The following is a 68417-nucleotide window of genomic DNA, read 5'->3' as shown; positions in this document are numbered from 1 at the left end:
TAGCCCAAATGATCAACCACACAGAGACTGACTGGACACACATAGACTTGACAGACAACACGTAAACTGTGCAACAAATGCCACAGCTAACTTGTTTTGTTTGTTTGTTTTAGATTAACCATATTATTTTTCTTGGGACCCAAACAGGAATTCGTCACCCCTATTCAGCAGGAAACAACTATCAGAAGACTGTCATCCCAATGACTTAAGATGGGATGGATTGTTCTGGTTGTTTGAGGTGTTATGATTGTTAGCATCTAGGGGTGGTGGAATTAAATTATTGTATATTGATAAAAATTTAAGGTTGTTTTGTTTGATTATTGTGTACTGATAAAGATTTAAGTCTGTTTTGTTTTTTTATAGTATATTAATAGAAATTTAAGGTTGTTTTGTTAGACTACATTGTACATAAGTTGTTTATTTAAAGTATGATGCAGGGGTTCCTTAGCGCCAATTCCATGGGAAGGGCCCTGGGGCCTCACACAGCTATTGGGAGTGGTCACAGCTTATCTGGAGCCAGCGCCTTTCCCAGCTGGCTCTAGAGAGCAAGCAAGGGCCAAGGGGTGGGGTGGGGGAATTCCGGAGCTGGACTTAACTTTTGAAATACTTCAACCATGACTAAGAGAGAAGCAGAAGAACTGATAGAAATTGAGATCGATGGAACTGAGAAACCAGAGTGCACAGAAGAAAGCACTGTGGAACAAACCTATACCACAGTTGAATGTGTAAATCAGGCCATAGACATAGGCAATTTAAAGAAACTACTAGAACCAAGACTGCAGTGTTCTTTGGATGTTCATGAAATTTGCCTGCAAGCTATTCAGCTGGATCCAGACCAAAGCTTGTTTGATCCACGAGTGAAAACAGATGGGACTGTACAGCTTAGTGTACAGGTAATTTCTTACCAAGGAATTGAGCCAAAGTTAAACATTCTTGAAATTAAGACTTCAGAAATAGTTGAAGTGGTCATTAATCCAGATGACTACCATTCAGAAGCAGAAGCACATCTCGTTGAAGAAGCCCAAGTAATAACTCTTGATGGCACCAAGGATATTACAACCATTTCAGATGAGACCTCAGAGCAAGTGACAAGATGGGCCGCTGCACTGGAAGGCTACAGAAAAGAGCAGGAGAGTCTTGGGATCCCCTATGATCCACAGACCAAGTCTTGAATTGGGTGGTTTGGGTAATGAAGGAGTTCAGCGTGACTGACAGAGACCTTGACACACTTGACATTTCGGGAAGAGAATTATGTAGTTTCAACCAAGAAGATTTTTTTTCAGTGGGTCCCTTGGGGAGAAATTCTCTGGAGTCATCTGGAGCTTCTTCAAAAATATATTTGATGAATGAGATAGTTCCAATTGACCAGCCTGTGCTAATTATTTCAGCATCGGTGCCTCTGCTACATCGACTACAATTAAAGTTATAAACAGTAGTGCAAAGGCAGCTAAAGTACAAAGATCCCCAAGGATTTCAGGAGAAGATAGAAGCTCACCAGGGAACAGAACAGGAAACAATGGTCAGATCCAACTATGGCAGTTTTTGCTAGAACTTCTTACTGACAAGGATGCTCAAGACTGTATTTCTTGGGTTGGTGATGAAGGTAAATTTAAGCTAAATAAGCTTGAATTGGTTGCACAAAATGGGGACAATGTAAAAACAAGCCTACAATGAACTATGATAAACTTAGCCCTGCATTACCTTATTATTATGATGGGGACCTGATTTGTAAAGTTCAAAGCAAGAGATTTGTGTACAAATTTGTGACTTGAAGACTTATGGGATACAGTGGAATAGAACTGAACAGCTTGGTCAGAGAATGTGAACAGAAGAACTTGCAAAGATGCAGCTCCATGGAATTGCTTAGCCAGTCACAGCCTCAAGACTGGTGGCTGCCTCTCTACAATCAGAAAAAGACACTTGAAAGCTAGGACCTCCTGGGAAGTCTTAAGGCTTTTCTTAAATATTTAGAGCAAGCTTTGCTCTAACCTTTATTACTGAATTTTAATCTTATTTCTAGAGTGTACAATCTGATGCATGATTTTTTAAAATAAATATTTTATACTCTTGTGAATTTGGATCTTTGTACTTTCAGCATATATTTTAGAATATGTTAAAGGATTACCACGATGCCTGCATTGTGCGAGCAGGTTCATGGGGAGGGGTAGTTTGCTAACAGTCAGGAAGCTAAACTGGTCAGTATTAATGTCTAGCCCTACCAAAAAAAAAAAACCAGTAGCATCTGAAGAAGAAAGTAAGGAAGCATTCCCAGGAAACAGCCTGGGGTATCCACTCCTGGGGTGTAGCTGTTTCCTCCCCACTGTTTTACAGAGAGCCTGAAAAAGAAATTCTCAGGTAGAGTACGTGTGCCTGTTTCATCTAATCAAACAGAGCTAAACAGTCATATCAAATAAAATTATATTGATAAACACTAAACTATCAGGTTATTAATTTATATATTTGCAAGTAAAAAAAATAAGTTAACTGGCAGAAGAAAGTGTTGAATGAAACCCAGGTTTAAGGCTGGCTTAACTCAAACCGTTATTAATTCTTTTCTATCTAGATTATTCATTATGTCAAGCCAAGGATTTAAATTATTTTGAGAGAGGCATTTAATTCTATTAAACCAGCTATCACAAAAAATTCCAAAATGATATCATTCTTTCTCTCAGATTCTAAAACTTATACCTCAGTTAAAAAGAAACAAAAGGTTTAGTTTTGACTTCCTCTTTTTAAAAAATTAATCTGTAGTACTAGATTATTATGCAATACCATTTTATATATTCCCTTCTGTGTTTCTGATAAAGTGAAGACTTTAGATCAGACGAAGTATTTAACGTTTGAAGTAAGTTTTTTGTGAGTAATTATGAAAAGGCATTTGACTGGGCTCTGTAGGCCATCTTCTTTAAATAAACTTTCCCACTAGTTTCATTTTCTTCTTTTGAATATTGCATACATGACTCTAAAAATACTATACACATGGCTAGTTAACCACTTTCTACATATATGAAGATAGAAAGATACTCAAGGGGAGATTGATCTTTCTAAACTTTTGAATAAATCTTATATGAAATGCCTTACAGCTTGCTAACACTAAGAAGAAATTGTTAAAAACAATTCTGATTATTTTAAGGTATTATCCATAAATTATATATGAGAGATTAGCATATAGTTTTCATAACAGAAAGAAATTCCTTGGAAGTGTGTAAAGGCTACTTTATATACACCTCTCTCATTTGTTTTTCTTACAATTCACTCCCAAAATTGGCTTTAGAAGAGTTGAGGAGGAGAGAAAGCACATGCACTTCAGCCTGATGGTGCAGCCAGGACTAAGTACTGGCTTGGCGTATTAGGGACAAGAAAGAAGGGTCACTCACCTCCTACAGCATAACTTCTAGTGCCAGGCTGTCAGACTTCAACAAGTGTTGCTAGTTTCTTTATATGAAGTCCTTTAAGATTATATAGTAAATAGTTAAAACAAATTAAATTGTATCTTTTATTTTTTGTTTCTATAAACAGTAGGGTGGCAAATTAGTACTACAGTTTGACCACCATGGTTTGAAAAATGTACAGTATAAGAACAATCTCTAGGCCTTGACTTGAGATAACAAATAGGCCTGGGAGCCATAAGTCACTGCTTCAGAACAGGATACTTCTGCAGTCCATCCAGAGTTTGGGAATCTTAGAGTTACAGTGTTTTGGAGACATTATGTTAAAGTTTTAGCCAAGAGGACAGGCTTTGTGTGTCATTCGGAGGACTATGTGTTTGAGGAAAGGAACATTTATATTTGTTCTAGGTCCCTAAAATCAAATTAAACATTTCCAAATGCTTAAAACAAAATGATCCAAAACAAAGCACAAAAACTGCTTTCTGTAAATTTCCTTTCCTCAGAAGCTTTTGTGTTGTGATTTGAGCACAGTTCTCAGACATGAGGTGCTTGTTCCCTTACCTCTTGTATCCTTCCATGTACATTCACCCAGGAAATGAGAAGGGGTTCTCCTTGATTCAAGTTTTATTACTCTGTCTTCATTTAGATTGAAAATATTTGTTGTTCTTATTGAGACCACAGCTTGCTATTTTCTATTAAAATAACTCAACTTGTGTTATAAAAGAATATTAAAAATTTTATAATATATATATATATATATATATATATATATATATATATATATATATATATATATATATAAAATGGTATTCCTTGCTCAGGTTTGTTGTGAATTTTTTCATAAAACCTACGTACGATACAATTAAACAAAATGAACAGAAAACTGTCTGACCATTGTTTGTACCTTTTAAGTTTAAGAATAATGAAATGTTCATTTTGTTAAAAATTTTTTTTCCATGTGATGTTTACATTGAGCTCCTTTGATACGTGTGCTAGCCTAAAGTCTGAACATTTGTGCTGGCATTGGAAAGTCCAGCTAGTTAGGCAGAAGTCCTGAGTGTGTCTGAGCTCCACATGATGAGTTAACCGATGGCATTGATTTTGGTGTTGATCCATGTAAATAAAGTAGGAAAAATTATTCAAATTTTCTCCCCAAATAAACAGTGATGCTCGAGTATGGTTATTTCTTTTAAAGAGTGTACCTTCAAATATTTTTGGCAAGTTCTGTCATTTTCTGCATTTGCCATTTATGCTACTGCCTTTTCTAAAGAACTAGTGTATCCTTGAAATAGCACAAAAATGTTTTAAAATTTATAATTGCAAAACAAACCTGTGACTGACTTAATGTCTTCAGATCTAAAGGCTATAAAAATGTTGATATTTTAGTATTTCACTTATTCCCAAGAAAAAAAATTCTCTCAGTCTTTTGTAGAAGGGAGGAGAATTTTTGCATAAATTTTTTTTACTCTTTAAATAAAGACAATTATACTATCATAATAACAATTATGTATTTCTTTGGTTTTTTTGGGTAATTTTACATAAAACATTTATTTTCTATTTTTACTCAGATAAATATTTGTGCATAAAATGTAAAAATAGTAAATGAGAAAAATAAAACTATTATGCAATAAAAAATAAAGTATGATGCAAAATTCTACTTTTGTTTCTTATAATTATTTTTATTGTATGTAGATTGTTAATGTTAGGGGGAACGACAATTTTTAAACAAAAAGGGGGGGGACATGAAGTGGAAAGTTTCTGTTTGTGCCATGCGATACAGACTCATAGTGTTTGGCTAAAGCAAGACCTGTGGGAGGACACGTTATGTTTGGAGAGAGCATAAATAGGACTTAACAGACAAGGTGTGCTTGCACAGCTAGTTTTACAATGCTTTATTGGTCTCTGGCCTGGCTGTTTCTGCTGTATTGTGCCATCACTGCTAATTAGTATTCGCTATGCTGAGACAACTGAACTAGACTCCTAGTATCCTGAGAAAAAGAGATTGGAATTGCTTCAAAGAACTATTTCTAAATGGGTCCACATCCTCTTGTCCTTTTTGCCATCTTTTCTCCTCTACCTTTGGACAGTAGGCTAGAAACGGGGGAGGGTGAAGCATTTGAAACTCCTTATACAAATTTTAATTAACTAAAGGTTTTTAAAAACTTAAGCCTACAAAAAGTTCTTCTCTGGTCAAGTGCATTTGTGGTACCAAATATTTCTTTTATTTGAATATCTATGTTTTTCTCTTAAATCCAAAACTTTTCTGATTTTTTGTTCTGTTTTTAATCTCAGCTCCTTTTCGCACTTCATTGATTCTTAAGTTTGTTCTCTTGAATATTTTCTAAAGTTCTTGGAAGGTTTTGTTCTCCATCCTTGGTATTCTTTTTTCTGCTTAGTATTATCTAGTGAGGACTGACTTGTTTTTCTTTTGTAGCATTTCTGCTTAGTTCTTCTTAAGGGTCTCAATTTTCTTGAAGAATTTGTTTCTCCATGATTTTAAATTTCTTCTTCAAATTATCAGCTTTGACAAAAACTTTCCTGTCTACCTCCTGAACAGCTTTCTTCACCTCTTCTGCTACTTTGAGTCCTTGATATACTCACTGAACCTTCTCAAAAGTGGGGCACTGAATTTTTTGTCTGGCATCTCAGCCATCTCAGTGTCTTTGGCTTCTCTTATTATGGATTGCTGAGCTTGTAGAAGTAATACTGTAGCTTATCTTATTTGTTTGTTTTTGTTTTTTGTTTTTTTTCTCTTATACATATGTTGTGATGAGCATGCTGCCAGCATGTATTACTTCCCTTTCCCTCTCTCTGTGTCTTTATAATGAGTCCCCTCTACTGCATTGTCTTCACTTAGTTTTATGTTCCTCTCTACCGCTTCTGGGTTAAGCTGACCAGAGTAATGGATACAGAGATCTAATGGCAGTTCCATTATTACTTTGTGGTAGAAGACATGTACAAGTCACTGTTGTCCTTAAAGAGTTTCAAAGACAGTGGTATCTGGGTAATGGTTAAAAAAAGATAATTTTTAGGTTTTTAAAGATAACTGTAATAAATATAAGGAGTCCTAAACCTTAGAGTTTCTTTTGTTATGATAAAACACCATAACCATAAGCAACTAGGGAAGGAAATGGTTTATTTCCATTTTACTTCTACATCATAGTTCATTATCTAGGCAAGTCTGTATAGGACCTCAAGGCAGCAAACCTGGAGGCATGAATTGAAGCAGAAGCCACAAAGGAATGCTGCTTACTGGTTTGTTCCTTATGGCTTGCTCAGTCTGTTTTCTCCTAGCACTCCAGCATAGGCTGAACACTGCCTACAGTGAGCTGGACATTCCCTCATCAATCATCAATCGAGGAAATGGCTCCACAGGCTTGCCCACAAACCAATCTACTTGGAAAATCTTCTCAGTTGAGGTTCCTTCTTTTCAAATGACTCAACTAGTATCAAGCTGACATCAATTAATTAATTAATTAATTATTAATTCCGGTGAGAAGACATTTTTTTTCTGGGCCAAGGCAGATTTATTTTTACCTCTACATATTACAACATATCTATTTCCCCATCATCCTTGCCAAAGGAATTTGATATTGAAATGCACTCAAGGAGACTGTTTAACTGATTGGAATTAAATCCTAAATGCAATTTCAGACACCACTGCCTGAAGTGTTTAAACAATGCAATTTTGTTAGAAAATGAATTTGTGCTATTTTGGAAATATTTTCTTAGAGTGAAGCCAAATAGGAAAAAAAACTGAGAAATCATTTGAATCTTGTCAATAAATATATTTGATCATTCTTTTCTTCTGACTCTTTCCACCCCATCTCTCTACTCAGGTGAGGAGGAATGGAGATTTACTGTTTAGTCTTATATTATACTCTCCAGTTAAAGAGATACTTTATCAGCCAAGTTACCTTATATATTCTTATGCCAAGAACATAGATATTCTTGAATATCTTATGACTTACTTCTTCAAGATGAACTTGTTGAAGATACCTACATTTTTTTATTATTGATAGCAAGGGATGATTATGATAAGAATTTGAAAAATGTATAGTCTTATTTTATGAAAACAAGTTAATGTGTTAAGAAACTAAGTGAAGTTCTGGGTGTACATACACCATGCTAGAAAAGCATCCATAAAACATAAAACAACAATAAACAAGGTCTTCTTAAAAGAAATTAAGTGAAGGTAAATGAGTACTATTGAATTGAGCAAACATCTTCTCAAACATTTTTTTTCCTTAAAAAAATGAAGCTGGCAAATTTTGCACTTGTAATTAACTAGTGGATCAAGCGGAATAGGAGCCTCAAGTCAGCTACTCCAGCATCCTTGTGTTCTATATGTCCTTTAAATTTTTTTATTTTGGGGTGTTATAATATAATCACATCATATCTCCCTTAACTTTCATCTTTCCAAACTCTGGCTCTCTTTCAAATTCATGACTTCTATTTTTCATTAAGTGTTCATCCATATACATATTCTTAAACACATAAATATACCATGCTTAGGCAATATTTGTATGAATACATAATACTTGTATGAATGTGTATTCTAGGTTGACCATTTTGTATTGGTTCACCAATTGGCATGCCCTTTCCTAGTGAAGACTATTTGCCCTTCCTTCTTTCAGAATCATTTAATTGCCTAGAGTTCTTCCTGTAGGGTTGAGGTTTCCTGAGCTTCCCCCATAGTTCACTTCACCATGTCTATTGATGTCACTATTCACCTTATGTTTAAGTGGTCATGTTGGTGAGCTAGTATTAAACTTGAATTGCAATGAAAAATGGGCTAATTCAGCTGGAAGAACACAAACAAAAATCTATGTTCCTTCTCTGCCCCATGGTCTGTTTTGTTTTTTTTTTTTTTTTTTTTTTTTTTTTTTTTTTTTTTTTTTTTTTACACCACATACCTTCTATGACTAAAAAAATTTAAATGACCTTTAGTGTCTATATTTATGAAATGTGAATTTAACTATCTCTCTGTTATGGGGCATCCAACAGAGAAAACTATTTAGACAAGGGTTCAACCAAAAAAAGTTTTTATTAGCCTTCCAGAGACTACACTGGTTATTCAGGACCACAGTGTAGCTAGCCCCAAGCCTTTCTCAAGGTGAGCTTTTAAGCACACAAAAATATATTCTGGGTTGACATACTTCAATTAACAAAAACAGTTTCCTAGAAGTGGAACTATAGAAACAGAAAAGCAAGGTTAGTAAATTTAGAGACTTTTCTGAATCTACATTAACTTTGATGGATTAGGCCTTTGTTTTTATTTGGCAGTTGGTGCTGTCTGTGTGCTGAGTGTTATGGTCTGAACAGTAGTTCCATCATGAAGTCAGATGTGCTAAGGTCAGGGGTCCTACTAAGGTCTGGAGCACCTTCTATTACCTTTTGTGGACACATTTACTCAAAAGAAAAAATAAACAAATAATCAAATACTACTCTAGAATTTTATAACTTTCTTGGTATTTCATGGTTAACATTAATGGAAAATATAGAGAAAGAAAATTTCTTGTTTTGATACAGGGTTTTTCTGTGTATCCCTCCCTGGCTGTCCTAGAACTCACTCTGTAGACCAGGCTGGCCTTGAACTCACAGAGATCCACTTGCCTATGCCTCCTAGGTGCTGGGATTAAAGACATGAGCAACCACTGCCTGGTGAGAAAGAAACATTTGACCAGTATGAAGTTAAACAAGAATATGTTTTTTCTTAAATAGTTATCTGCTAGATTTAAGTTTTTGTCTGGAGGAGTGGGACTAGAAGCTTTGAACAGTTTTTTGATTTCAAGTGAAGCCAAGACCTAGAGATTAATTCAAATTTCAAAAAAGTTAAAACCTGGAGATTAATTTTAATCTCAAAAGGATAGCAGCTTGAAGGCTTTACAAAGGAAATTCTAGCCTCTTAGCCTCTATTGTGTAGTAATGTGAACTTCTTTGCCTGTCGGCCATGTTTTCTGGGGTACCTTGGGTGTAAAATAACTCCCATCTTGTTCCCCAGAAAGTTCACCACCCTTTGTGACTCATTTTGGGCTCTCTTACATAGCATGATGTGTAGGGGGGTGTGTTTAGCGTGGGCCTCATAATTTCAATGGTTTGGCCGAAGCCTCCCCCGATAATATTCCCCTCTTCCTGGTTGCTATGGTATATTCCATGGACTCCGCAACCTGGGAACCACAGGGACTGTCATTTTTAAGAGCAGCCATCACGGGGAAAGGCAGTCAAACACCCAGGACCAGAGAGGGGTAAGGAACTAAGGTACCTAGGGCTTTGTGTGAACTTGATCCGCTGTTGTCCAAGTTTAGAATGCCAGAAATTTAGGTGGATCTGAAACAAGAATTCAAGAGGAAGAACCTCTCCCTAGTCTGGCTGGTAAAGTAACTGTGTTGCCTTCTGGTGAGTCCATTTTTGGATCATGGTTTCTCTTTTGCTTGTGTAATGCTAACATTAATCTTTTAGTAAAGGAAGTTCCACTAGTCCCAAGTTATTCTTAATGTATGTTTAAGGATCCTGGTCCTTTCTCTTGGAGGCCCTAGAAGGGCTTTTACCCTCAACAAGGAATAGCAAGTATAATCACAAAGGCCCACCACAGCCTTTGAAGAGCTCCTCCCAGCCTGTCCGTGAGGCAGGTCCATATGTTACACACATTTCTTTCTCTTTCCTTTTCCATTCCAGATACCACCAACATGCCTAAGAGTAAGAAAACTATATCCAAAAAGGACTCCAGCCCGTCTGAAGATGGAGTCCAAAAACCAGAAACGTCAAGCAAGAACCAGGAAGATAAGACCAGTTCAGAGGTTCACTCTCCAGGTGGGTCAGTAATGACAGTTATGACAGGTTAAACGATTGGGAAACCGTGGCTTAGGTGCCTTTAAGGGCCATAGAGAAAGCCTTTTGGAAGGAGTCACTTCTTATCGTTTTGCCCATTCTCTTTTCTATTCATTTTTTGTCTTTCTTTCACTTTTATCTTTGCATACAGGGATTAGGTCCTTGACTGGTAAGTGAAATTAAAGTTAAATGTTAGAGATAAGGTATAATCACCTATGTTTGAAGCCTTATTAGTGTTTAAATTAGTTAAAGACATGGGAAGGTAAGGCAGACATAACAGGGTAGTTTCCCATATGGACTCACAGTGATTGTGACATCATACACAAGATCTGCAGAAGCCCAAATCAGACAAACTCTCAGCATGAGCATAGAAGGTAACCACAAAGTTTCACCCTTAGTTTTGTGGGTGGCTACACACTCAATTATCAAGAGCTCCTTAGTTCGGTTATACTTATCTTATTGATCCATGAACAGAGAAAGACTTTCCAGCTTTCAGTGTCTCTGATTTTTATTTTTAGGATTTGGTAATACACATTTTAAAGATCTTACATATGCTTAGGCAACTTGATTCTAATGCATTTTTTTCTGACTGTTTTGATTATTTTAATAGAATTACTTCCATGAGTTCTTTCTCTCCAAATTCAGTACTGATACATAGAAAAGCTATAAACGTACCTTGATAAAATTCACTTCCTGTTATTTTCTCTTGTCCTTCTCCTTGTCCTGTTGAACTATTGCTTACATACAACTGGTCTTCCTTCTACCTTCATGCTTACTTTTGTGACTCAGTAAGTGTCAGTGGAGTTGCCTGGATAAGGATGGGTAGGGGTTATTTTCTGGCATTTGGGTGGATCTTAAGAACTGTGGGGAAAAAAAACTGCCTCACACTTGGCAGCAGTTAACTGCCCAAAGCTCCTCAGAATGGAATGGAATCTCATGAGCCCCTCCTCCATCTACCATGAAGAGTTGATGGACCTGATCTTGTGCAGATATTGTGCAGGTAAGTACTGTGGTTTCATGGTTGCAATGGCCATACCATATTCAGAAGACAGTAGCTTTTCATAGTACACCTGTTCTATCTCTGGCTCTTAAGTTTTTCCACTTCCTTTTCTGTGGATCTTGGAGGGGGTAATAAAGATGTTCCATTTAATGCTGACTACTCAACAGCCACTTACTCTGTCTTGTGTTTTTTTGAGTCTGAATTAACTGCCATTCAATGCAGAAATAAACTTCTCCTACAAAGGGTTAGAGTAGCACATATGATTTAGTATAAGCACAAATATTTAGAAGACACCATGACAGCATCCATTTAGCAAAATAAGCATAGTACATTTTCCACTGGGCCTGTTTCTTCCCTAGATGTGTGCTTTCGGCCAGGTATATATTTTGTCCTATGGAACAGGCCCAACTTCAATCACAAAGCAGTTGATTTGTCCCATAACGGTAATGCCATTGTTGTACAGCTGCAAGTATCTTGCCTGTCAGGTGAGTGTTTATTGCTATTTAAATGCATAATATCTGCATCTGCTACAGGCTCTCATATTTGAATACTTGGTCCCCAGCTGTTGGGACATTTGGGAAGTTGGTGTCACCTTTAGTATGAGGTTTAGGGAAGTGATTCACTGGGGAGAAGAACTTGAGGTATAATATGGCCTCATTTTCTCTTCACTCTGACTCCTGAGTATAGATGCAATATGATAAACCAACCTCTTATTCATACCACCCTGCCATTTCTGCCTGCCACCATGTTTTCCTCGCCATGATGGATCATATCCCCCTGAAACTAGTTATTTTTGTCTGGGTATTTTTATCACAGCAATGAAAAGGTAACTAAGACTGTTATTCTATTATAGAGGGTCCTAGGCAGAGATGATCACTGGTAACTTTCTTTCTCTGTATAACACATCCTGGCAATAATAAATTAGCCAGAAAAGGATGAGGCTTCCAGTTGGCTAGCCACTGGAACAGAAGTTAGTGGAACCTTCCTGACAGGTCACAGAGGCATGAGGTCTCCAAAGACATAGTGGGAAGTTAGATAGCCTGTGTAGAAGGAAAATTTGGAGGAAAATAAGTTAGCACTGGTGTGATATTTTGGGATGCTTGTGGAGAAAGAAAGGGGAATCAGCAGGATTGAGAGAGGTAAAAGGTAATGGAGGACAAATATGATCACAACGAATTACACACAATTCTGAAATTATTCATCAAAATAAAAAATAAATAAAATTCCCCTGATTTCTTCAGTGTCCTACTATTCAGTAGAAGTGAAAAATCTCCAAGTGTTTGTGTCATTTCAATTGTTTCCAATTTCTGTTTAATTTCAGTATATTCTGATAATATATAAAGAATTATTTTGATTTTGTTTCTCAGTTTTTCATATTAGAACTAATAATTACCAAATTATCTGTTATTATTAAACTTGTTCTTTGAAAATTTCACACATATAGATAATTTATAGTGACCACCATCATACCACTACTGTTCCCATCTCCTCAGTATCTGTCCACTCCCCCATTTTTCTAAAAGTATTTTTCTCGTATCTATTTGATTTCTTTTGTGACCAATTGAATTTAACCAGGGCCATCTGTATAACTATAGGTTTGAAACTATCTATTAGAGCCTGATAGGCTATCTAATAGACTCCTCCTTTCCTCTCTCCATTTCTTTCTTCCTTCTCCCTTCCCCTCTCCCCCCTCTCTGGCTCAAGCTTAAGCTCAAGCTGTGGCCTTCTGGCTCTGGCTCTCTAGCTCTGTGACTCTTGGTCTCTGTCTCTGACTCTGTCTTTGTCTTTACCTCTAGCTCTGGCTCTCTAGCTGTGGTTCTGCATATGGATCTGTCTGCCTGCCTGTCTGTCTGTCTCTCTATCTATCTTGGGCTCTCTGCCTCTCTGCCTCTGGCATGGGATCTCTGAATTTTTCCCTCTGTTCATGGCTCACTGGCTTAGGCTTTCTGGCTTAAACTTTCTGGCTCTATTACTTGCTCTGGCTCTGGTAATGGCTCTGGCCTCTTCTCTGGCTCTCTGCCTCTAGGTCTACCTCTGGTTCTGGCTTTCTGTCTGTGATTAGGGCTCTGGATCTCTTGCTCTGGCTCTGACTGTCTCCCTGGCTTTGGTTCTCTACCTCTGGCTCTGTCTTTTGCATTGCTCTAGTTCTGGCTCTGGGTCTCTGTCTCTAGATCTCTGTCTCTGTCTTTTGGATATGTCTTTTTCTCTGCTCTGCTCTCTTTGTCACCTTCTTTGTCTCTGTCTCTGGTTAAAGTTCTCTGCCTGTGACTGTGGCTCAGGCTTTTTGGCTCTGGCTCTGGCCCTAGCTATACCTCTTGGCTCTCTGGGTGTCACTATTACTCTGGCTATCCTGCCCTGGCTCTGGCTGTGCTCTAGCTGTTGAGCCCTGACTCTGGTTCTAGCTCTAGCACTAGCTACAGCTCTCTGGCTCTGCCTATGGCTCTGGGTCTCTGGATCCAACTCTCTCCATTTGGCTATAACTCTGGATCTCTGGTTCTTTGGCACTGGCTCAGATGCTAGCTTTCTGGCTCAGCTCCCTGACTCTTACTTTTTGGCACTGGCTTGCTGGCTTTGGCTCTGGCTCTACTTTGGCTCTGGCTTTGTCTTTCTCTCTGGCTCTGGCTCTGGCTCTAGCTCTGGCTCTGGCTCTGGCTCTGGCTCTGGCTCTGGCTCTGGCTCTGGCTCTGCCTCTGGCTCTGGCTCTGGCTCTGGCTCTGGCTCTGGCATTTTCTTGGCTCTGGCTCTGGCTCTGGTGTATTCTTGGCTCTGGCTCTGGCGTTTCCTTGGCTCTGGCTCTGACTCTGGCATTTTTCTTTGCTATAGCTATGGCTCTGGCGTTTTCTTGGCTCTGGCTCTGGCTCTGGCTCTGGCTCTGGCGCTGGTTCTGGCGTTTTCTTGGCTCTGGCTCTGGCGTTTAATTGGCTCTGGCTCTGGCTCTGGCTCTGGCTCTGGCTCTGGCTCTGGCTCTGGCTCTGGCTCTGGCTCTGGCTCTGGCTCTGGCTCTGGCTCTGGCTCTGGCTCTGGCTCTGGCTCTGGCTCTGGCTCTGGCTCTGGCTCTGGCTCTGGCATTTTCTTGGCTCCAGCTCTGGCGTTTTCTTGTCTTTGGCTCTGGCTCTGGCTCTGGCGTTTTCTTGGCTCTGGCTCTGGCTCTGGCTCTGGCTCTGGCTCTGGCTCTGGCTCTGGCTCTGGTGTATTCTTGGCTCTTGCTCTGGCGTTTTCTTGGCTCTGGCTCTGGCTCTGGCTCTGGCTCTGGCTCTGGCTCTGGCTCTGGCTCTGGCTCTGGCTCTGGCTCTGGCTCTGGCATTTTCTTGGCTCCAGCTCTGGCGTTTTCTTGTCTTTGGCTCTGGCTCTGGCTCTGGCGTTTTCTTGGCTCTGGCTCTGGCTCTGGCTCTGGCTCTGGCTCTGGCTCTGGCTCTGGCTCTGGTGTATTCTTGGCTCTTGCTCTGGCGTTTTCTTGGCTCTGGCTCTGGCTCTGGCTCTGGCTCTGGCTCTGGCTCTGGCTCTGGCTCTGGCTCTGGCTCTGGCATTTTTCTTGGCTATGGCTATGGCTATGGCTCTGGCGTTTTCTTGGCTCTGGCTCTGGCTCTGGCATTTTTCTTGGCTATGGCTATGGCTCTGGCATTTTCTTGGCTCTGGCTCTGGCTCTGGCTCTGGCTCTAGCTCTGGCTCTGGCGTTTTTCTTGGCTCTGGCTCTGGCGTTTCCTTGGCTCTAGCTCTGGCTCTGGCTCTGGCGTTTTTCTTGGCTCTGGCTCTGGCTCTGGCGTTTTCTTGGCTCTCGCTCTGGCATTTTCTTGGCTCTGGCTCTGGCTCTGGCGATTTCTTGGCTCTGGCTCTGGCTCTGGCTCTGGCTCTAGCTCTGGCTCTGGCGTTTTTCTTGGCTCTGGCTCTGGCTCTGGTGTTTTCTTGGCTCTGGCTCTGGCTCTAGCTCCGGCGTTTTCTTGGCTCTGGTTCTGGCTCTGGCGTTTTTCTTGGTTTGGGCTCTGGCTCTGGCTCTGGAGTTTTCTTGGCTCTGGCTCTGGCTCTGGCGTTTTCTTGGCTCTGGCTCTGGCTCTGGCTCTGGCTCTGGCTCTGGCTCTGGCTCTGGCGTTTTCTTGGCTCTGGAGTTTTCTTGGCTCTGGCGTTTTCATGGCTCTGGCTCTGGCTCTGGCTCTGGCTCTGGCTCTGGCTCTGGCTCTGGCTCTGGCTCTGGCTCTGGCGTTTTCTTGGCTCTGGAGTTTTCTTGGCTCTGGCGTTTTCATGGCTCTGCCTCTGGCTCTGGCTCTGGCTCTGGCTCTGGCTCTGGCTCTGGCTCTGGCTCTGGCTCTGGCTCTGGCATTTTCTTGGCTCTGGCTCTGGCTCTGGTGTTTTCTTGGCTCTGGCTCTGGCTCTGGCGTTTTCTTGGCTCTGGCTCTGGCTCTGGCTCTGGCTCTGGCTCTGGCTCTGGCTCTGGCTCTGGCTCTGGCTCTGGCTCTGGCATTTTCTTGGCTCCAGCTCTGGCGTTTTCTTGGCTCCAGCTCTGGCGTTTTCTTGGCTCCAGCTCTGGCGTTTTCTTGTCTTTGGCTCTGGCTCTGGCTCTGGCGTTTTCTTGGCTCTGGCTCTGGCTCTGGCTCTGGCTCTGGCTCTGGCTCTGGTGTATTCTTGGCTCTTGCTCTGGCGTTTTCTTGGCTCTGGCTCTGGCTCTGGCTCTGGCTCTGGCTCTGGCTCTGGCTCTGGCTCTGGCTCTGGCTCTGGCTCTGGCGTTTCCTTGGCTCTGGCTCTGGCTCTGGCTCTGGCTCTGGCATTTTTCTTGGCTATGGCTATGGCTATGGCTCTGGCGTTTTCTTGGCACTGGCTCTGGCTCTGGCTCTGGCGTTTTCTTGGCTCTGGCTCTGGCTCTGGCATTTTTCTTGGCTATGGCTATGGCTCTGGCATTTTCTTGGCTCTGGCTCTGGCTCTGGCTCTGGCTCTGGCTCTGGCTCTGGCTCTGGCTCTGGCTCTGGCTCTGGCTCTGGCTCTGGCTCTGGCGTTTTCTTGGCTCTGGCTCTGGCGTTTCCTTGGCTCTAGCTCTGGCTCTGGCTCTGGCGTTTTTCTTGGCTCTGGCTCTGGCTCTGGCGTTTTCTTGGCTCTCGCTCTGGCATTTTCTTGGCTCTGGCTCTGGCGATTTCTTGGCTCTGGCTCTGGCTCTGGCTCTGGCTCTGGCTCTGGCTCTGGCTCTAGCTCTGGCTCTGGCGTTTTTCTTGGCTCTGGCTCTGGCTCTGGTGTTTTCTTGGCTCTGGCTCTGGCTCTAGCTCCGGCGTTTTCTTGGCTCTGGTTCTGGCTCTGGCGTTTTTCTTGGTTTGGGCTCTGGCTCTGGCTCTGGAGTTTTCTTGGGTCTGGCTCTGGCTCTGGCTCTGGCTCTGGCTCTGGCTCTGGCTCTGGCTCTGGCTCTGGCTCTGGCGTTTTCTTGGCTCTGGCTCTGGCTCTGGTGTTTCCTTGGCTCTGGCTCTGGCTCTGGCATTTTTCTTGGCTATGGCTATGGCTCTGGCGTTTTCTTGGCTCTGGCTCTGGCTCTGGCTCTGGCTCTGGCTCTGGCTCTGGCTCTGGCGCTGGCTCTGGCGTTTTCTTGGCTCTGGAGTTTTCTTGGCTCTGGCGTTTTCATGGCTCTGCCTCTGGCTCTGGCTCTGGCTCTGGCTCTGGCTCTGGCTCTGGCTCTGGCTCTGGCTCTGGCTCTGGCTCTGGCATTTTCTTGGCTCTGGCTCTGGCTCTGGTGTTTTCTTGGCTCTTGCTCTGGCTCTGGCGTTTTCTTGGCTCTGGCTCTGGCTCTGGCTCTGGCTCTGGCTCTGGCTCTGGCTCTGGCTCTGGCGTTTTCTTGGCTCTGGCTCTGGCTCTGGTGTTTTCTTGGCTCTGGCTCTGGCTCTGGCGTTTTCTTGGCTCTGGCTCTGGCTCTAGCTCTGGCTCTGGCTCTGGATCTGGCTCTGGCGTTTTCTTGGCTCTGGCTGTGGCGTTTTCATGGCTCTGGCTCTGGTGTATTCTTGGCTCTGGCTCTGGCTCTGGCTCTGGCTCTGGCGTTTCCTTGGCTCTGGCTCTGGCTCTGGCGTTTTCTTGGCTCTGGCTCTGGCTCTGGCTCTGGTGTATTCTTGGCTCTTGCTCTGGCGTTTTCTTAGCTCTGGCTCTGCCTCTGGCTCTGGCTCTGGCTCTGGCTCTGGCTCTGGCGTTTTCTTGGCTCTGGCACTGGTTCTGGCGTTTTCTTCGCTCTGGCTCTGGCGTTTTCATGGCTCTGGCTCTGGCTCTGGCGTTTCCTTGGCTCTGGCTCTGGCTCTGGCGTTTTCTTGGCTCTGGCTCTGGCTCTGGCGTTTTCTTGGCTCTGGCTCTGGCTCAGGCGTTTTCTTGGCTCTGGCTCTGGCTCTGGCATTTTTCTTGGCTGTGGCTCTGGCTCTGGCATTTTTCTTGACTATGGCTCTGGCTCTGGCATTTTTCTTGGCTATGGCTCTGGCTCTGGCATTTTCTTGGCTCTGGCTCTGGCATTTTCTTGGCTCTGGCTCTGGCTCTGGCGTTTCCTTGGCTCTGGCTCTGGCTCTGGCGTTTTCTTGGCTCTGGCTCTGGCTCTGGCTCTGGTGTATTCTTGGCTCTTGCTCTGGCGTTTTCTTAGCTCTGGCTCTGGCTCTAGCTCTGGCGTTTTCTTGGTTCTGGCTGTGGCATTTTCTTGGCTCCGGCTCTGGCGTTTTCTTGTCTTTGGCTCTGGCTCTGGCTCTGGCTCTGGCGTTTTCTTGGCTCTGGCTCTGGCGTTTTCTTGGCTCTGGCTCTGGCTCTAGCTCTGGCATTTTCTTGGCTCTGATTCTGGCTCTGGCGTTTTTCTTGGCTCTGGCTCTGGCTCTGGAGTTTTCTTGGCTCTGGCTCTGACTCTGGCTCTGGCTCTGGCTCTGGCTCTGGCTCTGGCTCTGGCTCTGGCTCTGGCTCTGGCTCTGGCGTTTTCTTGGCTATGGCTCTGGCTCTGGCGTTTTTTTGGCTCTGTCTCTGGCTCTGGCTCTGGTGTTTTCTTGGCTCTGGCTCTGGCGTTTTCATGGCTCTGGCTCTGGCTCTGGCTCTGGCTCTGGCTCTGGCTCTGGCTCTGGCTCTGGCTCTGGCTCTGGCTCTGGCTCTGGCTCTGGCGTTTTCTTGGCTCTGGCTCTGGCTCTGGCTCTGGCGTTTTCTTGGCTCTGGCGCTGGCTCTAGCTCTGGCGTTTTCTTGGCTCTGGCTCTGCCATTTTCTTGGCTCCGGCTCTGGCGTTTTCTTGTCTTTGGCTCTGGCTCTGGCTCTGGCGTTTTCTTGGCTCTGACTCTGGCGTTTTCTTGGCTATGGCTCTGGCTCTAGCTCTGGCGTTTTCTTGGCTCTGGTTCTGGCTCTGGCGTTTTTCTTGGCTCTGGCTCTGGTTCTGGAGTTTTCTTGGCTCTGGCTCTGACTCTGGCTCTGGCTATGGCTATGGCTATGGCTATGGCTATGGCTATGGCTATGGCTATGGCTATGGCGTTTTCTTGGCTATGGCTCTGGCTCTGGCGTTTTTTTGGCTCTGGCTCTGGCTCTGGCTCTGGCTCTGGCTCTGGCTCTGGCTCTGGCTCTGGCTCTGGCTCTGGCGTTTTCTTGGCTCTGGCTCTGGCTCTGGCTCTGGTGTTTCCTTGGCTCTGCCTCTGGCTCTGGCATGTCCTTGGCTCTGGCTCTGGCTCTGGCTCTGGCATGTCCTTGGCTCTGGCTCTGGCTCTGGCTCTGGCTCTGGCTCTGGCATTTTTCTTGGCTCTGGCTATGGCTCTGGCGTTTTCTTGGCTATGGCTGTGGCTCTGGCTCTGGCTCTGGTGTTTTCTTGGCTCTGGCTCTGGCGTTTTCATGGCTCTGGCTCTGGCTCTGGCTCTGGCTCTGGCGTTTTCTTGGCTCTGGCTCTGGCTCTGGCTCTGGTGTTTCCTTGGCTCTGCCTCTGGCTCTGGCATGTCCTTGGCTCTGGCTCTGGCTCTGGCTCTGGCATGTCCTTGGCTCTGGCTCTGGCTCTGGCTCTGGCTCTGGCTCTGGCTCTGGCTCTGGCTCTGGCTCTGGCATTTTTCTTGGCTCTGGCTATGGCTCTGGCGTTTTCTTGGCTTTGGCTCTGGCTCTGGCGTTTTCTTGGCTCTGGCTCTGGCTCTGGTGTTTTCTTGGCTCTGGCTCTGGCTCTGGTGTTTTCTTGGCTCTGGCTCTGGCTCTAGCTCTGGCGTTTTCTTGGCTCTGGCTCTGGCGTTTTCTTGTCTTTGGCTCTGGCTCTTGCTCTGGTGTATTCTTGGCTCTTGCTCTGGCGTTTTCTTGGCTCTGGCTCTGGCTCTGGCTCTGGCTCTGGCTCTGGCGTTTTCTTGGCTCTGGCTCTGGCGTTTTCTTGGCTCTGGTGTTTTCTTGGCTCTGACTCTGGCACTAGCTCTGGCGTTTTCTTGGCTCTGGTTCTGGCTCTGGCGTTTTTCTTGGTTCCGGCTCTGGCTCTGGCTCTGGCTCTGGAGTTTTCTTGGCTCTGGCTCTGGCTCTGGCTCTGGCTCTGGCTCTGGCTCTGGCTCTGGCTCTGGCTCTGGCGATTTCTTGGCTCTGGCTCTGGCTCTGGTGTATTCTTGGCTCTGGCTCTGGTGTTTTCTTGGCTCTGGCTCTGCCTCCGGCTCTGGCTCTGGCGTTTCCTTGGCTCTGGCTCTGGCTCTGGCATTTTTCTCGGCTATGGCTATGGCTCTGGCGTTTTCTTGGCTCTGGCTCTGGCGTTTTCTTGGCTCTGTCTCTGGGGTTTCCTTGGCTCTGGCTCTGGCTCTGGCATTTTTCTTGGCTATGGCTCTGGCTCTGGCGTTTTCTTGGCTCTGACTCTGGCATTTTCTTGGCTCTGGCTCTGGCTCTGGCGTTTCTTTGGCTCTGGCTCTGGCTCTGGCATTTTTCTTGGCTATGGCTCTGGCTCTGGCGTTTTCTTGGCTCTGGCTCTGGCGTTTTCATGGCTCTGGCTCTCGCTCTGGCTCTGGCTCTGGCTCTGGCGTTTTCTTGGCTCTGGCTCTGGCTCTGGCTCTGGCTCTGGCGTTTTCTTGGCTATGGCTATGGCTCTGGTGTTTTCTTGGCTCTGGCTCTGGCGTTTTCATGGCTCTGGCTCTGGCTCTGGCTCTGGCTCTGGCGTTTTCTTGGCTCTCGCTCTGGCATTTTCTTGGCTTTGGCTCTGGCTCTGGCTCTGGCGTTTTCTTGGCTCTGGCTCTGGCTCTGGCTCTGGTGTTTCCTTGGCTCTGGCTCTGGCCCTGGCGTTTTTCTTGGCTCTGGCTCTGGCTCTGGCTCTGGCTCTGGCGTTTTCTTGGCTCTGGCTCTGGCATTTTCTTGGCTCTGGCTCTGGCGTTTTCTTGTCTTTGGCTCTGGCTCTGGCTCTGGCGTTTTCTTGGCTCTGGCTCTATCTCTGGGTCTGGGTCTGGGTCTGGCTCTGGCGTTTTCTTGGCTCTGGCTCTGGCTCTAGCTCTGACGTTTTCTTGGCTCTGGCTCTGGCATTGTCTTGGCTCTGGCTCTGGCGTTTTCTTGTCTTTGGCTCTGGCTCTGGCTCTGGCGTTTTCTTGGCTCTGGCTCTGGCTCTGGCTCTGGTGTATTCTTGGCTCTTGCTCTGGCTCTGGCTCTGGCTCTGGCGTTTCCTTGGCTCTGGCTCTGGCTCTGGCATTTTTCTTGGCTCTGGCTCTGGCTCTGGCGTTTTCTTGGCTCTGGCTCTGGCTCTGGCGTTTTCTTGGCTCTGGCTCTGGCTCTGGCTCTGGCTCTGGCTCTGGCGTTTTCTTGGCTCTGGCTCTGGCATTTTCTTGGCTCTGGCTATGGCGTTTTCTTGTCTTTGGCTCTGGCTCTGGCTCTGGCTCTGGCGTTTTCTTGGCTCTGGCTCTGGCTCTGGCTCTGGCTCTGGCTCTGGCTCTGGGTTTTCTTGGCTCTGGCTCTGGCTTCTGGCCACTGGCCTCTGGCTTCTCGCCTCTGGGCTCTGGGCTCTGGGCTCTGGGTTCTGGGCTCTGGGCTCTGGCTCTGGCTCTGGCTCTGGCTCTGGCTCTGGCTCTGGCTCTGGCTCTGGCTCTGGCGTTTCCTTGGCTCTGGCTCTGGCTCTGGCATTTTTCTTGGCTATGGCTATGGCTCTGGCGTTTTCTTGGCTCTGGCTCTGGCTCTGGCACTGGCTCTGGCTCTGGCTCTGGCTCTGGCTCTGGCGTTTTCTTGGCTCTCACTCTGGCATTTTCTTGGCTTTGGCTCTGGCTCTGGCTCTGGCTCTGGCGTTTTCTTGGCTCTGGTTCTGGCTCTGGCTCTGGCATTTCCTTGGCTCTGGCTCTGGCTCTGGCATTTTCTTGGCTATGGCTATGGCTCTGGCGTTTTCTTGGCTCTGGATCTGGCGTTTCCTTGGCTCTGGCTCTGGCTCTGGCTCTGGCCTTTTCTTGTCTTTGGCTCTGGCTCTGGCTCTGGCGTTTTCCTTGGCTCTGGCTCTGGCTCTGGTGTTTTCTTGGCTCTGGCTCTGGCTCTAGCTCTGGCGTTTTCTTGGCTCTGGCTCTGGCATTTTCTTGGCTCCGGCTCTGGCGTTTTCTTGTCTTTGGCTCTGGCTGTGGCTCTGACGTTTTCTTGGCTCTGGCTCTGGCGTTTTCTTGGCTCTGGCTCTGGCTCTAGCTCTGGCGTTTTCTTGGCTCTGGTTCTGGCTCTGGCGTTTTTCTTGGCTCTGGCTCTGGTTCTGGAGTTTTCTTGGCTCTGGCTCTGACTCTGTCTCTGGCTTTGGCTCTGGCTCTGGCTCTGGCGTTTTCTTGGCTATGGCTCTGGCTCTGGCGTTTTTTTGGCTCTGGCTCTGGCTCTGGTTCTGGTGTTTTCTTGGCTCTGGCTCTGGCGTTTTCTTGGCTCTGGCTCTGGCTCTGGCTCTGGTGTTTCCTTGGCTCTGCCTCTGGCTCTGGCATGTCCTTGGCTCTGGCTCTGGCTCTGGCTCTGGCATGTCCTTGGCTCTGGCTCTGGCTCTGGCTCTGGCTCTGGCTCTGGCTCTGGCTCTGGCTCTGGCTCTGGCTCTGGCTCTGGCATTTTTCTTGGCTCTGGCTATGGCTCTGGCGTTTTCTTGGCTCTGGCTCTGGCTCTGGCTTTTTCTTGGCTCTGGCTCTGGCTCTGGTGTTTTCTTGGCTCTGGCTCTGGCTCTGGTGTTTTCTTGGCTCTGGCTCTGGCTCTAGCTCTGGCGTTTTCTTGGCTCTGGCTCTGGCATTTTCTTGGCTCTGGCTCTGGCGTTTTCTTGTCTTTGGCTCTGACTCTGGCTCTGGTGTATTCTTGGCTCTTGCTCTGGCGTTTTCTTGGCTCTGGCTCTGGCTCTGGCTCCAGCTCTGGCTCTGGCTCTGGCCTTTCCTTGGCTCTGGCTCTGGCTCTGGCTCCAGCTCTGGCTCTGGCTCTGGCCTTTCCTTGGCTCTGGCTCTGGCTCTGGCATTTTTCTTGGCTATGGCTATGGCTATGGCGTTTTCTAGGCTCTGGCTCTGGCGTTTTCTTGGCTCTGGCTCTGGCTCTGGCGTTTCCTTGGCTCTGGCTCTGGCTCTGGCTCTGGCGTATTTCTTGGCTCTGGCTCTGGCTCTGGCTCTGGCGCTGGCTCTGGCTCTGGCTCTGGCTCTGGCTCTGGCTCTGGCGTTTTCTTGGCTCTGGCTCTGGCTCTGGTGTTTTCTTGGCTCTGGCTCTGGCTCTAGCTCTGGCGTTTTCTTGGCTCTGGTTCTGGCTCTGGCATTTTTCTTGGTTCCGGCTCTGGCTCTGGCTCTGGCTCTGGCTCTGGCTCTGGCGTTTCCTTGGCTCTGGCTCTGGCTCTGGCATTTTTCTTGGCTATGGCTATGGCTCTGGCGTTTTCTTGGCTCTGGCTCTGGCTCTGGCACTGGCTCTGGCTCTGGCTCTGGCTCTGGCTCTGGCTCTGGCGTTTTCTTGGCTCTCACTCTGGCATTTTCTTGGCTTTGGCTCTGGCTCTGGCTCTGGCTCTGGCGTTTTCTTGGCTCTGGTTCTGGCTCTGGCTCTGGCATTTCCTTGGCTCTGGCTCTGGCTCTGGCTCTGGCCTTTTCTTGTCTTTGGCTCTGGCTCTGGCTCTGGCGTTTTCCTTGGCTCTGGCTCTGGCTCTGGTGTTTTCTTGGCTCTGGCTCTGGCTCTAGCTCTGGCGTTTTCTTGGCTCTGGCTCTGGCATTTTCTTGGCTCCGGCTCTGGCGTTTTCTTGTCTTTGGCTCTGGCTGTGGCTCTGACGTTTTCTTGGCTCTGGCTCTGGCGTTTTCTTGGCTCTGGCTCTGGCTCTAGCTCTGGCGTTTTCTTGGCTCTGGTTCTGGCTCTGGCGTTTTTCTTGGCTCTGGCTCTGGTTCTGGAGTTTTCTTGGCTCTGGCTCTGACTCTGTCTCTGGCTTTGGCTCTGGCTCTGGCTCTGGCGTTTTCTTGGCTATGGCTCTGGCTCTGGCGTTTTTTTGGCTCTGGCTCTGGCTCTGGTTCTGGTGTTTTCTTGGCTCTGGCTCTGGCGTTTTCTTGGCTCTGGCTCTGGCTCTGGTGTTTCCTTGGCTCTGCCTCTGGCTCTGGCATGTCCTTGGCTCTGGCTCTGGCTCTGGCTCTGGCATGTCCTTGGCTCTGGCTCTGGCTCTGGCTCTGGCTCTGGCTCTGGCTCTGGCTCTGGCTCTGGCATTTTTCTTGGCTCTGGCTATGGCTCTGGCGTTTTCTTGGCTCTGGCTCTGGCTCTGGCTTTTTCTTGGCTCTGGCTCTGGCTCTGGTGTTTTCTTGGCTCTGGCTCTGGCTCTGGCTCTGGTGTTTTCTTGGCTCTGGCTCTGGCTCTAGCTCTGGCGTTTTCTTGGCTCTGGCTCTGGCATTTTCTTGGCTCTGGCTCTGGCGTTTTCTTGTCTTTGGCTCTGACTCTGGCTCTGGTGTATTCTTGGCTCTTGCTCTGGCGTTTTCTTGGCTCTGGCTCTGGCTCTGGCTCCGGCTCTGGCTCTGGCTCTGGCCTTTCCTTGGCTCTGGCTCTGGCTCTGGCATTTTTCTTGGCTATGGCTATGGCTCTGGCGTTTTCTAGGCTCTGGCTCTGGCGTTTTCTTGGCTCTGGCTCTGGCTCTGGCGTTTCCTTGGCTCTGGCTCTGGCTCTGGCTCTGGCTCTGGCGTATTTCTTGGCTCTGGCTCTGGCTCTGGCTCTGGCGTATTTCTTGGCTCTGGCTCTGGCTCTGGCTCTGGCTCTGGCTCTGGCTCTGGCTCTGGCTCTGGCGTTTTCTTGGCTCTGGCTCTGGCTCTGGTGTTTTCTTGGCTCTGGCTCTGGCTCTAGCTCTGGCGTTTTCTTGGCTCTGGTTCTGGCTCTGGCATTTTTCTTGGTTCCGGCTCTGGCTCTGGCTCTGGCTCTGGCTCTGGCTCTGGCTCTGGCTCTGGCTCTGGCTCTGGCTCTGGCTCTGGCGTTTTCTTGGCTCTGGCTCTGGCTCTGGCTCTGGCTCTGGCTCTGGCTCTGGCGTTTTCTTGGCTCTGGCTCTGGCGTTTTTTCTTGGCTCTGGCGTTTTTTCTTGGCTCTGGCTCTGGCGTTTTTTCGTCTTTGGCTCTGGCTCTGGAGTTTTTTCGTCTTTGGCTCTGGCTCTGGTGTTTTTTTCGTCTTTGGCTCTGGCTCTGGCGTTTTTTCATCTTTGGTTCTGGCTCTGGCGTTTTTTCGTCTTTGGCTCTGGCTCTGGCGTTTTTTCGTCTTTGGCTCTGGCTCTGGCATTTTTTCGTCTTTGACTCTGGCTCTGGCGTTTTTTCGTCTTTGGCTCTGGCTCTGGCGTTTTTTCGTCTTTGGCTCTGGCTCTGGCGTTTTTTCGTCTATGGCTCTGGCTCTGGCGTTTTTTCGTCTTTGGCTCTGGCTCTGGCGTTTTTTTGTCTTTGGCTCTGGCTCTGGCGTTTTTTCGTCTTTGGCTCTGGCTCTGGCGTTTTTTCGTCTTTGGCTATGGCTCTGGCGTTTTCTTGGCTCTGGCTCTGGCTCTGGCGTTTTTCTTGGCTCTGGCTCTGGCTCTGGCTCTGGCTCTGGCGTTTTTCTTGGCTCTGGCTCTTGGTCTGGCTCTGGCTTTGGCGTTTTCTTGGCTCTGGCTCTGGCTCTGGCTCTGGCTCGTTTCCTTGGCTCTGGCTCTGACTCTGGCATTTTTCATGGCTATGGCTATGGCTCTGGCGTTTTCTTGGCTCTGGCTTTGGCGTTTTCTTGGCTCTGGCTCTGGCTCTGGCTCTGGCGTTTTCTTGGCTCTGGCTCTGGCTCTGGCGTTTTCTTGGCTCTGGCTTTGGCGTTTTCTTGGCTCTGGCTCTGGCTCTGGCTCTGGCGTTTTCTTGGCTCTGGCTCTGGCTCTGGTGTTTTCTTGGCTCTGGCTCTGGCTCTCGCTCTGGCGTTTTCTTTGCTCTGGCTCTGGCATTTTCTTGGCTCCGGCTCTGGCGTTTTCTTGTCTTTGGCTCTGGCTCTGGCTCTAGCTCTGGCGTGTTCTTTGCTCTGGCTCTGGCATTTTCTTGGCTCTGGCTCTGGCGTTTTCTTGGCTCTGGCTCTGGCTCTAGCTCTGGCGTTTGCTTGGCTCTGGTTCTGGCTCTAGCGTTTTTCTTGGCTCTGGCTCTGGTTCTGGAGTTTTCTTGGCTCTGGCTCTGGCTCTGACTCTGGCTCTGGCTCTGGTGTTTTCTTGGCTATGGCTCTGGCTCTGGCGTTTTTTTTGGCTCTGGCTCTGGCTCTGGCTCTGGCTCTGGTGTTTTCTTGGCTCTGGCTCTGGCGTTTTCTTGGCTCTGGCTCTGGCATTTTCTTGGCTCCGGCTCTGGCGTTTTCTTGTCTTTGGCTCTGGCTCTGGCTCTGGCTCTGGCGTTTTCTTGGCTCTGGCGTTTTCTTGGCTCTGGCTCTGGCTCTAGCTCTGGCGTTTTCTTGGCTCTGGTTCTGGCTCTGGCGTTTTTCTTGGCTCTGGCTCTGGTTCTGGAGTTTTCTTGGCTCTGGCTCTGGCTCTGGCTCTGACTCTGGCTCTGGCTCTGGCTCTGGCTCTGGCGTTTTCATGGCTCTGGTCTGGCTCTGGCTCTGGCGTTTTCTTGGCTCTGGCTCTGGCTCTGGCTCTGGCTCTGGCTCTGGTGTTTTCTTGGCTCTGGCTCTTGGTCTGGCTCTGGCTCTGGCCTTTTCTTGGCTCTGGCTCTGGCTCTGGCTCTGGCTCTGGCTCTGGCTCTGGCTCTGGCTCTGGCTCTGGCTCTGGTGTTTCCTTGGCTCTGCCTCTGGCTCTGGCATGTCCTTGGCTCTGGCTCTGGCTCTGGCATGTCCTTGGCTCTGGCTCTGGCTCTGGCTCTGGCTCTGGCTCTGGCTCTGGCTCTGGCTCTGGCTCTGGCGTTTTCTTGGCTCTGGCTCTGGCGTTTTCTTGGCTCTGGCTCTGGCGTTTTCTTGGCTCTGGCTCTGGCGTTTTTTCTTGGCTCTGGCTCTGGCGTTTTTTTCTTGGCTCTGGCGTTTTTTCTTGGCTCTGGCTCTGGCGTTTTTTCGTCTTTGGCTCTGGCTCTGGAGTTTTTTCATCTTTGGCTCTGGCTCTGGTGTTTTTTCGTCTTTGGCTCTGGCTCTGGCGTTTTTTCGTCTTTGGCTCTGGCTCTGGCGTTTTTTCGTCTTTGGCTCTGGCTCTGGCGTTTTTTCGTCTTTGGCTCTGGCTCTGGCGTTTTTTCGTCTTTGGCTCTGGCTCTGGCGTTTTTTCGTCTTTGGCTCTGGCTCTGGCGTTTTTTCGTCTTTGGCTCTGGCTCTGGCGTTTTTTCGTCTTTGGCTCTGGCTCTGGCGTTTTTTCGTCTTTGGCTCTGGCTCTGGCGTTTTTTCGTCTTTGGCTCTGGCTCTGGCATTTTCTTGGCTCTGGCTCTGGCTCTGGCGTTTTCTTGGCTCTGGCTCTGGCTCTGGCTCTGGTGTTTTCTTGGCTCTGGCTCTTGGTCTGGCTCTGGCTCTGGCGTTTTCTTGGCTCTGGCTCTGGCTCTGGCTCTGGCTCTGGCTCGTTTCCTTGGCTCTGGCTCTGACTCTGGCATTTTTCATGGCTATGGCTATGGCTCTGGCGTTTTCTTGGCTCTGGCTTTGGCATTTTCTTGGCTCTGGCTCTGGCTCTGGCTCTGGCGTTTTCTTAGCTCTGGCTCTGGCGTTTTCTTGGCTCTGGCTCTGGCTCTGGCTTTGGCGTTTTCTTGGCTCTGGCTCTGGCTCTGGCTCTGGCGTTTTCTTGGCTCTGGCTCTGGCTCTGGTGTTTTCTTGGCTCTGGCTCTGGCTCTCGCTCTGGCGTTTTCTTTGCTCTGGCTCTGGCATTTTATTGGCTCCTTGCTCTGGCGTTTTCTTGTCTTTGGCTCTGGCTCTGGCTCTAGCTCTGGCGTGTTCTTTGCTCTGGCTCTGGCATTTTCTTGGCTCTGGCTCTGGCGTTTTCTTGGCTCTGGCTCTGGCTCTAGCTCTGGCGTTTGCTTGGCTCTGGTTCTGGCTCTGGCGTTTTTCTTGGCTCTGGCTCTGGTTCTGGAGTTTTCTTGGCTCTGGCTCTGGCTCTGACTCTGGCTCTGGCTCTGGTGTTTTCTTGGCTATGGCTCTGGCTCTGGCGTTTTTTTGGCTCTGGCTCTGGCTCTGGCTCTGGCTCTGGCTCTGGTGTTTTCTTGGCTCTGGCTCTGGCGTTTTCTTGGCTCTGGCTCTGGCATTTTCTTGGCTCCGGCTCTGGCGTTTTCTTGTCTTTGGCTCTGGCTCTGGCTCTGGCTCTGGCGTTTTCTTGGCTCTGGCGTTTTCTTGGCTCTGGCTCTGCCTCTAGCTCTGGCGTTTTCTTGGCTCTGGTTCTGGCTCTGGCGTTTTTCTTGGCTCTGGCTCTGGTTCTGGAGTTTTCTTGGCTCTGGCTCTGGCTCTGACTCTGGCTCTGGCTCTGGCTCTGGCTCTGGCGTTTTCATGGCTCTGGTCTGGCTCTGGCTCTGGCGTTTTCTTGGCTCTGGCTCTGGCTCTGGCTCTGGCTCTGGCTCTGGCTCTGGCTCTGGTGTTTTCTTGGCTCTGGCTCTTGGTCTGGCTCTGGCTCTGGCCTTTTCTTGGCTCTGGCTCTGGCTCTGGCTCTGGCTCTGGCTCTGGCTCTGGCTCTGGCTCTGGCTCTGGCTCTGGCTCTGGTGTTTCCTTGGCTCTGCCTCTGGCTCTGGCATGTCCTTGGCTCTGGCTCTGGCTCTGGCATGTCCTTGGCTCTGCCTCTGGCTCTGGCTCTGGCTCTGGCTCTGGCTCTGGCGTTTTCTTGGCTCTGGCTCTGGCGTTTTCTTGGCTCTGGCTCTGGCGTTTTCTTGGCTCTGGCTCTGGCGTTTTTTCTTGGCTCTGGCTCTGGCGTTTTTTCTTGGCTCTGGCGTTTTTTCTTGGCTCTGGCTCTGGCGTTTTTTCGTCTTTGGCTCTGGCTCTGGAGTTTTTTCATCTTTGGCTCTGGCTCTGGTGTTTTTTCGTCTTTGGCTCTGGCTCTGGCGTTTTTTCGTCTTTGGCTCTGGCTCTGGCGTTTTTTCGTCTTTGGCTCTGGCTCTGGCGTTTTTTCGTCTTTGGCTCTGGCTCTGGCGTTTTTTCGTCTTTGGCTCTGGCTCTGGCGTTTTTTCGTCTTTGGCTCTGGCTCTGGCGTTTTTTGGGCTTTGGCTCTGGCTCTGGCGTTTTTTCGTCTTGGCTCTGGCTCTGGCGTTTTTTCATCTTTGGCTCTGGCTCTGGCGTTTTTTCGTCTTTGGCTCTGGCTCTGGCGTTTTTTTCGTCTTTGGCTCTGGCTCTGGCGTTTTCTTGGCTCTGGCTCTGGCTCTGGCGTTTTCTTGGCTCTGGCTCTGGCTCTGGCTCTGGCTCTGGTGTTTTCTTGGCTCTGGCTCTTGGTCTGGCTCTGGCTTTGGCGTTTTCTTGGCTCTGGCTCTGGCTCTGGCTCTGGCTCGTTTCCTTGGCTCTGGCTCTGACTCTGGCATTTTTCATGGCTATGGCTATGGCTCTGGCGTTTTCTTGGCTCTGGCTTTGGCGTTTTCTTGGCTCTGGCTCTGGCTCTGGCTCTGGCGTTTTCTTGGCTCTGGCTCTGGCTCTGGCGTTTTCTTGGCTCTGGCGTTTTCTTGGCTCTGGCTCTGGCTCTAGCTCTGGCGTTTGCTTGGCTCTGGCTCTGGCGTTTTCTTGGCTCTGGCTCTGCCTCTCGCTCTGGCGTTTTCTTTGCTCTGGCTCTGGCATTTTCTTGGCTCCGGCTCTGGCGTTTTCTTGTCTTTGGCTCTGGCTCTGGCTCTAGCTCTGGCGTTTTCTTTGCTCTGGCTCTGGCATTTTCTTTGCTCTGGCTCTGGCGTTTCTTGGCTCTGGCTCTGGCTCTAGCTCTGGCGTTTGCTTGGCTCTGGTTCTCGCTCTGGCGTTTTTCTTGGCTCTGGCTCTGGTTCTGGAGTTTTCTTGGCTCTGGCTCTGGCTCTGACTCTGGCTCTGGCTCTGGTGTTTTCTTGGCTATGGCTCTGGCTCTGGCGTTTTTTTGGCTCTGGCTCTGGCTCTGGCGTTTTCTTGGCTCTGGCTCTGGCGTTTTCTTGGCTCTGGCTCTGGCATTTTCTTGGCTCCGGCTCTGGCGTTTTCTTGTCTTTGGCTCTGGCTCTGGCTCTGGCTCTGGCGTTTTCTTGGCTCTGGCGTTTTCTTGGCTCTGGCTCTGGCTCTAGCTCTGGCGTTTTCTTGGCTCTGGTTCTGGCTCTGGCGTTTTTTCTTGGCTCTGGCTCTGGTTCTGGAGTTTTCTTGGCTCTGGCTCTGGCTCTGACTCTGGCTCTGGCTCTGGCTCTGGCTCTGGCGTTTTCATGGCTCTGGTCTGGCTCTGGCTCTGGCGTTTTCTTGGCTCTGGCTCTGGCTCTGGCTCTGGCTCTGGCTCTGGTGTTTTCTTGGCTCTGGCTCTTGGTCTGGCTCTGGCTCTGGCCTTTTCTTGGCTCTGGCTCTGGCTCTGGCTCTGGCTCTGGCTCTGGCTCTGGCTCTGGTGTTTCCTTGGCTCTGCCTCTGGCTCTGGCATGTCCTTGGCTCTGGCTCTGGCTCTGGCATGTCCTTGGCTCTGCCTCTGGCTCTGGCTCTGGCTCTGGCTCTGGCTCTGGCTCTGGCTCTGGCTCTGGCTCTGGCTCTGGCGTTTTCTTGGCTCTGGCTCTGGCGTTTTCTTGGCTCTGGCTCTGGCGTTTTTTCTTGGCTCTGGCTCTGGCGTTTTTTCTTGGCTCTGGCTCTGGCGTTTTTTCTTGGCTCTGGCGTTTTTTCTTGGCTCTGGCTCTGGCGTTTTTTCGTCTTTGGCTCTGGCTCTGGCGTTTTTTCGTCTTTGGCTCTGGCTCTGGTGTTTTTTCGTCTTTGGCTCTGGCTCTGGCGTTTTTTCGTCTATGGCTCTGGCTCTGGCGTTTTTTCGTCTTTGGCTCTGGCTCTGGCGTTTTTTTGTCTTTGGCTCTGGCTCTGGCGTTTTTTCGTCTTTGGCTCTGGCTCTGGCGTTTTTTCGTCTTTGGCTCTGGCTCTGGCGTTTTTTCGTCTTTGGCTCTGGCTCTGGCGTTTTTTTCGTCTTTGGCTCTGGCTCTGGCGTTTTTTCGTCTTTTGGCTCTGGCTCTGGCGTTTTTTCGTTCTTTGGCTCTGGCTCTGGCGTTTTTTTCGTCTTTGGCTCTGGCTCTGCTCTGGCGTTTTTTCGTCTTTGGCTCTGGCTCTGGCGTTTTTTTCGTCTTTGGCTCTGGCTTTGGCGTTTTCTTGGCTCTGGCTCTGGCTCTGGCGTTTTCTTGGCTCTGGCTCTGGCTCTGGCGTTTTCTTGGCTCTGGCTCTGGCTCTGGCGTTTTCTTGGCTCTGGCTCTGGCTCTGGCTTTTTCTTGGCTCTGGCTCTGGCTCTGGCGTTTTCTTGGCTCTGGCTCTGGCTCTGGCTCTGGCGTTTCCTTGGCTCTGGCTCTGGCTCTGGCATTTCCTTGGCTCTGGCTCTGGCTCTGGCATTTCCTTTGCTCTGGCTCTGGCTCTGGCGTTTTTCTTGGCTCTGGCTCTGGCTCTGGCTCTGGCGTTTTCTTGGCTCTGGCTCTGGCGTTTTCTTGTCTTTGGCTCTGGCTCTGGCTCTGGAGTTTTCTTGGCCTTGGCTCTGGATCTGGATCTGGCTCTAGCTCTGGCTCTGGCTCTGGCTCTGGCTCTGGCTCTGGCGTTTTCTTGGCTCTGGCTCTGGCTCTGGATCTGGCATTTTCCTTGGCTCTGGCTCTGGCTCTGGCGTTTTCTTGGCTCTGGCTCTGGCTCTGGCGTTTTTCTTGGCTCTGGCTCTGGCTCTGGCTCTGGCGTTTTTCTTGGCTCTGGCTCTAGCGTTTTTCTTGGCTCTGGCTCTGGCTCTGGCTCTGGCTCTGGCTCTGGCTCTGGCTCTGGCTCTGGCGTTTTCTTGGCTCTGGCTCTGGCTCTGGCTCTTGCATTTCCTTGGCTCTGGCTCTGGCTCTGGCATTTTCTTGGCTATGGCTATGGCTCTGGCGTTTTCTTGGCTCTGGCTCTGGCGTTTTCTTGGCTCTGGCTCTGGCTCTGGCGTTTCCTTGGCTCTGGCTCTGGCCTTTTCTTGTCTTTGGCTCTGGCTCTGGCTCTGGCGTTTTCTTGGCTCTGGTTCTGGCTCTGGCTCTGGCTCTGGCTCTGGCGTTTTCCTTGGCTCTGGCTCTGGCTCTGGTGTTTTCTTGGCTCTGGCTCTGGCTCTAGCTCTGGCGTTTTCTTGGCTCTGGTTCTGGCTGTGGCGTTTTTCTTGGTTCGGGCTCTGGCTCTGGCTCTGGAGTTTTCTTGGCTCTGGCTCTGGCTCTGGCTCTGGCTCTGGCTCTGGCTCTGGCTCTGGCTCTGGCTCTGGCTCTGGCTCTGGCTCTGGCTCTGGCTCTGGCTCTGGCTCTGGCTCTGGCTCTGGCTCTGGCTCTGGCTCTGGCTCTGGCTCTGGCTCTGGCTCTGGCTCTGGCTCTGGCGTTTTCTTGGCTCTGGGTCTGGCTCTGGCGTTTCCTTGGCTCTGACTCTGGCTCTGGCATTTTTCTTGGCTATGGCTATGGCTCTGGCGTTTTCTTGGCTCTGGCTCTGGCTCTGGTGTTTTCTTGGCTCTGGCTCTGGCTCTCGCTCTGGCGTTTTCTTTGCTCTGGCTCTGGCATTTTATTGGCTCCTTGCTCTGGCGTTTTCTTGTCTTTGGCTCTGGCTCTGGCTCTAGCTCTGGCGTGTTCTTTGCTCTGGCTCTGGCATTTTCTTGGCTCTGGCTCTGGCGTTTTCTTGGCTCTGGCTCTGGCTCTAGCTCTGGCGTTTGCTTGGCTCTGGTTCTGGCTCTGGCGTTTTTCTTGGCTCTGGCTCTGGTTCTGGAGTTTTCTTGGCTCTGGCTCTGGCTCTGACTCTGGCTCTGGCTCTGGTGTTTTCTTGGCTATGGCTCTGGCTCTGGCGTTTTTTTTGGCTCTGGCTCTGGCTCTGGCTCTGGCTCTGGTGTTTTCTTGGCTCTGGCTCTGGCGTGTTCTTGGCTCTGGCTCTGGCATTTTCTTGGCTCCGGCTCTGGCGTTTTCTTGTCTTTGGCTCTGGCTCTGGCTCTGGCTCTGGCGTTTTCTTGGCTCTGGCGTTTTCTTGGCTCTGGCTCTGCCTCTAGCTCTGGCGTTTTCTTGGCTCTGGTTCTGGCTCTGGCGTTTTTCTTGGCTCTGGCTCTGGTTCTGGAGTTTTCTTGGCTCTGGCTCTGGCTCTGACTCTGGCTCTGGCTCTGGCTCTGGCTCTGGCGTTTTCATGGCTCTGGTCTGGCTCTGGCTCTGGCGTTTTCTTGGCTCTGGCTCTGGCTCTGGCTCTGGCTCTGGCTCTGGTGTTTTCTTGGCTCTGGCTCTTGGTCTGGCTCTGGCTCTGGCCTTTCTTGGCTCTGGCTCTGGCTCTGGCTCTGGCTCTGGCTCTGGCTCTGGCTCTGGCTCTGGCTCTGGCTCTGGTGTTTCCTTGGCTCTGCCTCTGGCTCTGGCATGTCCTTGGCTCTGGCTCTGGCTCTGGCATGTCCTTGGCTCTGGCTCTGGCTCTGGCTCTGGCTCTGGCTCTGGCTCTGGCTCTGGCTCTGGCTCTGGCGTTTTCTTGGCTCTGGCTCTGGCGTTTTCTTGGCTCTGGCTCTGGCGTTTTCTTGGCTCTGGCTCTGGCGTTTTTTCTTGGCTCTGGCTCTGGCGTTTTTTCTTGGCTCTGGCGTTTTTTCTTGGCTCTGGCTCTGGCGTTTTTTCGTCTTTGGCTCTGGCTCTGGAGTTTTTTCATCTTTGGCTCTGGCTCTGGTGTTTTTTCGTCTTTGGCTCTGGCTCTGGCGTTTTTTTCGTCTTTGGCTCTGGCTCTGGCGTTTTTTCGTCTTTGGCTCTGGCTCTGGCGTTTTTTCGTCTTTGGCTCTGGCTCTGGCGTTTTTTCGTCTTTGGCTCTGGCTCTGGCGTTTTTTCGTCTTTGGCTCTGGCTCTGGCGTTTTTTCGTCTTTGGCTCTGGCTCTGGCGTTTTTTCGTCTTTGGCTCTGGCTCTGGCGTTTTTTCGTCTTTGGCTCTGGCTCTGGCGTTTTTTCGTCTTTGGCTCTGGCTCTGGCATTTTCTTGGCTCTGGCTCTGGCTCTGGCGTTTTCTTGGCTCTGGCTCTGGCTCTGGCTCTGGTGTTTTCTTGGCTCTGGCTCTTGGTCTGGCTCTGGCTTTGGCGTTTTCTTGGCTCTGGCTCTGGCTCTGGCTCTGGCTCTGGCTCGTTTCCTTGGCTCTGGCTCTGACTCTGGCATTTTTCATGGCTATGGCTATGGCTCTGGCGTTTTCTTGGCTCTGGCTTTGGCATTTTCTTGGCTCTGGCTCTGGCTCTGGCTCTGGCGTTTTCTTAGCTCTGGCTCTGGCGTTTTCTTGGCTCTGGCTCTGGCTCTGGCTTTGGCGTTTTCTTGGCTCTGGCTCTGGCTCTGGCTCTGGCGTTTTCTTGGCTCTGGCTCTGGCTCTGGTGTTTTCTTGGCTCTGGCTCTGGCTCTCGCTCTGGCGTTTTCTTTGCTCTGGCTCTGGCATTTTATTGGCTCCTTGCTCTGGCGTTTTCTTGTCTTTGGCTCTGGCTCTGGCTCTAGCTCTGGCGTGTTCTTTGCTCTGGCTCTGGCATTTTCTTGGCTCTGGCTCTGGCGTTTTCTTGGCTCTGGCTCTGGCTCTAGCTCTGGCGTTTGCTTGGCTCTGGTTCTGGCTCTGGCGTTTTTCTTGGCTCTGGCTCTGGTTCTGGAGTTTTCTTGGCTCTGGCTCTGGCTCTGACTCTGGCTCTGGCTCTGGTGTTTTCTTGGCTATGGCTCTGGCTCTGGCGTTTTTTTGGCTCTGGCTCTGGCTCTGGCTCTGGCTCTGGTGTTTTCTTGGCTCTGGCTCTGGCGTTTTCTTGGCTCTGGCTCTGGCATTTTCTTGGCTCCGGCTCTGGCGTTTTCTTGTCTTTGGCTCTGGCTCTGGCTCTGGCTCTGGCGTTTTCTTGGCTCTGGCGTTTTCTTGGCTCTGGCTCTGCCTCTAGCTCTGGCGTTTTCTTGGCTCTGGTTCTGGCTCTGGCGTTTTTCTTGGCTCTGGCTCTGGTTCTGGAGTTTTCTTGGCTCTGGCTCTGGCTCTGACTCTGGCTCTGGCTCTGGCTCTGGCTCTGGCGTTTTCATGGCTCTGGTCTGGCTCTGGCTCTGGCGTTTTCTTGGCTCTGGCTCTGGCTCTGGCTCTGGCTCTGGCTCTGGCTCTGGCTCTGGTGTTTTCTTGGCTCTGGCTCTTGGTCTGGCTCTGGCTCTGGCCTTTTCTTGGCTCTGGCTCTGGCTCTGGCTCTGGCTCTGGCTCTGGCTCTGGCTCTGGCTCTGGCTCTGGCTCTGGCTCTGGCTCTGGTGTTTCCTTGGCTCTGCCTCTGGCTCTGGCATGTCCTTGGCTCTGGCTCTGGCTCTGGCATGTCCTTGGCTCTGCCTCTGGCTCTGGCTCTGGCTCTGGCTCTGGCTCTGGCTCTGGCTCTGGCTCTGGCGTTTTCTTGGCTCTGGCTCTGGCGTTTTCTTGGCTCTGGCTCTGGCGTTTTCTTGGCTCTGGCTCTGGCGTTTTTTCTTGGCTCTGGCTCTGGCGTTTTTTCTTGGCTCTGGCGTTTTTTCTTGGCTCTGGCTCTGGCGTTTTTTTCGTCTTTGGCTCTGGCTCTGGAGTTTTTTCATCTTTGGCTCTGGCTCTGGTGTTTTTTCGTCTTTGGCTCTGGCTCTGGCGTTTTTTTCGTCTTTGGCTCTGGCTCTGGCGTTTTTTCGTCTTTGGCTCTGGCTCTGGCGTTTTTTTCGTCTTTGGCTCTGGCTCTGGCGTTTTTTCGTCTTTGGCTCTGGCTCTGGCGTTTTTTTCGTCTTTGGCTCTGGCTCTGGCGTTTTTTTCGTCTTTGGCTCTGGCTCTGGCGTTTTTTTCGTCTTTGGCTCTGGCTCTGGCGTTTTTTCATCTTTGGCTCTGGCTCTGGCGTTTTTTCGTCTTTGGCTCTGGCTCTGGCGTTTTTTCGTCTTTGGCTCTGGCTCTGGCGTTTTCTTGGCTCTGGCTCTGGCTCTGGCGTTTTCTTGGCTCTGGCTCTGGCTCTGGCTCTGGCTCTGGCGTTTTCTTGGCTCTGGCTCTTGGTCTGGCTCTGGCTTTGGCGTTTTCTTGGCTCTGGCTCTGGCTCTGGCTCTGGCTCGTTTCCTTGGCTCTGGCTCTGACTCTGGCATTTTTCATGGCTATGGCTATGGCTCTGGCGTTTTCTTGGCTCTGGCTTTGGCGTTTTCTTGGCTCTGGCTCTGGCTCTGGCTCTGGCGTTTTCTTGGCTCTGGCTCTGGCTCTGGCGTTTTCTTGGCTCTGGCTTTGGCGTTTTCTTGGCTCTGGCTCTGGCTCTGGCTCTGGCGTTTTCTTGGCTCTGGCTCTGGCTCTGGTGTTTTCTTGGCTCTGGCTCTGCCTCTCGCTCTGGCGTTTTCTTTGCTCTGGCTCTGGCATTTTCTTGGCTCCGGCTCTGGCGTTTTCTTGTCTTTGGCTCTGGCTCTGGCTCTAGCTCTGGCGTTTTCTTTGCTCTGGCTCTGGCATTTTCTTGGCTCTGGCTCTGGCGTTTTCTTGGCTCTGGCTCTGGCTCTAGCTCTGGCGTTTGCTTGGCTCTGGTTCTGGCTCTGGCGTTTTTCTTGGCTCTGGCTCTGGTTCTGGAGTTTTCTTGGCTCTGGCTCTGGCTCTGACTCTGGCTCTGGCTCTGGTGTTTTCTTGGCTATGGCTCTGGCTCTGGCGTTTTTTTGGCTCTGGCTCTGGCTCTGGCTCTGGCTCTGGTGTTTTCTTGGCTCTGGCTCTGGCGTTTTCTTGGCTCTGGCTCTGGCATTTTCTTGGCTCCGGCTCTGGCGTTTTCTTGTCTTTGGCTCTGGCTCTGGCTCTGGCTCTGGCGTTTTCTTGGCTCTGGCGTTTTCTTGGCTCTGGCTCTGGCTCTAGCTCTGGCGTTTTCTTGGCTCTGGTTCTGGCTCTGGCGTTTTTCTTGGCTCTGGCTCTGGTTCTGGAGTTTTCTTGGCTCTGGCTCTGGCTCTGACTCTGGCTCTGGCTCTGGCTCTGGCTCTGGCGTTTTCATGGCTCTGGTCTGGCTCTGGCTCTGGCGTTTTCTTGGCTCTGGCTCTGGCTCTGGCTCTGGCTCTGGCTCTGGCTCTGGTGTTTTCTTGGCTCTGGCTCTTGGTCTGGCTCTGGCTCTGGCCTTTTCTTGGCTCTGGCTCTGGCTCTGGCTCTGGCTCTGGCTCTGGCTCTGGCTCTGGCTCTGGCTCTGGCTCTGGCTCTGGTGTTTCCTTGGCTCTGCCTCTGGCTCTGGCATGTCCTTGGCTCTGGCTCTGGCTCTGGCATGTCCTTGGCTCTGGCTCTGGCTCTGGCTCTGGCTCTGGCTCTGGCTCTGGCTCTGGCTCTGGCTCTGGCTCTGGCTCTGGCGTTTTCTTGGCTCTGGCTCTGGCGTTTTCTTGGCTCTGGCTCTGGCGTTTTCTTGGCTCTGGCTCTGGCGTTTTTCTTGGCTCTGGCTCTGGCGTTTTTTCTTGGCTCTGGCGTTTTTTCTTGGCTCTGGCTCTGGCGTTTTTTCGTCTTTGGCTCTGGCTCTGGAGTTTTTTCGTCTTTGGCTCTGGCTCTGGTGTTTTTTCGTCTTTGGCTCTGGCTCTGGCGTTTTTTCGTCTTTGGCTCTGGCTCTGGCGTTTTTTCGTCTTTGGCTCTGGCTCTGGCGTTTTTTCGTCTTTGGCTCTGGCTCTGGCGTTTTTTCGTCTTTGGCTCTGGCTCTGGCATTTTTCTCGTCTTTGGCTCTGGCTCTGGCGTTTTTTCGTCTTTGGCTCTGGCTCTGGCGTTTTTTTCGTCTTTGGCTCTGGCTCTGGCGTTTTTTCGTCTTTGGCTCTGGCTCTGGCGTTTTTTCGTCTTTGGCTCTGGCTCTGGCATTTTCTTGGCTCTGGCTCTGGCTCTGGCGTTTTCTTGGCTCTGGCTCTGGCTCTGGCTCTGGTGTTTTCTTGGCTCTGGCTCTTGGTCTGGCTCTGGCTTTGGCGTTTTCTTGGCTCTGGCTCTGGCTCTGGCTCTGGCTCTGGCTCGTTTCCTTGGCTCTGGCTCTGACTCTGGCATTTTTCATGGCTATGGCTATGGCTCTGGCGTTTTCTTGGCTCTGGCTTTGGCATTTTCTTGGCTCTGGCTCTGGCTCTGGCTCTGGCGTTTTCTTAGCTCTGGCTCTGGCGTTTTCTTGGCTCTGGCTCTGGCTCTGGCTTTGGCGTTTTCTTGGCTCTGGCTCTGGCTCTGGCTCTGGCGTTTTCTTGGCTCTGGCTCTGGCTCTGGTGTTTTCTTGGCTCTGGCTCTGGCTCTCGCTCTGGCGTTTTCTTTGCTCTGGCTCTGGCATTTTATTGGCTCCTTGCTCTGGCGTTTTCTTGTCTTTGGCTCTGGCTCTGGCTCTAGCTCTGGCGTGTTCTTTGCTCTGGCTCTGGCATTTTCTTGGCTCTGGCTCTGGCGTTTTCTTGGCTCTGGCTCTGGCTCTAGCTCTGGCGTTTGCTTGGCTCTGGTTCTGGCTCTGGCGTTTTTCTTGGCTCTGGCTCTGGTTCTGGAGTTTTCTTGGCTCTGGCTCTGGCTCTGACTCTGGCTCTGGCTCTGGTGTTTTCTTGGCTATGGCTCTGGCTCTGGCGTTTTTTTGGCTCTGGCTCTGGCTCTGGCTCTGGCTCTGGTGTTTTCTTGGCTCTGGCTCTGGCGTTTTCTTGGCTCTGGCTCTGGCATTTTCTTGGCTCCGGCTCTGGCGTTTTCTTGTCTTTGGCTCTGGCTCTGGCTCTGGCTCTGGCGTTTTCTTGGCTCTGGCGTTTTCTTGGCTCTGGCTCTGCCTCTAGCTCTGGCGTTTTCTTGGCTCTGGTTCTGGCTCTGGCGTTTTTCTTGGCTCTGGCTCTGGTTCTGGAGTTTTCTTGGCTCTGGCTCTGGCTCTGACTCTGGCTCTGGCTCTGGCTCTGGCTCTGGCGTTTTCATGGCTCTGGTCTGGCTCTGGCTCTGGCGTTTTCTTGGCTCTGGCTCTGGCTCTGGCTCTGGCTCTGGCTCTGGCTCTGGTGTTTTCTTGGCTCTGGCTCTTGGTCTGGCTCTGGCTCTGGCCTTTTCTTGGCTCTGGCTCTGGCTCTGGCTCTGGCTCTGGCTCTGGCTCTGGCTCTGGCTCTGGTGTTTCCTTGGCTCTGCCTCTGGCTCTGGCATGTCCTTGGCTCTGGCTCTGGCTCTGGCATGTCCTTGGCTCTGCCTCTGGCTCTGGCTCTGGCTCTGGCTCTGGCTCTGGCTCTGGCTCTGGCTCTGGCGTTTTCTTGGCTCTGGCTCTGGCGTTTTCTTGGCTCTGGCTCTGGCGTTTTCTTGGCTCTGGCTCTGGCGTTTTTTCTTGGCTCTGGCTCTGGCGTTTTTTCTTGGCTCTGGCGTTTTTTCTTGGCTCTGGCTCTGGCGTTTTTTCGTCTTTGGCTCTGGCTCTGGAGTTTTTTCATCTTTGGCTCTGGCTCTGGTGTTTTTTCGTCTTTGGCTCTGGCTCTGGCGTTTTTTCGTCTTTGGCTCTGGCTCTGGCGTTTTTTTCGTCTTTGGCTCTGGCTCTGGCGTTTTTTCGTCTTTGGCTCTGGCTCTGGCGTTTTTTTCGTCTTTGGCTCTGGCTCTGGCGTTTTTTTCGTCTTTGGCTCTGGCTCTGGCGTTTTTTCGTCTTTGGCTCTGGCTCTGGCGTTTTTTCGTCTTTGGCTCTGGCTCTGGCGTTTTTTCATCTTTGGCTCTGGCTCTGGCGTTTTTTCGTCTTTGGCTCTGGCTCTGGCGTTTTTTTCGTCTTTGGCTCTGGCTCTGGCGTTTTCTTGGCTCTGGCTCTGGCTCTGGCGTTTTCTTGGCTCTGGCTCTGGCTCTGGCTCTGGCTCTGGCTCTGGTGTTTTCTTGGCTCTGGCTCTTGGTCTGGCTCTGGCTTTGGCGTTTTCTTGGCTCTGGCTCTGGCTCTGGCTCTGGCTCTGGCTCGTTTCCTTGGCTCTGGCTCTGACTCTGGCATTTTTCATGGCTATGGCTATGGCTCTGGCGTTTTCTTGGCTCTGGCTTTGGCGTTTTCTTGGCTCTGGCTCTGGCTCTGGCTCTGGCGTTTTCTTGGCTCTGGCTCTGGCTCTGGCGTTTTCTTGGCTCTGGCTTTGGCGTTTTCTTGGCTCTGGCTCTGGCTCTGGCTCTGGCGTTTTCTTGGCTCTGGCTCTGGCTCTGGTGTTTTCTTGGCTCTGGCTCTGCCTCTCGCTCTGGCGTTTTCTTTGCTCTGGCTCTGGCATTTTCTTGGCTCCGGCTCTGGCGTTTTCTTGTCTTTGGCTCTGGCTCTGGCTCTAGCTCTGGCGTTTTCTTTGCTCTGGCTCTGGCATTTTCTTGGCTCTGGCTCTGGCGTTTTCTTGGCTCTGGCTCTGGCTCTAGCTCTGGCGTTTGCTTGGCTCTGGTTCTGGCTCTGGCGTTTTTCTTGGCTCTGGCTCTGGTTCTGGAGTTTTCTTGGCTCTGGCTCTGGCTCTGACTCTGGCTCTGGCTCTGGTGTTTTCTTGGCTATGGCTCTGGCTCTGGCGTTTTTTTGGCTCTGGCTCTGGCTCTGGCGTTTTCTTGGCTCTGGCTCTGGCGTTTTCTTGGCTCTGGCTCTGGCATTTTCTTGGCTCCGGCTCTGGCGTTTTCTTGTCTTTGGCTCTGGCTCTGGCTCTGGCTCTGGCGTTTTCTTGGCTCTGGCGTTTTCTTGGCTCTGGCTCTGGCTCTAGCTCTGGCGTTTTCTTGGCTCTGGTTCTGGCTCTGGCGTTTTTCTTGGCTCTGGCTCTGGTTCTGGAGTTTTCTTGGCTCTGGCTCTGGCTCTGACTCTGGCTCTGGCTCTGGCTCTGGCTCTGGCGTTTTCATGGCTCTGGTCTGGCTCTGGCTCTGGCGTTTTCTTGGCTCTGGCTCTGGCTCTGGCTCTGGCTCTGGCTCTGGTGTTTTCTTGGCTCTGGCTCTTGGTCTGGCTCTGGCTCTGGCCTTTTCTTGGCTCTGGCTCTGGCTCTGGCTCTGGCTCTGGCTCTGGCTCTGGCTCTGGCTCTGGCTCTGGTGTTTCCTTGGCTCTGCCTCTGGCTCTGGCATGTCCTTGGCTCTGGCTCTGGCTCTGGCATGTCCTTGGCTCTGGCTCTGGCTCTGGCTCTGGCTCTGGCTCTGGCTCTGGCTCTGGCTCTGGCTCTGGCTCTGGCTCTGGCGTTTTCTTGGCTCTGGCTCTGGCGTTTTCTTGGCTCTGGCTCTGGCGTTTTTTCTTGGCTCTGGCTCTGGCGTTTTTTCTTGGCTCTGGCTCTGGCGTTTTTTCTTGGCTCTGGCGTTTTTTCTTGGCTCTGGCTCTGGCGTTTTTTCGTCTTTGGCTCTGGCTCTGGCGTTTTTTCGTCTTTGGCTCTGGCTCTGGTGTTTTTTCGTCTTTGGCTCTGGCTCTGGCGTTTTTTCGTCTATGGCTCTGGCTCTGGCGTTTTTTCGTCTTTGGCTCTGGCTCTGGCGTTTTTTCGTCTTTGGCTCTGGCTCTGGCGTTTTTTCGTCTTTGGCTCTGGCTCTGGCGTTTTTTTCGTCTTTGGCTCTGGCTCTGGCGTTTTTTCGTCTTTGGCTCTGGCTCTGGCGTTTTTTCGTCTTTGGCTCTGGCTCTGGCGTTTTTTCGTCTTTGGCTCTGGCTCTGGCGTTTTTTTCGTCTTTGGCTCTGGCTCTGGCGTTTTTTCGTCTTTGGCTCTGGCTCTGGCGTTTTTTCGTCTTTGGCTCTGGCTCTGGCGTTTTTTCGTCTTTGGCTCTGGCTCTGGCGTTTTCTTGGCTCTGGCTCTGGCTCTGGCGTTTTCTTGGCTCTGGCTCTGGCTCTGGCGTTTTCTTGGCTCTGGCTCTGGCTCTGGCGTTTTCTTGGCTCTGGCTCTGGCTCTGGCTTTTTCTTGGCTCTGGCTCTGGCTCTGGCGTTTTCTTGGCTCTGGCTCTGGCTCTGGCTCTGGCGTTTCCTTGGCTCTGGCTCTGGCTCTGGCATTTCCTTGGCTCTGGCTCTGGCTCTGGCATTTCCTTTGCTCTGGCTCTGGCTCTGGCGTTTTTCTTGGCTCTGGCTCTGGCTCTGGCTCTGGCGTTTTCTTGGCTCTGGCTCTGGCGTTTTCTTGTCTTTGGCTCTGGCTCTGGCTCTGGAGTTTTCTTGGCCTTGGCTCTGGATCTGGATCTGGCTCTAGCTCTGGCTCTGGCTCTGGCTCTGGCTCTGGCTCTGGCGTTTTCTTGGCTCTGGCTCTGGCTCTGGATCTGGCATTTTCCTTGGCTCTGGCTCTGGCTCTGGCGTTTTCTTGGCTCTGGCTCTGGCTCTGGCGTTTTTCTTGGCTCTGGCTCTGGCTCTGGCTCTGGCGTTTTTCTTGGCTCTGGCTCTAGCGTTTTTCTTGGCTCTGGCTCTGGCTCTGGCTCTGGCTCTGGCTCTGGCTCTGGCTCTGGCGTTTTCTTGGCTCTGGCTCTGGCTCTGGCTCTTGCATTTCCTTGGCTCTGGCTCTGGCTCTGGCATTTTCTTGGCTATGGCTATGGCTCTGGCGTTTTCTTGGCTCTGGCTCTGGCGTTTTCTTGGCTCTGGCTCTGGCTCTGGCGTTTCCTTGGCTCTGGCTCTGGCCTTTTCTTGTCTTTGGCTCTGGCTCTGGCTCTGGCGTTTTCTTGGCTCTGGTTCTGGCTCTGGCTCTGGCTCTGGCTCTGGCGTTTTCCTTGGCTCTGGCTCTGGCTCTGGTGTTTTCTTGGCTCTGGCTCTGGCTCTAGCTCTGGCGTTTTCTTGGCTCTGGTTCTGGCTGTGGCGTTTTTCTTGGTTCGGGCTCTGGCTCTGGCTCTGGAGTTTTCTTGGCTCTGGCTCTGGCTCTGGCTCTGGCTCTGGCTCTGGCTCTGGCTCTGGCTCTGGCTCTGGCTCTGGCTCTGGCTCTGGCTCTGGCTCTGGCTCTGGCTCTGGCTCTGGCTCTGGCTCTGGCTCTGGCTCTGGCTCTGGCTCTGGCTCTGGCTCTGGCTCTGGCTCTGGCGTTTTCTTGGCTCTGGCGTTTTCTTGGCTCTGGCGTTTTCTTGGCTCTGGCTCTGGCTCTGGTGTTTTCTTGACTCTGGCTCTGGCGTTTTCTTGGCTCTGGCTCTGGCTCTGGCTCTGGCTCTGGCGTTTTCTTGGCTCTGGGTCTGGCTCTGGCGTTTCCTTGGCTCTGACTCTGGCTCTGGCATTTTTCTTGGCTATGGCTATGGCTCTGGCGTTTTCTTGGCTCTGGCTCTGGCGTTTTCTTGGCTCTGGCTCTGGCTCTGGCTCTGGCGTTTTCTTGGCTCTGGCTCTGGTTCTGGTGTCTTCTTGGCTCTGGCTCTGGCTCTAGCTCTAGCGTTTTCTTTGCTCTGGCTCTGGCATTTTCTTGGCTCCGGCTCTGGCGTTTTCTTGTCTTTGGCTCTGGCTCTGGCTCTGGCTCTGGCGTTTTCTTGGCTCTGGCTCTGGCGTTTTCTTGGCTCTGGCTCTGGCTCTAGCTCTGGCGTTTTCTTGGCTCTGGTTCTGGCTCTGGCATTTTTCTTGGCTCTGGCTCTGGTTCTGGAGTTTTCTTGGCTCTGGCTCTGGCTCTGACTCTGGCTCTGGCTCTGGCTCTGGCGTTTTCTTGGCTATGGCTCTGGCTCTGGCGTTTTTTTGGCTCTGGCTCTGGCTCTGGCTCTGGCTCTGGCTCTGGCGTTTTCTTGGCTCTGGCTCTGGCATTTTCTTGGCTCTGGCTCTGGCATTTTCTTGGCTCCGGCTCTGGCGTTTTTTTGTCTTTGGCTCTGGCTCTGGCTCTGGCGTTTTCTTGGCTCTGCCTCTGGCTCTGGCGTTTTCTTGGCTCTGGCTCTGGCTCTGGCTCTGGCTCTGGCTCTGGTGTTTTCTTGGCTCTGGCTCTGGCGTTTTCTTGGCTCTGGCTCTGGCTCTGGCTCTAGCTCTTGGTCTGGCTCTGGCTCTGGCCTTTTCTTGGCTCTGGCTCTGGCTCTGGCTCTGGCTCTGGCTCTGGCTCTGGCTCTGGCTCTGGCTCTGGCTCTGGTGTTTCCTTGGCTCTGCCTCTGGCTCTGGCATGTCCTTGGCTCTGGCTCTGGCTCTGGCATGTCCTTGGCTCTGGCTCTGGCTCTGGCATGTCCTTGGCTCTGGCTCTGGCTCTGGCATGTCCTTGGCTCTGGCTCTGGCTCTGGCTCTGGCTCTGGCTCTGGCTCTGGCTCTGGCTCTGGCTCTGGCTCTGGCTCTGGCTCTGGCTCTGGCTCTGGCTCTGGCTCTGGCTCTGGCTCTGGCTCTGGCTCTGGCTCTGGCTCTGGCTCTGGCTCTGGCTCTGGCTCTGGCTCTGGCTCTGGCTCTGGCTCTGGCTCTGGCTCTGGCTCTGGCTCTGGCTCTGGCTCTGGCTCTGGCTCTGGCTCTGGCTCTGGCTCTGGCTCTGGCTCTGGCTCTGGCTCTGGCTCTGGCTCTGGCTCTGGCTCTGGCTCTGGCTCTGGCTCTGGCTCTGGCTCTGGCTCTGGCTCTGGCTCTGGCTCTGGCTCTGGCTCTGGCTCTGGCTCTGGCTCTGGCTCTGGCTCTGGCTCTGGCTCTGGCTCTGGCTCTGGCTCTGGCTCTGGCTCTGGCTCTGGCTCTGGCTCTGGCTCTGGCTCTGGCTCTGGCTCTGGCTCTGGCTCTGGCTCTGGCTCTGGCTCTGGCTCTGGCTCTGGCTCTGGCTCTGGCTCTGGCTCTGGCTCTGGCTCTGGCTCTGGCTCTGGCTCTGGCTCTGGCTCTGGCTCTGGCTCTGGCTCTGGCTCTGGCTCTGGCTCTGGCTCTGGCTCTGGCTCTGGCTCTGGCTCTTTTCTTGGCTCTGGCTCTGGCTCTGGCTCTTTTCTTGGCTCTGGCTCTGGCTCTGGCTCTTTTCTTGGCTCTGGCTCTGGCTCTGGCTCTGGCTCTGGCTCTATTTTTCTTGGCTCTGGCTCTGGCTCTGGCTCTGGCTCTATTTTTCTTGGCTCTGGCTCTGGCTCTGGCTCTGGCTCTATTTTTCTTGGCTCCGGCTCTGGCTCTGGCTCTATTTTTCTTGGCTCCGGCTCTGGCTCTGGCTCATTTTTCTTGGCTCCGGCTCTGGCTCTGGCTCATTTTTCTTGGCTCCGGCTCTGGCTCTGGCTCATTTTTCTTGGCTCCGGCTCTGGCTCTGGCTCATTTTTCTTGGCTCCGGCTCTGGCTCTGGCTCATTTTTCTTGGCTCCGGCTCTGGCTCTGGCTCTGGTGTTTTCTTGGCTCCGGCTCTGGCTCTGGCTCTGGTGTTTTCTTGGCTCCGGCTCTGGCTCTGGCTCTGGTGTTTTCTTGGCTCAGGCTCTGGCTCTGGCTCTGGTGTTTTCTTGGCTCCGGCTCTGGCTCTGGCTCTGGCGTTTTCTTGGCTCTGGCTCTGGCTCTAGCTCTGGCGTTTTCTTGGCTCTGGCTCTGGCTCTAGCTCTGGCGTTTTCTTGGCTCTGGCTCTGGCGTTTTCTTGTCTTTGGCTCTGGCTCTGGCTCTGGTGTATTCTTGGCTCTTGCTCTGGCGTTTTTTTTTTGGCTCTGGCTCTGGCTCTGGCTCTGGCTCTGGCTCTGGCTCTGGCTCTGGCTCTGGCTCTGGCTCTGGCTCTGGCTTTTCCTTGGCTCTGGCTCTGGCATTTTTCTTGGCTATGGCTATGGCTCTGGCGTTTTCTTGGCTCTGGCTCTGGCGTTTTCTTGGCTCTGGTTCTGGCGTTTTCTTGTCTTTGGCTCTGGCTCTGGCTCTGGCTCTGGCTCTGGCTCTGGCTCTGGCTCTGGCTCTGGCTCTGGCTCTGGCATTTTCTTGGCTCTGGCTCTGGCGTTTTCTTGGCTCTGGCTCTGGCGTTTCCTTGGCTCTGGCTCTGGCTCTGGCATTTTTCTCGGCTATGGCTATTGCTCTGGCGTTTTCTTGGCTCTGGCTCTGGCTCTGGCTCTGGCTCTGGCTCTGGCTCTGGCTCTGGCTCTGGCTCTGGCATTTTCTTGGCCCTGTCTCTGGCTCTGGCGTTTTCTTGGCTCTGGCTCTGGCTCTGGCTTTGGCATTTTTTTGGCTCTGACTCTGGCTCTGGCAATTTCTTGGCTCTGGCTCTGGCGTTTTCTTGTCTCTGGCTCTGGCATTTTCTTGGCTCTGGCTCTGGCGATTTCTTGGCTCTGGCTCTAGCGTTTTCTTGGCTCTGGCTCTGGCTCTGGCTCTGGCTCTGGCATTTTCTTGGCTCTGGCACTGGCTCTGGCTCTGGCTCTGGCTCTGGCTCTGGCTCTAGCATTTTCTTGGCTCTGGCTCTGGCTCTCTGGCTCTCTGGCTCTCTGGCCCTCTGGCCCTCTGCCCCTCTGCCCCTCTGCCCCTCTGGCCCTCTGGCCCTCTGCCCCTCTGCCCCTCTGCGCCCCTGCCCCTCTGCCCCTCTGCCCCTCTGCGCCCCTGCCCCTCTGCCCCTCTGCGCCCCTGCCCCTGCCCCTGCCCCTCTGCGCCCCTGCCCCTGCCCCTCTGCGCCCCTGCCCCTGCCCCTCTGCGCCCCTGCCCCTGCCCCTCTGCGCCCCTGCCCCTGCCCCTCTGCGCCCCTGCCCCTGCCCCTCTGCGCCCCTGCCCCTGCCCCTCTGCGCCCCTGCCCCTGCCCCTCTGCGCCCCTGCCCCTGCCCCTCTGCGCCCCTGCCCCTGCCCCTCTGCGCCCCTGCCCCTGCCCCTCTGCGCCCCTGCCCCTGCCCCTCTGCGCCCCTGCCCCTGCCCCTCTGCGCCCCTGCCCCTGCCCCTCTGCGCCCCTGCCCCTGCCCCTCTGCGCCCCTGCCCCTGCCCCTCTGCGCCCCTGCCCCTGCCCCTCTGCGCCCCTGCCCCTGCCCCTCTGCGCCCCTGCCCCTGCCCCTCTGCGCCCCTGCCCCTGCCCCTCTGCGCCCCTGCCCCTGCCCCTCTGCGCCCCTGCCCCTGCCCCTCTGCGCCCCTGCCCCTGCCCCTCTGCGCCCCTGCCCCTGCCCCTCTGCGCCCCTGCCCCTGCCCCTCTGCGCCCCTGCCCCTGCCCCTCTGCGCCCCTGCCCCTGCCCCTCTGCGCCCCTGCCCCTGCCCCTCTGCGCCCCTGCCCCTGCCCCTCTGCGCCCCTGCCCCTGCCCCTCTGCGCCCCTGCCCCTGCCCCTCTGCGCCCCTGCCCCTGCCCCTCTGCGCCCCTGCCCCTGCCCCTCTGCGCCCCTGCCCCTGCCCCTCTGCGCCCCTGCCCCTGCCCCTCTGCGCCCCTGCCCCTGCCCCTCTGCGCCCCTGCCCCTGCCCCTCTGCGCCCCTGCCCCTGCCCCTGCCCCTGCCCCTGCCCCTGCCCCTGCCCCTGCCCCTGCCCCTGCCCCTGCCCCTGCCCCTGCCCCTGCCCCTGCCCCTGCCCCTGCCCCTGCCCCTGCCCCTGCCCCTGCCCCTGCCCCTGCCCCTGCCCCTGCCCCTGCCCCTGCCCCTGCCCCTGCCCCTGCCCCTGCCCCTGCCCCTGCCCCTGCCCCTGCCGTTTTCTTGCCCCTGCCCCTGCCCCTGCCCCTGCCGTTTTCTTGCCCCTGCCCCTGCCCCTGCCCCTGCCGTTTTCTTGCCCCTGCCCCTGCCCCTGCCCCTGCCCCTGCCCCTGCCGTTTTCTTGCCCCTGCCCCTGCCCCTGCCCCTGCCCCTGCCCCTGCCCCTGCCCCTGCCCCTGCCGTTTTCTTGCCCCTGCCCCTGCCCCTGCCCCTGCCGTTTTCTTGCCCCTGCCCCTGCCCCTGCCGTTTTCTTGCCCCTGCCCCTGCCCCTGCCCCTGCCGTTTTCTTGCCCCTGCCCCTGCCCCTGCCGTTTTCTTGCCCTTGCCCCTGCCCCTGCCGTTTTCTTGCCTCTGCCCCTGCCCCTGCCCCTGCCATTTTCTTGCCCCTGCCCTTGCCCCTGCCCCTGCCCCTGCCCCTGCCGTTTTCTTGCCTCTGCCCCTGCCCCTGCCTCTGCCGTTTTCTTGCCTCTGGGCTCTGGGCTCTGGCTCTGGCGTTTTCTTGCCTCTGGGCTCTGGGCTCTGGCTCTGGCGTTTTCTTGGCTCTGGGCTCTGGGCTCTGGGCTCTGGGCTCTGGCGTTTTCTGGGCTCTGGGCTCTGGGCTCTGGGCTCTGGCGTTTTCTGGGCTCTGGGCTCTGGGCTCTGGGCTCTGGCGTTTTCTGGGCTCTGGGCTCTGGGCTCTGGGCTCTGGCGTTTTCTGGGCTCTGGGCTCTGGGCTCTGGGCTCTGGGCTCTGGGCTCTGGGCTCTGGCGTTTTCTGGGCTCTGGGCTCTGGGCTCTGGGCTCTGGGCTCTGGGCTCTGGGCTCTGGGCTCTGGGCTCTGGGTCTAGCTCTGGCTCTGGCTCTGGCTCTGGCTCTGGCTCTGACGTTTTCTCGGCTCTGGCCCTGGCTCTGACGTTTTCTCGGCTCTGGCCCTGGCTCATTTTCGTCATCTTGGCTCTGGCTCATCTTCATCATCTTGGCTGTGGCATCTTCATCATCTTGACTGTGGCATCATCATCATCTTGGCTGTGGCATCATCATCATCTTGGCTGTGGCATCATCATCATCTTGGCTCTGGCATCTTGGCTCTGGGTCTAGCTCTGGCATTTTGGCTCTCTGGGTCTGGATATCTGGTTCTCTGCTTCTGGCTTTCAGGCTCTTGATTGAGCTTTTCTTCTTTCTCTCACTCTGGTCTGTGGCTCTGTGGCTCTGTGGCCCTGCCTCTCTGATTCTCTGGCTCAAGCTCTATCACTAGCTGTGGCTCTTTGGCTCTGGCTCTAGCTCTAGTTCTTGGTCTCTGTCTCTGTCTTTCTGGCTTCAGTTTAGTTCTGGTTCTGGCTCTGCCTATGGCTTTGGCTCTTAGGCTCTGAGTCTACCTCTTGTTATGGCTACTGGTCCCTGGATTTCTGGCACTGGATTTGGCTATGGCTGTGGCTCTCTGGCCCTATGCCTCTGGCTATTACTCTGGCTCTCTTGTTCTGGCTTAGGCTCTGGTTCTCTTTCTGGTTCTGGCTCTGGATCTGGATCTGGATCTGGCTCTGGATCTGGCTCTGGATCTCTGGCTATGAATACGCCAATGACTCTGGCTCTGTCTTTCTTTGTTGGTCTCTCTGACTTTGTGGTTCTGTCAGTCTGGACCTGTCTCTCTGACTCTATTTCTATCTCTGGCTCACTTCTCTGGCTTTCCTGTGGCTTTCCTGTGGCTCTCCTGTGGCTCACTGGCACTTGCTCTGGCTCTCTGCATCTGGCTTTCTTGCTCACCCTCTCTGGCTTTGGATTTGGATTTTGGCATCTGGCTTTCTGCATCTGGCTCTGGATTTCCTCTTGCTTTCTAACTCTGGCTCTTGTTTTCGCTCTGCCTGTGGGTCTGGCTCTAGCTCTGGCTTGGATTTGTATCTGTTTCTGGATCTCTGCCTTTCTGGCTATTTTTCTATGGCTATGGTTCTGGCTTTGGCTCTACCTATCTTGCTCTCTGCCTCTGCCTCTGTCTCTGTCTCTTATGATTCTGGCTCTGGCTTTGGCTCCCTGGCTCTCTGGGTCTGATTATTACTCTGACCCTCTTGCTCATGTTCTGGCTCTGTCTGTCTGTTTAAGATTCTGGATCTGGCTCTGTGGCTCTGTGGCACTGTGGCACTGTGGCTCTGTAGCTCTGTGGCTCTGTGGCTCTCTGGCTCTCTGGCTCTCTGGCTCTCTGGCTCTCTGGCTCTCTGGCTCTCTGGCTCTCTGGCTCTCTGGCTCTGGCTGTTACTCTAGCTGTCTGGCTATGACTCTAGTTCTTGCTCTGGATTTCTGGAGCTCTTGCTCTGGCTCTGGCTCTTGGTCTCAGGCTCTGACTTTCTAGCTCGTTCTATGGCTCTGTACCTGGTTCTGGCTTTGGCTCTTGGCTCTCTGGCTATACCTCTCTGGCTCTGGTTATGACCCTCAATCTTTGGCTCTAGTTCTCTGGTTCTGGTTCTGGTGCTTTGGCTCTCATCTGTATCTCTACTTCTGGCCCCCACTTTCTATGGCTCTATAGCTCTATTTATGTGTATGTCTCTGACACACTGGTTCTGTCTTTAGCTAACTTATCTCTTTTGATAATTATTATGCTTTCTTTTTTAGAGAACGAGCCTGCAACAATTTCTAATGAAGATAGAGGAAAAGTTAATGAAGTTTCCAAATTGAGCATTGCTCATGAAATCGTTGTAAACCAAGATTTCACTGTGGAAAAGAATGATTTACCTGAAGACGGGTATATCTTTTTATTTATTTATTTATTTATTTATTTATTTATTTATTGGGTGAATGAGTGCTCTTCTTGGCATAATTACATAGCATAGATGATTTTTGATCATGTTTGGCTTGCTTTATTAAAAACATGCAGGGGTTGAGTCTGCCTTGAATAGTATTAAATATTAAATTGAATTATACAGCAGAGTAAGCAGAATAATTATTTAATGTAAAAGTGTTCAAGTGACTAGGAGAAGGCTCAGCAGTTAGGAGCACTGGCTGCTCTTCGAGAGGACTTGGATTCAATTCCCAGAATCCAAATGACTGCTTATAATTGTAACTCTACTTCCAGAGTATCTGACACTCTCACACAGATATCCATGCAGGCAAAACACCAATGCATGTAAAATAAAAATGTACAAGTGGTCAAGGGGGGTGAAGGATGATCTAGTGGCTAAGCCCAGTTACTGCACAAACATGAAGCTCTAAATACAAATCCCCAGAACCTATGTAAAATATAGCATGGTCCCAAGCTATATGTGCAGCAGAGACAAAGGATTGCTGGACCTTTCTGGCTGCCACCCTACCTCCAGGTTCAGTCAGTGATCCTGTCTCAAGGGAATAAGGTGTAGAATGACAATTAGAAATCTAACATCCTCCAGCCTCTACATGTGAACTCCCAGAGGAGCACATAGACTACACACACAGAGGCAACAGTCACACACATACAGGCACACAAGGTGTGAAAATATCAAATTATATCTAAATACCAAATAAGCCACTGTAATTATTGTGAAAATGTTAAGCATTAGGTTCTAGCGAAGATTTTCACATCTTTGCAGATCAACTTGAAGGTACAAGGTAGTCCTACTTTTTGCTAAATTAAGTCTGTGCAGATAAACAACTTTTCTTTCCTCAATTTTGATTTCATTATCTCTGTGTGGGTGTATTGTATCCATATATGTCTGTGCACCGCATGCATGCAGTGAACAAGAAGATCAGAAAAGGGAACTACATACCCTAGGACTAGAGTTATAGACAGTTGTGAGCTACCATGTAGTTATGGGATTCAAGCCATGGCCTTGGAGGGGAAGAGCTTCCATTGCTCTTAACCACTGAGCCATCTCTCTAACCTCACAAATAACTTTTCTAATAATGATATTGCCATTTGTCACGAGTAAGAGGTTTCAGATTTATACTTTCCGATTTAATAAGAAAAATGAGCCTTGAAGTTCTTCATAATTATATTGATTCAATTCAATTCAATTATATTGATATTGAAGTTCATTAAGGAGTCTTTCAGTATAAATTGAATCTTTCTAATGGATCACTAGCACTTAGATGTGGGCTAGAAAATGGCTTAGAAGGTAAAGGTGCTTGCTGTTGACCTATTTTATCCCTGGGACTCACATAGTGGAAGGAGAAAACTAAATTATATAATTTATCCTCTTACCACCAAACAGATTTTGTGACACTTTGTATGTGCACACATGTACAAACACAATGTAAGTAAGTATGAAGAGTTAAAAGAATACTTTTTGCCAGAATGTTATTTCATAGCTTTTTAAATTTCCCACCTTGAATGCCTCATTTATTTTGCTACTTTAGGGATTCTGTTACTAAAGCCCTGTGTTGTTTCTTGTGATTCTTGTGTGTGGCACATTTATTTTGCTTGTTGCTAATAATGACACATGTGAAGTACATCTTCCATGAATGGAGTTTTCACTAAAACACATGTTTTAAAACACATGTTTCCTAGGATGTTCTTAGTTCAATTCATAGTCCCTAAAATCTGAGTTACTGTAAAAAAAGTTTGGGGAAAAAAGTAAACTTCCTGGTTTTTAGGAATAAGGTAAGTGAAGAACAGGTTAGAAAGGGGAAAGTTGTAAATTGTATTTAGTCCTGTGAAGTGCATGAAATCCTTCAGCATTATAAACAGGAAAAAATTCTTCCCTACATTTCATACCTAGGTGAAAAATATCACGTACTATGTATATAGAAATATAAATGAAGTTACACATCTAAGCTAGATACAGAATTATGGTCAAAAGTCAGAGTCTCAGTTTTTAGTTTATGGTTCTTCCAAAGGGGGAGGGAAAAGGAGGGAAAGGAGAGGAGAAGAACAGGGAAGATGCGGGAAGGAGGGAGGGAGGGAGAAGAGAGGGAGAAGAGAGGGGGGAAAGAGGGAGAGGGAGAAAGAAAGGGAGGAGAAAGAACACACAGAGAGCAATCAGACAAGACACAACCTGAGAAAACCAGAGAGGGAGAGAGAGAGAGAGGGACAGAGACATATAGTGAGAGGGGGAGAGAGAAGAGACAAGGAGAGACACAGGAAGATATTGGGAGAAAGGGAGAGATAGAGGGAGAAAGTAGGACATTTGGTTGGGGGGCAGGGAGACAGACACTGACATTCTGGTATTGTATTTGGTATTGTTCTGGTATTGGTATTTCAATAGTGAGTGTTTGTTGTTTTTCATCTGAAACTAACTACAGCTATTTTTCAGCACTTCTCAAATCATAACTCCTCTCTGGCCTATCAGTTTGTTTTTTTCCATGATTTTGAATACTGTATCAAATCTGTAGGTAAAGATCAATTTACACATTTAACTTTCTTAATAGTGTGGAAAGCAAGTTTGTGGAGACAATGTATAATGCATTTTGGGACCACTTGAAAGATCAACTGTCACAAACTCCTCCTGACTTTTCTTGTGCTCTTGAACTTATAAAAAACATAAAACAGGTGAGTCCCCAGCTTTCACTATATTGATGTAAAGTCCCCTGACCACCTTAGACCTTGGATTATTAATATTCACATTATTAATGTTCTAAGTAGCTTCTTTTATGAATACACATGGGATGTATTGATGCCCATTTAAAAACATAATGTATCATTCAGTAAAAACATATTTTTACTCAACCTCTACTATGTTTTAAGTGTTCCAGAAACACACACCTAAAAAAGAACTATTACCCACAGGGATTTACGTTTTAAGTCAAAAAGCTATTTCAAGTGACCATTTAAGAGTAACTTTCTTACCAGGTGGTAATAGTGGTGCATGCCTTTAATCCCAGCACTTAGGAGGCAGACACATGCAGATCTCTGAGTTCGAGGCCAGCCTGGTCTACAGATTGACTTACATAGGACAGCCAGGGCTTCACAGTGAGACCTTGTTTCAGAAAAAAAAAAAAAAAAAAAAAAAAAAAAAAAAAAAGACTGAAAAATAATATCTTGCTTATTTTCCCTTGCTCTTTGGAGTAAAATAATCTAAAGTTTCCTTAACTTCTGTAAAGGGCATCATTATTTTTTGGAGGTAAGTATGTTGCTGTAGCCTATGCTTAAATGTTGCCCCAGTGTTATTTTTATTCCTGATCTTAAAATCATTTCCCTTGAAAATAATGACTCTTGCTATAATTTCCATGAAGCCTAGAATTATAATGATCTTCTAAACAGAGAGAAGTAACTATGCAAGAAATTTAGAGACCCACTTTCTTGACTCCCTAGAAAACAAAGTCTGACATGCCTTTAGCTTGAAAGTACTGTTCAGTGTGTACATGTTTAGGATTCTGAACATAATGTGGCTCCTTCGATTTTTCCTTTGTGGGCAGATTTTAATGTCACTACTATTGCCACGTCAGAATCGTCTAAGAAATGAAATTGAAGAGGCACTGGATTTGGATCTCCTCAAACAAGAAACAGAGCATGGGGCTCTGGATGTTCCACATCTCTCCAACTACATTCTCAACTTGATGGCCCTCATGTGTGCACCAGTTAGAGATGAAGCTGTACAGGAACTAGAAAACATAAAAGATCCAGTACAGTTACTGAGGCAAGAATACAGTCATGCTCTTTTAATGTATTTTCTGTTGTTAATAGCATGATACCTCAGTATGAGTAAATTACAAAGAGAAAAGTAAACATTTTGGCTCCCATCCTTGAAGTCCAAGGCTGAGGAGCTGCATCCAATGAAAGTGTTGTTTCTGGTGGAATCTTGAGGTGTTAGAGAACAACACAGGATGAAAGAAGGAGGGAGGGAGGGAGGGAAGGAAGGAGAGGGAGACAGAGAGAGAGAGAGAGAGAGAGAGAGAGAGAGAGGAGAGAGAGGAGAGAGAGAGAGATTAGTTTTTCTGTTTTTGTGAAATCACTTCTATTCAATCATGGTGGTTTCTAGCCCGCCATTCTTGTGTAATCCTGGTGATGGTCTAAAGGCTTCATTTATAAAGTCAATAATTGGATTAAGCTTTCCACCCTCTCAGTATCTCACAGTTGGGTTTGAAGTTTACTACTTTTTGAGCAGCAACCTATTTTCAAACGATACCATACTCTACTCCTGTAATCTACCTTATGTACCATGAAGACAATTTGAGCCAAATATTATAGTAGACCTATGTCTTATGCTGAAGACATGGCTAAGATAAGTTTTCACTTCTACTTTCTATGTTTACTTTTTAAATTTTAACAAGTTATTTAAAATTATTTTATTTTACGTTTATGAACATCTTGCCTGCCAAAATGTATGTGTATGCCTAGTACTTGCTGTGGCCAGAAGTCAGGGTTGGATCTTCTGGAACTGGAGTTATAGATGTTTCTGACCCAACACATGACTGCTGGGAATGAATCCATTCCTCTGTAAGAGCAACAAGTGCCATTAACAACTGAGCAATCTCTCCAGCCCCTCTTGTTTAATATTTTTGGGTTTCATATTATATACAATGCATATTGTTCTTTCCTATTCCTCTTTCAATCCTGCTGATCCATTTTTTCCTTCCCAGTTTCTCCTCTTCTGAAGTTTGTTTCTGATTTTATGCAGTATGTGCACAGGTATCAGCAACTGCTACATGTTTGTAATTGTAATGCCCTTGCCAAACCCAGCACTCCTCTTCATCCTTTGACTTTAACAATCTTTACCTCCTCATCTTCTATAATGCCTGCCAGACCATGGAAGTGATGACGTACATGTCTTCTTTATGTCTGAGCACTCAACAATCACTTATTTTAGCCCTTTGATCAGCTATGGGTTTCCACATTAGCTGTTACACAGTGTGTAAAATGTTCTATGCCCTAGGCTGAGAAGCACTACTGACTAACACCTTTTTACTCCCTGTCCATTTACTTGGTAAGGAACGTATGTCTATTTGATTTTAATGCTATGTAAATGATCATTTGGATTCTATACATTTCATGAAATGCTTTTAAGGCATTTAAGTATAGTACTAATTCTATAGATTTCTATCCACCCCAGCTCAAGTGTTCTCTTTCTCCCAGTCTAAACTCTGCAGAAACAGAAATGAAGATTCTCGATGTTTCACAGCTAAAGCAAACAGAAAAGAAAAAATGATATTATTTACGAGTTGGAAATTAATCACCCACATTTCAACCTCTCATAGATAATTATTATTGCTGTGGGGATTTTTCCTTCTATTGACTACCCTTTTCCAAAAGTAGCAGAGTATCCACCGTGCAAAGAGCTCTAGAGTGGTTGTTGAAATGTCAACATGTGTCTCTTTTTTAGCTCTGCTGCCGCCAACTCACCATTTGGTCTTTGGTCCCTGAATGGTATATTTATTTAATGTATTAGTCTGTTTCATAAAGGGTTCTTTTAAAAAGATATTTGAATAGTTTTTGACAGGCCAATGTCCATAGTTTTACTGGGCTCATACCTGTACAAGACATGGTTATGAATTTGAGTCTCTTACTTGTAGCATTCTGTACAGGGAAGTTCTATAGTGCTAGAGTTTTAGAGGCTTTTCAGCAGCTCCACTATGCATTGTTGTGTGTGTGGATACTTTGTCAACTCAACCTCTATGGAATATTTTTGCCTCGGCTGCCAGAATGTTTCATATATGTTTTGAAACCAAGGCGGAGACTAATGCTTTGTAGTTCATGTATTCTGTATGCTTGCATTATTAGTACCACTAGGGCATTATTAAGGCTTACCATTGTCTTTTCTGACTTTTTGAGTGGAGCCTAAGATGCACCTCAGCTTGTTTGCATTGTGTTGGTTGTGTTGGCTGAGGGACACTCTACCGAAATTCAGGGAGCAGAGTCTCTAGGTATTCTTGGCAACCATATGGTGACATCCTGTGGGTACATCCCTGTAATCTCACAATAAAGGTTCTTACTTGCCTTGAAAATCTTTGAAATTCATCAGGGATGCATTTCCCATTGCTGTATGACTAGCATACAATTTCCTTTTATCCATACTCAGCTCTTTAGAAAAGGAATTACTTGGTATATTTGGTTTGATCCTAATGGCTTTTTTACTATTTACATTGCCAGGCTTTAATTTTTTTAAGTTAGTCTACCCTCCTTATGTTTCAATTATGAACCTCATCTTTAAGCTATACTTTTTCTTTTCATATATTTCTGCATGTGATTAAAAGTAGCCAGGTAACTCCTTCAGTATCATGCTGAGAAATTTCATTTCCCTAATATCTTAGAGCATTGCTCTCAAAATGTACCTTCTGTAAAGCACTTTGAAAATGGACACAATTCAAAGTATTTGATAGTTCATATCAAAGGTGACTTTTAATCTACTTTCCTATAAGTAAGCCTATCTGTTTTCCCAGTAAGACTTCTCATTTTAATTTGAAACTTTATCATAATGGCCTTTAGTATCTGTATTTCTGCCAACATTTTGGTAATTAATATTTTAGTAATGACCAAGAACATCAAACATATTACAGATATTCTTTCCTTCTTTGCCTTCACCCAAGGCATCCTTAATAGCCCAGTCACATCAACAAACGTTTTTTATAGCCTGTTTCTCTAAATCTTTAGATTCTGCCCATTTTCATGTATTTGGTGAATCAGCAGTTCTAATTTTCAATAATACTCTTCTCCCTTAGTCTATTTTGTTGTGCTCAGGCAAAATACTCAAGTTTCTGTAATTTCTAAAAAGCATAGATTTACAGTTCTGGAGGTGGGAGTGTTCTTGATACATTATAACATGATAAAGAGCATTACCTGGTCAAATAGAGCAACATTAAATTCTTAGCCTCACATCCTTTTATAATAGAATCCCCTTATTTGTAAAACTGAAGCGCCCACGACACCTCCCATTAGCCCCCTACTCAAAGCAACTAAAGTTTATTTTTGGATTACATATTCAAATCCTAGCTATTTTTAACTGGAGTCAGTATTTTTTCAGCTCCTTTCCTATTCTCAATACTGGGATTTTATTATTCTTTCCTTGAGTTCCACTCTTGAACACCAGATTTCCTTTCAAACTAAATGTTTTGTATTTGTCTGTGACAGGGGTATCTTCCAAGTTCTAGGCCTGATGAAAATGGACATGGTGAACTATACTATCAAGAACATTCGACCATATTTACAGGAACATTCTATACAATATGAACGAGCTAAATTCCAAGAACTCCTTGACAAGCAGCCTGGTATGTTTAAAATTTAACTAGATGTGGAAACTGACCTCTAATTTGTTTTTTTTTTTTACAGTGTTTTTCTATTTTGAATAGAAAGTTTACTTCTTGGATCAAAGGTTATGAGAGGCAAAATTTTCCAAAACAGAAAGTCCTATTCAAATCACTTTTTTAAAAATTAAATTTATTCTTCGATAATTTCATACGTGTACATGGTATAGTCTGATTAGTCTCAAGCCCAGCCTTTCTTATGCTTTCCCACTACCAAAATTTCCCTTTTAAAGAATCTTCCCTCTTACTTTCCTGCCCTTTTTAATGACCATCTGAGTTTGAAGATTACCTACATCATCATGAGTGTATAACTATCCACTGAAGTAGGAACATCTTACTTGGTGGTAGATCATTGAATGACTCCTCTTCCTCCAGTAGCCGTCAAAGTAGTTCCTGAAGCACAGTGCAGCCCAATAAACCCTTCCCTTACCCATGATTGGGTTTTGACAGATCCAATCTTATGCAGACACAGTACAGCCTATGACAGCTGCTTTGAGAACACAATTGTAATAACCATGTCATGTCCAGAATATAACAATCCATTGCCCTCCTTTTTGTTATCCCACTTTTGTACTGTTTATGCCTTCTTTTCTATGATATTTCCTGAGCTTTGGAGGGGCTGTGGTAGATGTTCTGTTTAGAGCAGAGTATACAACAGTTACTTATTCTTACAACTTTGAGAAGCCAAAATCTTTGTACTAATTGGTGTTTACTACAAAAAGAAGCTTCTCTGATCAAGGTTGCAAAGAACACATATCTGTGCATATAAACATAAATATGTAGAGATAAGTTAACAACATCTCTATTTAGAAAAATGAATGAATAGGTTCACCCCTAGGGACTATGAGTTCCCTGATCATGAGACTTTGCCAGTTACACAAAGCCATACATGAACTCCTTCTTATGGAGTGGGTCACACACCCTATTAGAAAGTTGTTGATTACCTCCATGGTGGCTGTGGTATAGCAGATCTGGCCTGGAACATTGGCATTGGGGTAAATAGGGTCCACAGATTGGTTTGGAGTTTGCCACCAACTGCCTGCCTAGTGCCTTCTTGTACTATGAAAGCTATTCTGGAAGGGAATAACCATTTCACCTCCAGCTTTTAAAATTAATGTTTTCTTCATCAAGAAACTATCTCCAAAGTCTCCAACTTTATGCCTTGGCATTTAAACATACATGTTCCCTTCTCTTTCATAGATCTTCTTGATTGTACCACAAAATGGATGACTAGAGCCACCAAAGAGCTTATTTCATCACTACAACGTACATCTGTAGCTCCAAGTACTTCTTCTGGCACAATAAGTTCATTTCCAACTCCAAAACCCGATCCAGATCCACCTAGTCTTACAACAGTGCTATACCAAGGGTACCTAAATCTTGTTCTCAGGGACCATGGGAACGAAGAATTCCCTGAGGTATGGATGTGTACTCAGGCATTTACTTTGTTTTTCTTTACCTAGAAGCCCCATTACAACTCTCCTTTCCTTCCCCCCCCCCACAAGACGCGGGAGGAGGAGGACGGGATTCGAATGCGCGCACCAAGAGACGCGCGCCCTCTGCGGGTGGGCGCCTTAAGGGCAGAGCCACCAGCAGTTCGCTGACTACTCTCCTTTCCTAACAGCATTTTCTTTCTTGCCTAAACAGACTCTGCTGATGGATAAAGCACGACTGCAGAACATGAGATCCAAATTGCGCCACTTGACCATTCTAGCCTCAGTTTTACTTGTGGCTAGAAGTTTCTCTTGTGGTGTTTTATTCAGCTCACCAGAATTTGTGGATAAACTGAAATGCATAACGAAGGCTCTAACAGAAGAATTTAGCTCCAAGTATGTGTCATTGATATCTTTCTTTCTCTGTCTGTCTGTCTGTCTCTCTCTCTCTCTCTGTGTGTGTGTGTGTGCATTTGTCTGTGCAAGTATGTGTACATGTCACATGTCAAGGCCAGGGGTCAACTTCAGGGGTCTTTCTCTTGCTTTCTACCTTATTTTTTGAAACATGGTCTCTAATAGAAGTTGAAGCTGACTAATAAGGCTAGACTGGCTGCTCAACAAGTTCTAGTAAGCCACCTGTGTATCCCTCCCTAGTGCTGTGATTACAGTCATGAATCATCACTTTTGACTGCAGAAGTTGACTCAGGCCCTCATGCTTGTGTGACAAGCACTTTACCAAGTGAGCAATCTTACCAGCTGTCTTATAAATTTCTTTTAGAATGGAATATAAGATGGCATTTAGGCCATAGACAGGAAATATAATATTCCATTATTCTTCACACAAAGGATTTTTGGAACAAGATGCAAAAATGTTGATACTTTAGGTTTGCCATAGAGAAGAATAAAAAGTTTTCAGTCCAGAAGGAGAATAAGATGGTTACTTTGCTACAAATATTCATTATGTTTTCTAATAGTGAGAAAATATATATTTCATCAAAGGGCAGTGGATTTTTGTTATTTATACCCATGGCATAGAGATTCCATATCAAAATAGAAAGAGAAAATAGAAATTAAGCATTATTAATTTATTTGCAATTTTTGGTAAAGTAGGAAAGACTATTATGTAAACTATCTATGAATACCTTTCAAAAACATTCAAATCTTCACTACTTAAAAGAGTATTGAATGGCTCTTGGAATGTAACCAAACCCTTGTCCAATATATGTTGTTCCATATAGTTGGCATAATTTGGTACCTTAAGGTTAATTACAGGACTATTTTACATGCTCATTGATTCAGATTGTCTATTGATGGTGAGAGAATCACATTTTTCCCCTTGGGAATGCTTAACTTCTAGCATGGGTCTTTCTGGCTTTGTCCCCTATATCAAAGAAACTCTAATTTCTATCTTCATTTATCTAGGCCAGAAGAATCTATGTTAAGTGTGAGTGAGCAAGTATCTCAGGAAATACATCAAGGCCTCAAAGACACAGGTCTAACTGCCCTGAGCAGTGAAAACAGAGCATCACTTGTAGGACAACTCCGGAACATTGCCAAGAAAGAGAATTGCATTCGTACCATCATTGGTAAGAGTTCCAAAAGTGGTTAAGAAATATCAATAACATGCCAGGTGGAAGTTTGACTCTGCTCTGAGGCTTACTGAACATTTTAAAAATATGGAGCCAGAGAGTGGTGGTATGTAGAAGAAATTTAATCCAGCAACATGGGTGCTCTGCCAAGGCATCACATCAAAAGACTGTGTAGGCACACTCTTACCACACACCTTTAATCTAAAACAATGAAGGTAACGTTACTTTGTAGAAGGAAACAGCCATGTTTAAAAGTGACCTCTAGTTAAGGGGCAGACAAAGTGATGAATCAGAGAACAATTTGACAGAATGGTCAGAGGTGGGATTATACCCAACTCACATGTGAACATGAACAGACAGGAAAGAGAGGCTACTTAAGTGAGCAGAGAGAGAGAGAGAGAGGTAAGAGAGAGGAAAGAGAGGAGAGAGAGGAGAGAGTGGGAGAGGAGACAAGAGAGAGATAGAGAGAGAGGAAGGAGGAGGAACAGAAGGAGGAGGAGGAAGAGGAGGAAGAAGAGGGATTTTTACCAGGAAAGGTGTACAGATACAGGTTTCAGGTGAAGACAGAAAGAACCAAAGAATGATAATGAGCCAGAAAATTAGAACAACTTAACAGAGTTAGTTTGAGTCCAAGGAGAACAATTCAATCAGAAGCCAAAAGAAGCCAGATTCAATCAGTTAGCTTGGAGAGGAGTTTGCACCAGACCAGTTGAGTTGAAACAGCCATCCAGAGATCAGAAAGAGTTAGAAATGTGAGCTTATTCAACAGTAAGCCTCTGAGATGACAATTACATCTGGTAAATTAGTTACTTTTACAGCGGTGCATGCCTTTAATCCCAGCGCTTGAGAGACATAGGCAGGCAGATCTCAGTGAGTTCAATGCCAGCTTGGTCTACAGAGGTATCTCCAAGACAGTCAGGGTTACATTGGGAAATGCTGACTTAAAAAACAAAACAAACACAACAAAACAAAACAAAAGCTAAGACATGATATCCGAAAAGCACTTTAGTTTTACTTTTTAACTGTAATATGTAGTATTGAAACAGAACTCCTATTTTAAAGAATCAAAATATAATTAAATATGTATATATTATAATATATAAATTACAGTATACAGAGAGAGAGTGCGCGCGCGCAAGAGAGAGAGAGAGACAGAGAGAGAGAGAGAGAGAGAGAGAGAGAGAGAGAGAGAGAGAGAGAGAGAGAATAGAACCACTTCAAAACCTTATGTTGGAAAACCATCCCTACCCTAGGATTTAAGGTATTATACAGGTTCCTATACTCATTGTTGGGTTTAATGCTGAATTACAAAATAGAATAAAACATACTATATTGTGGAATAGACACAGTAAACTTGACCAGTTTTCTTATTTTATTTTATGCAAGAGTAGTCTATTTGTATGTACACCTGCATGCCAGAAGAGGGCATCTGATCACATTTCAGATAGTTGTGAGCTACCATGTGGTTGCTGGCAATTGAACTCAGGACCTCTGGAAGAGCAGCAACCAGTGCTCTTAACCACTGAGGGATATCTCTAGGCCCTGGCTAGCTTTCTTTTAACTTCTTACACTCTAATTTTTGTAAATGGGTCTGAACTTAGTATACCAGCTTTAATATATGTTCTTGGAATTTCAGGTTTGATGTTTATGATGATCTTCTTAGGCAAAATACATACTAGCATCTCAATTATAGATATGTAAAATAGTATAAAGAAATAATCCAATGACCAAAAGCCATAATAATTGTCTTTCTGATTTCACCATTGTGTCTGTGCGTTTTTTGAGGGTATGTGTTGTGGATCAATTTCCATACCTTGCATATGTTATGCAAGCATTTGGCTATTAAGTTACACCTCAGGTCTTAGATTATAATTTTTGATAATTCATTATCTTTTTACGTTTGATGGCATGTCTTCATTCCAAACAGAAATGAAATCATATATACAAATGAGCAAATGAATGTCTTGATCACTGTTTGATATCTGTGGTGAGATAGTACAACCAAGGCAATTCTCATAAAAGAAAACATTTAATTGGGGGATTGCTTTCAGTTTCAGAGGTGTAGCCTATTATTAGTAAGGCATGGAATATGGTAACAGGCTGGAATAGTACTGAAGTAGTAGCTGAAAGCCATGTTCTGATCTGCAAACAAAGAGAAAGAGTCTGGGCATGGGCTATTAAGATATCAATGCCCATATCCAGTGACATACTTCCTTCAAAAAGGCCACATCTCCTAATCCTTCTTATCTTACTGAAAATTTTTATTCCTTGGTGACTAAACATTTTTACATATGGGCCTATTGGGGCCATCTTGTTAAAACCACCACAGTGAAAAAAAAAGTAAAACTTTGGTGAGCAGACAGTGAACTGTCAGTTTCTTCTGAAACCTGTTCCTACTTTCTTTTTCTCCCTATTACAGAACAACGGATACATTTATTTCTTAAATGCTGTTTGATTCGTGGCATGCAAGAATCTCTTCTAGACTTCCCTGGAGGCCTTCTTTTCATTGAGCCAGAGTTGGCAGAACTAGGCTGGAAGTTTGTTAATCTGATGCATCACAACCAGCATGTGTTTAGCCCTTACTATGCTGAAATCCTAAAAAATATCATCTCTCCACCAAATGCAGAAGAAAATGAAGAAAAACCTATCTGATAATGCTGGTCCCAAGTCCTGGCATCATGAATTCAAAGAGAGGTCTCATTATATCCCTGAGATAACATCACCTGCGGCCAACAACTGCAGATGACCCTCTTCCTCATTAAGAGCCAGGATGCAACTGTAGCGGCCAACCATACAAACTCCAAATGGCCCAATCCCCTTCATTAATAAACTCTTGAGCTGCAAGAAAACATCAGTGTCTTTTATGATACACCTAAAGCCATGTCCCTTGTCCCTTTCCCCCAAGTATCTGAAAAACAGTTGGGCTCTCACTTTTCCCTGCAATGGCAGACCAGTTTTCAGTATGGTAGACTGGACAGGCATCAAAGCATTGTATATTCTTTGTTTCCAATTAGATATTTTATTTATTTACATTTCAGATGCTATCCCCTTACCCTTTACCCCATTTACCCCTGCCCAGGAACCCCCATCCCACCCCCTCCTCCTGCTTTTATAAGGATGTGCCCCCACCCACCTACTCCCACCTCCCTGCCCTCGAATCCCCCCACACGGGGCGTCCAGCCTTCAAGGGACCAAGGACTTCCTCTCCCACTGATGCCCGACAAGTCCATCCTCCACTACAAATACAGCTAGAGCCATGGGTCCCTCCAAGTGTGTTCCCAGGCTAGCTGTTTAGACCCAGGGAGCTCTGGTTGGTTAGTATTGCTCTCCCCATGGAGCCACAAACCCTTCAGTTCCTTCAGTCTTCTGTCTAAGGAGCCTGATAGAGCTGTGCTGTCTCCTTAGAGGTCTGCCAGAGCCTGATAAATACAGAGGCAGATGCTTGCAGTCGGTTGACTGGTCTGGTTAAGTCTGACTGGTTGATTGGACTGGTCAAGGAGTTCCCAATGGAGGAGTTAGAGCATTGTATATTCTTAATTGAAAAAAAAATTTCCCTTGAGGGGTATAAAAAATCTATGAAATTATCTAGAATTAAGTACTTCTGAAGTCAGAAATGTACTGAATTACAAGAGAGAATACCAAATCAGAATTATGCTACTGAGATGCCAAAGCTTTTAAGTTCAGACTCCATTTTCGACAACCTGACATAAATTTGAACTCAGGTAAACTAACAGGCTGGTACCTAGCACTAGTTTCCAAATTGTCCCTTAACAAAATCTGAGCCTAACTCCGGTCTCTAGGCTAATCCCCAACAAGACCAGCATCTCCAGGTTATACCCTCAACAAGACCAGTGTCTCCAGGCACAAAAGCTTGTGATTTGTGTGGTGGCTAATTTGTCTGAATGTTAGAAACTTTTTGTGAGATCTACAGAGCATAAAGAAAACTTGTGTAAAGATAAATTACTTATGTTGCCATGGTAAAATTTCCAGGTCTGAGTAAACATATGACCACTATGGCTTGTCATGTGTTTGAGTGTGCCACCTTCTGGTTGGTTCTCATTACTGCAGACTGTATCCTTTTCCGTCTGAGTGGTGCTACATTCATCTTCTGTGAGCACCATCTTCTGGTTGTTTCTTGTTACTACAGGCTGTATTTTTTTTGGGGGGGGGTGATTTTCGTTTCTGGTTGTGCCTTTTTTCCTTTTTCTGTTCATTGATTCTAAACAATGTCACATCCTTCTGGGTACAAGGCCTTGAATTTGTTTCTATGGCTGTTGGCAGTTAGGAGAGATATATCTGGGAGTTGTGGCTACAGTGGGGCCAGGAGACATTCTGAGCCTCGGTTTGTGTGGGTGTGGGCTCACAGTCACCAATTGGCAGAAGCTGGCCCCCACCCCAGCACCCTGTTTACACACCAGTGAAACTATGACCTCCTGGTTAAAGATGATGCCAGAATGACTCATTACCAGCCTCTCTTCTTGAATGCCCCCAGGATAACTTTTCAGCTGCCCTGCTGCCTGACCCTGAGCTCGATTGGCCTCTGCATGACTGCTTGGATGGATGCAAAGGTAACATGGTTCACCAATGGTAACAGCCTCATTCAGGACAGAGGTATGCTGGGGCAATGGTGGTATCAAATACCGAGATCATATGGGCAGAGCCACTCCTGACAGGAATGTTAGCCCAGAAAGCTGAACTGGCAGCTCTGACCAAGGCATTAGAGCTGGGAAAAGACAAGAGACACAGATGGCCCACCAGTGTGCCTTTGCCACTGCTCATATCTGTGGGGCTATTTTTAGGGAGAGAGGCCTTCTGATGGGCAGAAAAAAGGACTAAACTCTATCCCAGAGGGCAACAAGACAGTACAGTGGGTGGCCCTAAAAATAGGGCCCCTCATGTCCTTTATTGCCCTAGACCCAGGAGATCCTATATTCTGACCACACTGAAGATGTGATCTGGGCCAAATACCTGCCCATGTCTCTGCCAGGGGCTTGCCCCAGCATGGGTGAAGGAGAAGAAGCAGCTTCTTCTTTCTTCCCCTCCTCCTTCTGGTTCTTCTTGAGGCATCCCTATGCTACTGTAGCTGACCTGCAGTCAGTGATCCTGTGGCCAGAAACTGGCACTTGCATCCCAGCCCTAAGACCAACAAGGGGTTAAGTAAATAGCCTTGTACTATCCTAAAAACTTCTTCTGAGGGTAAGAGACTACAGGCTAGGGTGATTAACACCTGTAGCCTAACATCAGAGGATTGGGCAACGTGGCCTTTGTTCTATCTCAGCAGGAACTGCTGGGCTCTAACTTGCAGCTGGGTCGCAGGAAGAAAAGACTTAGAAAAGTTGCTATAGAGTTTATTAAGTGTAAAAAGTATCCTATGAAAGCTATTTGAGGAGAAAGGTGGAAAGGTCCTGAGTGGGGAAGAAGAAAAGATTCTAACAAAGTAAAAATTCTAAGGGAGAAAAATTCTAGGCAGGAGGAAAAGAAAAGGAAAGGACGGGCAGCTCCTCTAACTAACTAACTCACTGACGAACTAACTAACTAACTAACTGCCTAACTGACAAACTGACTAACTAACTACCTGACTAACTTCCTTGTCTTTGTCTTCAGTATTTATATACCATTCAGAGTACATGCTCACATGTTACAAAGTTCAGGACAAGTTCACACCAAAATTCAAATCATAAATTGAAATAGAAGTTTACAACACAGAATGTTTACATGAATATCCATTAGGAGTAATTATCTAGCTAGACATTCATCACCTGTCTAGCTCCACAGGTTCACTGAAAGTTTGAAATTATAACAAGAAATTAGTGAAGTTTTGTATAGATAAACCCAGGCAATATTTTCTCTTCTGTCCTGGTACCCATAATAAATTGTGAATTCCCTTTTTTAGTGACCTTGGTTACTTGTTTTACAACTTCTTGGAATGTGCTCTGAGCAGGAGAAAGTCTGGTTACTATCTCTCTGGGGCAACTAACTGATAACACTCGAGAGACTGGCAGAGTTCTCATTGCAGTTTTGACTATGTGTGAGGGATCTAATAGCAGTCCCATTATAAAAGCTTAATAATCATTGATATAATTTTAGGAATTCTTATAGGGTCATCATTAAGACTTAAGGAGTCATCTATTTGTCTGTATAGTATCACTACAAGATAGTACATCTTCATGGATCTGCAGAGATCTGCTCCAAAGGGGTGTGCTATTGCTTAGTGATTGTTGAATATGTATAATAATAATAATGATGATAATAATAATAATGGGGAAAGCATATTAATAGCAGTAATCTTTCCTAAAATCACGTTTCCACAGCCTTGCGGATGGAGCACACTCATTGCAGATTATATAATAATCCGAGGCAAGCATTTCAGGATGATCATCTGCTAAGTATTAGCTTGTTCCATTATGGCTCCTGACAAGTCTCAATGTCATAAGAGATGATGGGGGACAGCTGACTACAAACTAATTGTACCAGAGAAAATGGGTATATGCATACTGAAAAAGATCCATCATTCTTCATACATGGGACCCCAGAGAATGCAGGACTTAGTTCACCAGTCCCACATCATAATCATAAATGCCAATTTGAAAACAGCTAAAATTGTTAAAAAGCTATGTGGACTGTCAATTGACTAGTGAAGTTGCCAATGAGAAGAACCCTGGTACTCAATATTGGAGCACCAAGCCAGGAGTCTATCAGGAAATGGACTTCATGGAAGGAAAATTCGGATACAAATATTTGCTAATATTAAAGATACCTCTCTATGATAGACTGAGACTTTCCCAATTAAGCATGAGACTATAGAGGCAGTAACAAAGAAACCACTAAAAGAAATTCTTCCAAGGTATTTTTTTAGGTTTATAGGGTCAAGGAATGCATCTATATTTGTGTCCCAGGTAAGTTAGAGATTAGCTAATATTTTGGAGATTGACTGGAAACTTCATTGTGCTTACAGACCTCAGAGTTCAGGACAGGTAGAAAAGATAAATTCTAAAAGAGACCTTAACTAAATTGACCTCAGAGACTGACGGTGACTGGGTGATTCTTCTCCTTCATTCCTTCACCCTTTGTGGAGTACAGAACTCCTCATACTAGATGGGGCTCACCACTTTTAAAGTTATGCTTGGTTCATATACTAACAAAAGTTATTACATGATCTCAAGGGTGTCCAATGGGTATGCAAATGTGCTTGGTTTAAACTTTGTGCTTTCCATAAAACAGGCCCACTTCTGGAGCTCCACCAACTTTAGTTCAGAGATTGTGCCCTAGTCAAGACACACTGTCAGGGGTCACTAGAGTCTCACTAAAAGGGTCCCTGTGCTACAGAGTTGCAACGTGGATCCACTACACATCTGTTTGCAGTTGAAGATGAACCTGGCCAGAAAGAAGAGAGTTCAGCCTTAAGAATCCCTCCTGTCTTCCACTGATGGGCCCTTACTCATACCCCAGGAACAACACAAAGACATAGCCCTGTGACTGTTTTCATGAAGCTTCAAGAAGTTCCATGATTGAGACATCTAGTCACAAAAGAAATGGGTTGGGGGAAGATGCCAAAGCTTTTAAGTTCAGACTCTATTTTAGAAAGCCTGACCTAAGTTTGAACTCAGGTAAACTAACAGGATGACCTAGCATTAGTTTCCAAGTTGTCCCCCAACAAAACCCGAGCCTAGCTCCAGTCTCTAGGCTAATCCCCAACAAGACCAGAGTTTCCAGGTTACACCCTCAACAAGATTAGTGTCTCCAGGTTATTCCTCCAACAAACCTGCACCCCAGGTTTCAAGCCCACCTCCTGCCTATCAACCACCAATACAGAGGGGATCAGAAGTTAAGTTTATGATATGACTCCCAGCAGCAGCCAATTATGTTAAAGGCCACAGTAGCTTTCCAATTAGATGCTTGCATACTCATCCCCTTGTTGCTTACTATAAAGCCTATCCTGATAGACATTTGGAGCTCCCCAACCACCAAAACTGTCCTGGGTGATGGTGTGTGTGGGGGGGGGAGCAGGCTAGTGCAAATAGAATAGAGACTCTGCTGTGAGTTGCATCAGATTGGATCCTGTCTGTTTTTGGGGATCACTAACGTTTTCTGGCACAACACTACCAAAATTTGCTATAATTTTAATGAATATCACCACATCTTATTTTGGCATGTGGTTTGAAGCATCATAAAAAGGAGAGTAGAATGAAAGTCGCTATTGTCTGACAGATGTTCAAATGAGACCAGGATTTAACAGCCATAGCATTTCTCTCTCTAAAGTGATCCTACTGATTGAGATTGAAGTTCCTGACAGAGATCCACGCCTAGGAAGTTAGATCAGTTACTTACTTATATCAAGTTTATTCTTCATCCTGTTCTATAATGTAATGATGCTTCTGTTTCCATAACTCTAGGCTTAGAATACCTCATTCTTGAATGAATACTGTGAGTATTCAAAGATAGGGCAGTCAGAATGCTTTTATCACT

At 48.4% G+C, this 68417-nt stretch overlaps 1 protein-coding gene and 1 pseudogene across 1 annotated transcript; both read left to right on the top strand.

Annotated features, from left to right (window-relative positions):
• Nucleotides 1-582: 582 nt before the first annotated feature.
• LOC117695051 (GA-binding protein alpha chain-like) lies at nucleotides 583-1924 on the top strand (annotated as a pseudogene).
• A 7656-nt stretch (nucleotides 1925-9580) lies between these two features.
• On the top strand, nucleotides 9581-62793 carry LOC117694775 (T-complex protein 11-like X-linked protein 1). Its single transcript, XM_034485749.2, has 10 exons — nucleotides 9581-9788; nucleotides 10068-10202; nucleotides 49394-49523; nucleotides 52121-52241; nucleotides 53108-53328; nucleotides 56757-56893; nucleotides 58130-58347; nucleotides 58577-58758; nucleotides 59785-59948; nucleotides 62371-62793. The coding sequence occupies exons 2-10, from the start codon at nucleotides 10079-10081 to the stop codon at nucleotides 62601-62603; spliced, it is 1530 nt and encodes a 509-aa protein (XP_034341640.1). The 5' UTR covers nucleotides 9581-9788; nucleotides 10068-10078; the 3' UTR covers nucleotides 62604-62793.
• The last annotated feature ends 5624 nt before the right edge of the window (nucleotides 62794-68417 follow it).

Source organism: Arvicanthis niloticus, chromosome X (assembly GCF_011762505.2).
Source record: "Arvicanthis niloticus isolate mArvNil1 chromosome X, mArvNil1.pat.X, whole genome shotgun sequence".
Lineage (NCBI taxonomy): Eukaryota > Metazoa > Chordata > Mammalia > Rodentia > Muridae > Arvicanthis > Arvicanthis niloticus.
This window is presented reverse-complemented; position numbering and strand designations above follow the sequence as displayed.

What these genes read in the sequence shown, in the direction of transcription:
- LOC117694775 (XM_034485749.2), top strand. Translation starts at nt 10,079, where the DNA reads ATGCCTAAGAGTAAGAAAACTATATCCAAAAAGGACTCCAGCCCGTCT. An exon ending in AATGATTTACCTGAAGACGG is followed by an intron (nt 49,524 to 52,120) that starts GTATATCTTTTT and finishes CTTTCTTAATAG; the next exon opens with TGTGGAAAGCAAGTTTGTGG. An exon ending in ACTCCTTGACAAGCAGCCTG is followed by an intron (nt 56,894 to 58,129) that starts GTATGTTTAAAA and finishes TCTCTTTCATAG; the next exon opens with ATCTTCTTGATTGTACCACA.